The sequence below is a fragment of the Peromyscus eremicus genome, chromosome 8a, assembly GCF_949786415.1.
Source record: "Peromyscus eremicus chromosome 8a, PerEre_H2_v1, whole genome shotgun sequence".
Lineage (NCBI taxonomy): Eukaryota > Metazoa > Chordata > Mammalia > Rodentia > Cricetidae > Peromyscus > Peromyscus eremicus.
Genome location: NC_081423.1, coordinates 34,174,518 through 34,245,771, shown reverse-complemented (window position 1 = coordinate 34,245,771; position 71,254 = coordinate 34,174,518). Strand labels below are relative to the sequence as shown.

General features: G+C 43.8%; 5 protein-coding genes across 6 annotated transcripts; all 5 read right to left on the bottom strand.

Annotated features, from left to right (window-relative positions):
- Positions 1-15,870: 15,870 nt before the first annotated feature.
- Positions 15,871-28,303, bottom strand: LOC131916014 (zinc finger protein 354A). Of its 2 annotated transcripts, none has more exons than XM_059269316.1 (5): positions 28,215-28,303; positions 27,423-27,496; positions 26,573-26,699; positions 26,030-26,128; positions 15,871-17,896 (listed from the first exon to the last, which is right to left on the bottom strand). In XM_059269316.1, exons 2-5 carry the CDS (start codon positions 27,453-27,455, stop codon positions 16,413-16,415), a joined length of 1,743 nt encoding a protein of 580 aa, XP_059125299.1. In that variant the 5' UTR covers positions 27,456-27,496; positions 28,215-28,303; the 3' UTR covers positions 15,871-16,412. The 2 variants fall into 2 exon arrangements, with proteins under 2 accessions (XP_059125299.1, XP_059125300.1); XM_059269317.1 differs by having other exon boundaries at positions 26,030-26,125.
- A 6,880-nt stretch (positions 28,304-35,183) lies between these two features.
- LOC131916564 (olfactory receptor 1D2-like) lies at positions 35,184-36,116 on the bottom strand. The gene has a single exon (XM_059269914.1). The coding sequence runs from the start codon at positions 36,114-36,116 to the stop codon at positions 35,184-35,186; it is 933 nt and encodes a 310-aa protein (XP_059125897.1).
- An 8,734-nt stretch (positions 36,117-44,850) lies between these two features.
- LOC131916013 (olfactory receptor 1361-like) lies at positions 44,851-45,774 on the bottom strand. Its single transcript, XM_059269315.1, has one exon. The coding sequence runs from the start codon at positions 45,772-45,774 to the stop codon at positions 44,851-44,853; it is 924 nt and encodes a 307-aa protein (XP_059125298.1).
- Positions 45,775-55,622: 9,848 nt separating this feature from the next.
- Positions 55,623-56,546, bottom strand: LOC131916012 (olfactory receptor 1361-like). The gene has a single exon (XM_059269313.1). It carries the CDS (start codon positions 56,544-56,546, stop codon positions 55,623-55,625), a length of 924 nt encoding a protein of 307 aa, XP_059125296.1.
- A 12,711-nt stretch (positions 56,547-69,257) lies between these two features.
- On the bottom strand, positions 69,258-70,181 carry LOC131916011 (olfactory receptor 1361-like). The gene has a single exon (XM_059269312.1). It carries the CDS (start codon positions 70,179-70,181, stop codon positions 69,258-69,260), a length of 924 nt encoding a protein of 307 aa, XP_059125295.1.
- Positions 70,182-71,254: the final 1,073 nt, after the last annotated feature.

Here is a 71,254-nt window from a genome sequence, read left to right as displayed (position 1 = left end):
GAAAGAGAGCAATGGGACAGGGCAGGAGTCCTCCAACACTCAAAGCTTTTCTTTACTCACATGCTAACTTAGCAAAACAGGAGCCCCTAACCCTAACAAAGAGGGCTACCAGCTGTGGAACAAAGATGAAGAATGAGAGACCATGAGACATGGTCTCAAACCACCAGTTTGTGTTCCTTCGTATCCTAAAAATATTTCCTGATATAAGAATGAGTCTATGAGTTTTTTCTCCATTGAATGCATAAGCCACTGTCTTTGTGTCTGATACCACCCAGCATCATCCCGGCTCCATCCAGTTTGCATTGCACTGTGGAGAAACTGAGGCTGTGAGACATTGAACAAGAATGACCAAGAATGAAAATGGCAGGAGCACAGGTCTATTGAAGTAGAAGTTGCCCTGGTGAGAGAGGAGACCCCATGCCAGGAGTCAGATGGATAGAGATGGGAGAGGGCAAGTCCCAGGTCACAAAGCTATGAACCTCAGATAACAATCTGTAGCCTCTCTTTACTTAGGGTCCCCACTCAAGAGACAAGGACAAGGCAGGAGAGCATTACTTCAGGGACATTTATTGACTTTATTGATTTTTTCATTGTCCTCTCTTTGGAGGTAGAAAAAGAAGCCTAAACCAACAATGCTGCACTGTCCTGAGGTTTTCAGAGGAGAAAAAAGGAAACTCCACTAGTCTTCATTGAGAATCTGGGTTTTAATCAGAGGTTGACCACAGATGCTGATGCTGGAGGCCCCAGAGTCCTGGATCACAGGCAGGAAGTAGGTGTGGAAGTGAGGATGGACAGCAGTGCTTCTGGGTCTCCCATTTGAGAAATGGGGAATCTCCCTGGGACATCATAGGCAATGGGTTCCCTTGAAGCTGTGCAGGACCAGGGATGCCATGATTCCCAGGCCAGTCCCTGGAAGTTTGAGGGTTCTCGGGAGGCAGGTGATTTCCAAACCCATAATGGTATAGAGAGGATCTGAGAAGGAGAAGAAACAGAGTTCGTAAGCATGGCACCCTCACTTTCCCAAAATTATGCTAAGCTGTGGTCTGTCTTTCCTGTGTATCTTGGTCTATCCCGAATATGTCCAATTTCCACTCCCCTGGGGTAACAGAGGGAGGTAGACAAACAGAGAAGACAGGTGTTTGTGTTTCCCATGTGCAATAGTGGCCCCTGAGAATGGGGATTCCCTCCAGGCTGTTCTCTGATCTATGCTCATGAAGGACAGCCCAGCTGATGCTGTCCTCTAGAGGAATTGGCGGGAGAATACAGCCCAGGATGCTGTACAGGTCTTCTGAGAAAGGAGTAAACAAGGGTATGGTGTCTCCTCTCCCATTGCACAGTCTCCTGTGCAGATTCTGCAGGGTCAGCAGCAGGTCCACACAGCTTTCCCAGCTCTTCTTCAGGCCCCGATGCCCACTGAGTCGCTGGTAAAAAGCCCAGCTCTTCTGGTAGATCTTGATGCCTGGTTGCCCAATGATCCTTTCCACTACTTTCCACTCCTGCAGGAAGATCCTGATTTCAGACTCAGACCATGGGTTTGTACAGGAAGGACCTGCAAGGGAAGGAGGGAGGTGATGAATGCCTTTGATGCCATGCATGCGCACATCTCAACTTTTCTAAGTACTCTCCTGCACACTGACCGAAGCCAGAAGTGGTCTCCTTCAGTTCTCAAGAGAACAGGAACACTTGTTCATTTTATTATGTTACCTGGAGATCATTCTTGTTATATTTGGTGAAAAATGAGACTGTGTTTTGCCCTTGTCCAAAGAGTCTGCCTTAGGCTAAAGTGAAGATATTTGAATTAATTCTATCAGCAGAGGACATCTCAAAATAGCCTAGTATTTACTTGTGTGGTTGTTAGTGTTCACTCTTAGGAAGATTTAAAATGAAATGGAGAAATAGCAAGTAAAAATTAAAAAAAAAAAGTCTAGGATGAGGAGAAAGGGGGTACCAAGAATTGAAATGGAGCTAAGTGCTGTGTTCAAGGAGATAAACAGACTAAGAAATAGAATAAAAGGAGTGGCAACCTCTGGGGAAGATTCCACCTGTCTAGCAGTCCAACTTGTGAAAAGGAATTAAAGACCAGCTTTGATCCATGTGTGGTGGTTCATGCCTTTATTCCTAGCACTCAGGAGACAGTGACTGTGGATCTCTAAATTCAAAGCCAGCCTGGTTTACAAAGCAAGTTCCACTCATGCTTAGGCAGTGAGGGAATCCATGGAAAACAGGAAGTTAATTAAGACTAATTGAATGAGCAGATCACATTCCAGCCCCATCAAGCAGCAGAACTTGGCAGCTTTGGCCATGTGGTTCTGGCTTTAGAGTCAAGGACAGAAGAAAGGGGTTATGGAATCTCCCTCCATGACTAAGGAAAGCAGCTGAGGCCAGGTGTGTGTCAGGGAGGTCCCTGCATGGAGGCCCAGAAAGGCCATTGTGTGAAGCTGTGAAGGTGAAACCTGGGTTGGTGGTGCCAGAGCCAGGGGATACCTGCTGAGGAGAGCTGCTAACAGAGTGGAAGCAGCAGGGGAGAAAGAAGTGTGGCAGTCAACAAAGCTGAAAGGAGTTGGATATCTGAAGAGGGTTTTGATATTAGACATAAAGATGCAGAGTTTGGAGTTTGCCCAGCTGGTTTTCAGTCTTGCTTTGGCCCAGTATTATGGTGACATTTTATTTGTACTGAAATGTGATTTTATTTGTGTGTTAATAAAGTTGCCTGGGGATCAGAGCTAAAAGCAAGCCATTTAGCAAAAGTCCAGTGGTGGTGGCACACGCCCTTAATCTGATCACATGGCAGGCAGAGTCTCTGCATAGTCAAGGAAGGACACAGCCAAGCGGTGACCCGAACCTTTAACCCCAGTGCGAACCATAGAGTCCTGGAGGTCTGTATAGACAGGCAGTGATGAGGAAATCATGTGGTTGAGTTTAGAGCCAATGAGAAGGCAGAACAGAAAGGCAATAAAAAGACAGGTCACACAGGAGAAGGTCTCTCTCTCAGGGGAAGGACAGCAGCAACTGGTAAGCTAAAGGCTATTGGCTAGTGTTCTGATCTCTTGGGCTTTTAACTTGGTATTTGGCTCAATGTTTCTTATTTAACAAGACCATTTAGGATTTTGTCTACATTTGGCACCCCCGTGGCAAGAATTCATTAAAAACCATTGGTGGTCTCACAGGCCAGGGGTATTAAGCCCTGGCCCAGTCAGAGTTTACAGGCCCAAGGCCCGGCTGAAGCTACCAGCAGCTGCAGCAGCTTCTTGAAGCCGAATCACCAACTCATGTGATGGGAGCTTAAGGAAGCCGGAGCTCAGGCGAGAATCGGCTCAAGCAGGAGCTCGTGGCTGGATTTCAGCTTTTAGCCAGAATGCGTGTATAGGCTCTCTCTCTCTCTCTCTCTCTCTCTCTCTCTCTGCCCAACCATGCTAGGTAGCTGTTTTGAAATTCCCTCAGATTTCTACTGTTCTATGCAGACTTGGTAAGTCAATTAAGGTATCAGATATTTTAAAGGGAAAAACTATTTAAAAGAGAAAATTTTTCCACATTAAAAAAATGGGTAATATCTGTATAGTAGAAGGAAATTAGTCTTTGTTTGATAAAACATTAGGCAGTCTGAAAATGGAACAATTACATGAGAGGATTAATGTTGATGGGATATATGTAACATGATTTATGTGTATTGTTAGTTTACTTTTCCTTATTTTACAATTTAAAAAGATAGTCAATTTAAGTGCCAGGAAAAAAGTTTTTTAAAAAAACTGTTAAAATTAATTATAGAGAAATTCAGATTCAGACAGAAAAATTTAAGGGTGAAATTATTTCAGGATTGGATTATAAGGTTACAGAAAGAAAGCCTGTTTTCAAACAATCAAACTTAATTTATCCGGTAACCGTACAGCAGTTCCTGATCAAGTGAATGTACAAACTAATTGGACTCCAGTTGAAATGTTAGATTTAAGAAGGTTTAAGGAGGCAATAATATCTTGTGGCATGCATTCCCCATTTGTAAAGCAAATGTTAAACTCCGGGTCAACTTGTAATAGGATTATCCCTCAAGACTGGAAAAAACTTGTAACTGGTGTCCTGGAACACAGAGTACAGCTGCAGTGGCAGATGTGGTTCAGAGATGAGGCTAAAACCATAGAAAGTCAGTGGAGGCCTAGAGGTGTGGAAATCTCCCAGGATCAGCTTCTTGGAGAAGGCCAATATGCTGAAATACAAAGAAAATGTTTATATGATAACCAAACCCCAATTCTATGTTAAATGGCTCGCATGAATGTATGGGACAGAATTGAGGAAGCAGGAAAGAAAACTGAGTCATTCCAAAGGTTATACAGGACCCAAAAGAATCCTTTATGGATTTTTTACAAAGACTGACTTAAGCAGTAAATAGAATGGTCCCGAATTCAGAAGCTAGCCAGATAATAATTGAATCTTTGGCTTTTGAGAACGTGAATGCAGCATGCAAGAGAATAATCAGGCCATTAAAGGCAAGATCTGCACCCTTGGAGGATTGGATTAGAGACATGATTAATGTTGAGGCTCATGGCCATGATGATATGTGAATAGGAAAAGCAATTTCAAGAGGTTTGAGGAGTGTCAGATGTTTTGGATGTGGAAAGCAAGGACATTTGAAAAGGGACTGTAAACAGGGCATTCCTAGAAACAATGTTTCTTCAAGGAACAATGGCAACAGAATGTCCCTTCCTTCTGGAGTATGCAGAAGGTGTGGTAAGGGTAAACATTGGACCAACAAATGCAGATCAACAAGGGACAGACAAGGTAATCCTTTGCCTCTGTCCTCGGGAAACTCCCAGAGGGGCCTCAGGTAGGCCCCCACAGCAAATCCAGTTCAGACCTTTTCTACCATCATGGGAGAAACCTCTACTCAGAGCAATTAAATAACCAAATGCCTATTGAAATAAACCAGGCTACTTGGAGTAATGGAATAACTGAGACAGAGAGAACAGATTCAGGAGAAAACATAAAGAAAATTTTTTGGCAAACTTTTATAAATGAACAAAGACCAAAATTAACAATAAAAATAAAAGGTGTTTTATTTTCTGGTCTAGTAGACACAGGTGTGGATGTTACCATAATTGCACCAGAATTTTGGCATCCAACTTGGCCTCTTCAGGAGGTAAACGTTCAACTGTTAGGAATTTGAACATTATCTCAAGTGAAACAGAGTGCAAGATGACTCGAATGTACAGGTCCAGAAGGACAGAGAGGAAAATTAAAACCATATGTGCCTAACATAGCTATGAACCTGTGGGGTCAAGACCTGTTACAACAATGGAATACTCAGATTAACATCCCTCCAACCTCAGAAACAAATCATAAACTAGCACATGTTTCTGAGAGAAATATTAGAAGGTATTATTCTAAAGAGTGGTCACCAGCCATCCATATTATACAAGAACAGGGCACAACAACTGATGATCTTCTAAAGACACCAACAGCTCTACCTTTAAAATGGTTAACAGACAAGCCTGTATGGGTTCAGCAATGGCCTTTAACAACAGAGAAACTCCAGGCTTTAGAAGAGCTAGTAGAAGAACAGTTAAATGCTCAGCATATTGAAGAATCAACTAGCCCTTGGAATTCTCCTGTATTTGTTATTAAAAAGAAATCTGGTAAATGGAGAATGGTAACAGACCTTAGAGCAATTAACAAAGTAATTCAGCCAATGGGCTCTCTACAATCTGGAATTCCTTTGCCTACTCTGTTACCTAAAGGATGGCCTCTCATAGTTATTTATTTAAAAGACTGTTTCTTTTCAATAAACTTACAAGAAAAAGACAGAGAAAGATTGCTTTCATGGTGCCTACTTACAATAATTCTCAACTGGTTAAAAGATTTCAATGGAGAGTCCTCCCACAGGGAATGTTGAATAGCCCAACTCTGTTCCAATATTTTGTACAACAGCCATTGGAAGTGATATGTAAAAAATTTCCTAAATCTATAATTTATCATTATATGGATGATATTTTACTAGCTGACTCAAATGCAGATACTTTAGAAAGAATGTTTGAAGAAGTAAAGAAAATTTTGCCTTGCTGGGGATTACAAATTGCTCCTGAAAAGATACAAAGAGGAGATTCTATTAATTATTTAGGATATAAAATAGAACTACAAAAAATTAGACCCCAAAAGGTGAAAATTAGGAGAGACAGACTACAGACTCTTAATGACTTTCAAAGATTATTTGGAGACATTTCTCATTTACGAACTATTGTTGGGGTAAAAATGATGAACTGAATAATTTGTTCAAAACCTTAGAAAGTGACAAGGACTTAAATAGTCCAAGAGAATTATCACCTGAAGCTGAGAAAGAATTGGCCTTGGTAGAAAAGAAAGTATATGAAGGACACGTGGATCGTATTGCTCCAAAACTGGATTGCATTTTGGTTATTTTATCTTCTAGGCATTCTAATACAGGAATATTAATGCAGAGGGAAGATATTATATTGGAATGGATATTTTTACCAAATAAACCAAATAAAAAATTAAAAACTTATGTGGAAAAAATCTCTGACTTGATTTGAAAAGAAAAATTGAGACTGTCAATTAGCAGGAATAGACCCAGCAAAAATGGTCATACCTTTAACAAAGGAGGATATTGAAAAATTATGGACAGAAAGTGAACCTTGGCAAAGAGCTTGCAGTAATTTTTTGGGGGAAATTAACAGCAAATATCCCAAAAGCGATAGAATTGATCTTATAAAGAGAGCTGATTGGATTTTGCCTCAAATTATATGGGTAAAACCTATATCTGGAGTTTGTACATTTCATACAGATGCCAACAAACAAGGAAAAGCAGGTTACAAATCAGAAAATTTAAGTAAAGTGGTTCAAAGTCCTTATAATTTAGTTCAAAAATCGGAATTGTATGCTATTCTGTTGGTATTAATGGATTTTTCAGAACCTCTCAACATAGTAACTGACTCTCAGTATGCTGAAAGAGTGGTATTACATATTGAGACTGCAGAATTCATCCCTGATGCTTCAGAATTAACTTCACTATTTATTCAGTTACAAGATACAATCAGGATAAGGAGTCATCCTTTATATATAATTCACATCCGATCCCATACTGGTCTGCCAAGCCCTCTAGCATGAGGCAATGATGAGATTGATAAATTATTGATAGGAAATGTGCTGGAGGCCTCAGAATTTCATAAAAAACATCATTTCAATAGTAAAGGTTTAAAAAAGAATTTTTCCATAACCTGGCAACAAGACAAAGAAATTGTAAGGAAATGTCCTACTTGTTCCTTCTACAATCAGATGCCATTACCAGCAGGATGTAACCCAAAGGGTACTCAGAGGATTGAAATCTGGCAGATGGATGTGTTTCACTTTGCAGAATTTGGAAAATTGAAATACGTACACCATACCATTGATACTTATTCTGGATTTCAATGGGCAGCTGCTTTGAGTTCTGAAAAAGCTGATTATGTAATCACTCATTTGCTAGAAGTTATGGCCATCATGGGTATACCTGCACAAATCAAAACTGACAATGCTCCATCATATGTCTCTGTTAAAATGAAACAGTTTTTTGCTTATTACAATATAAAGCATATTACAGGTATACCACATAATCCTACAGGTCAAGCAGGTATAGAAAGATCAAACAGAACACTAAAGGATATGCTAAATAAACAGAAAGGGGTAACAAAAGCCCCCAGAAATAGACTGCATAATGCTCTATTAACTTTGAATTTTCTCAATGCTAATGGAAAAGGAACAACAGCTGCCAAAAGACATTGGATAATAGGAAAAAACTACAGAATTAAATCAACCTATATACTTCAAGGACCTGCTGACCTCAGAATGGAAACCAGGATATGTGTTATGTTGGGGATGAGGTTTTGCTTTTGTTTCTATAGGAGAAGATAAGCTGTGGACACCATCAAAATTGATAAAGGTTTGATTTGAACAAGAGAGACCTCTTAATTAGAAGAGGTGATAGTTCACCAACCAGCATGACCATCCAATTTAAACTAACTTAAACCAGTAAAACATGCCCTTTCATTTAATCAGATAATAACTTGCCGAAAGGGAACCTCCCCAAAATTAGTCTTGGGGAAAGGTTTTTGTTTTTGTCTTTTAGGAGAATGAAGGCTAAGAAATCTGAAGAACACTGGACAAATGAGACAACTGAAGAAAAAGGACAAACCATCTATCCCAGGAAACAGAGTGAAATGGTGTATGGGTATATCATCTAAAAAGTTTTATAAGTCTTCCTAAATGTTTGTTTCTGCTCTTCTCTAAAGAAATTTAACACTATTAGTCTTCTTGTAGTCCCAGTTCAATTAAAATTTAAAGCTGACTTTGGAGTTGGAGAATGGCTCTCTCCTTCTTTAAACTCAAGCATGTTGTTAAAAGGAAAAAGCAAACTCCCTGTATCATGCCAGAAGAAAGAGCCATCTTCTGATATGGGACAGGAGAAAAACCAAATTAATTAAGGGACTATTCTATTACTACTAATCTCAATTCTTTGAGTCTATTCTGATTCTTTAAACTTTTCTTAAAGTATGAATTTTATATCAAAATTTACAAGATTAATATATATATACATTTTAAACTTTGTTAAGGTATTAATGGTCATATAGAGTACTAACTAATTCTAGAAAAAAAGGTTTCAATTAGCTGTCTATACATGTCTTTGTGTTTGAGTCTTTTACCAGTTTTTTGCAGGAAATCACGGCTAGGCCTAACATCAACTGAAGTCTCTAGGAAGAAGATGGGGCCCCACAACAACAACAATTCCACGTGGACAATAATAATACCACTAAACTGACAAACATCATCTGCAGATCAGCTTTAGACTAAAAAGTGCTCAGAGCAATTTTGAGAGGGCTAGCTGAGATGATCCAGTTTCAAAGACTACTTGAATAAGGACTTAAGATAAACCCTGAACTTTGGCATTATACACAGATTGGATAATGAAGGATATAGTTACCTTTCCTAGAATTTGACAATTAACCCAAAATTTTTCTTTTCAGAATAAAGATACCTTCACCCATACCCAGCGGGAAGCAATTTTAAGAATACAACGCCTACATTCCCAAAGAGGTGGTGTGGGGCGGGTGGTATTTGGTCTTTTAATGGGTTTTGTGTCTGGGATGATTTTCATTGTTTAGGAGGGTTGGTTACAAGTTGTTTAAGGGTTAGGAAAAGGTCTAAGCAAAGGAGATTGGATTTAAGGTTCTTGTTTTTTAAAAAAAAGAAAAGAAAAAGATAATTACTAGTTTAAAATACTTTACATTGGATTGGATTGTTTTTTATTGTATACAAATTTTATATATATATGTATAGATAGATAGAGAGAGAGATTGATATTGTTAGAAAATGCTATATGTATATTTCTAATTTTGTTGTACTTATACCATTCATTTAACAATGTAATGCAATTTGCTGATTCTTGAATGTTATTATTACCAACTATTAGGATAAAAAGAGATGAAAGATAGTAGTTAGACATTACAATAGAACTTGTAGTCATATTAGGTATGTTTTCAAGATTGAGCAGATATATTTTAGATAGACAGGTCATCTTTAAACCCTTCAGAGATCTACAGAATATGGCATTTAAAATGTTTTAATAACTTAGAAAATTTTTCTTTTTGTTATGACTATGAGACATGTCGGCTCCTGGCAGTACCAATCTACTTCAGAGAAAATATGGTCATTGAAGAAACTGAATATAGAGTTAACTTTTATTGTTGCAAAAGTTAGCCACTGGACAACAAAGTATCCTCGAATCAACTGCTGAAAAACAGGACAAAACGGACAGACAGGACACAAAACAAAGGACTACTGATTCTTGCCAAAACAAGTGTGGTTGTGGCTTTATCAAAATGCATCTTCTGTGGCCAGGACAATATGGCACCATCCCTGAAGTGGCCTTTGCAATCTGGAAAAGTTACAGTGCCCTTTTCTTCTAAGGCAGCTGAACAGGCAGTGGGCCGATGGCTTCTGATGTGCAGTGGAACAGCAGCTGAAACAGTTATTCTTGAAGAGTAACTAAGCTCACACCTCTCAATAGTAGACTGGCATTTAATAGAGGGATGTGGAGAAGAATGGGATGCTGAGATGAAGCCACATATACACAACCAAGTACATGAACTACTTTCACCAAATGTGAGGTCAAACTGTTGGCCTTGTGTACATCCTAGTTCATAAATGAGTCTGTCAGATACGCTAAGCCTATAGGCTGAAGATGATGCCCCAACACTGTGGAGAAACCTCAGGTGACTGTCCAGGCAGCTGGCTGTTTCTGTCAACTCAATTTTTTTTTTTGGAAGTTGCTTGCATGCACTTCCTGTTTTTATTTTTTATTAGGTAATATTATTTCCTTCTTGGGTCTCTGAGGGAGTTGAAGATTAGTTAGTTATAGTTGAAAATTAGTTAGTTATAGTTTTCCTTGTTAAGAATTTCAGGAAAGAAACTCACTAAGAGGTGTAAGTGTATAAATTTGAAGGATGTTACAAGACAGTTCTGTTAGTAGTATAAGTTAGGATAGAGTGGATCAGGTACATTTTGGACTTAGCAAAATAGGATAGATAATGGAATTATTTTCTCTGAATTTGTCAAATACAAATGGACTAGACATTTTTAGATATTTATTGCTTGTATATATTGTATGTAGTTATTGTACTTTTGTATATAGTTTTTCTTATATTAGTTATAACTTTTTTCTTTTTATTAAAGTAGAAAAGGGGAAATATGGTGATATTTTATTTGTACTGAAATGTGATTTTATTTCCATGTTAATAAATAAAGTTTCCTGGGAGTCAGAGCTAATAGCAAGCCATAGCAGAAGCTGGGCGGTGGTGGTGCACGCCTTTAATCCCAGCTCTTGGGAGACAGAGCTAGGCGGATCTCTGTGTGTTCAAGGATACAGCCAGCATGGAGACACACGCCTTTAATCTCAATACCAACCATAGAAGACCTGGAGGTCTGTACAGACAGGCAGTGATGAGGAGGTCATGTGGTTGTGTTTACAACCAATGAGAAGGCAGAATAGAAATTCTATAAAAAAGACAAACAGACAGGATGTAGCTCTCTTGCTGAGGACAGAAGCGGCAGTGAAGGGTAAGGTTTTTAGCTCTTAGCTAATGCTCTGACCTCTTGGGCTTTCATCTTTGCATTGGCTGTGTTTCTTATTTAATAAAACGGTTACACCTACAACTTTCATTGTGGCAAAAGTTAGCCACTGGACAACAAAGTATCCTCAAACCGACTGCTGACAAACAGGACAAAATGGACAGACAGGACATGAAAAAAAGGACTACCGATTCTTGCCAAGGTAAGTGTGGTTGTGGCTTTAACAACAGGCATCTTCTGAGACCAGGACAATATGGCACCATCCCTGAAGCGTATTTTGCAATCCAGAAAAGTTACAGTGCTCCTTTCTTCAAAGGCAGCTGAACTGGCAGTGGACCGATGGCTTCTGATATGCTGTGGAACAACAGCTGAAGCAGTTATTCTTAAAAGAGTAACTAAGCTGATGGATTCTAACCTTTCAATGGTAGACTGGCATTTAATAGAAGAGATAAAGCCACTCACAAACCGAGAAGAATGGGATGCCAAGATGAAGCCACCCACAAGCCAAGAAGAATGGACAGCTGAATTTAAAAAAAAACATGAACAATTTCCAGAATTTAAAACCCTGAATCATGACAAGACACTGGTGGAATTCAGGTGTTTCTGGTACATGGACTACTCTCACCAAATGTGGCCTTGTTGGAGGAAGGGTGTCACTGGAGGAGGGCTTTGAGTTTTCAGAAGCCCAAGCCAGGACCAATGGCTTGCTCTTCCTGCTGCCTACCAATACAGATGTAGGACTGTCAGCTAAACACCCCAGCACCAGGTCCACCTGCATACTAACATGCTTCCTGCCATGATGATAATGGGCTAAACCTCTTAACTCTAAGCCAGCCCCAATTGAATTTTTCTTTATAAGACTTGCTGTGGTCATGGTGACTCTTCACAGCCATAAAAACCCTAAAACAAGCCTTGTTGGAGTAGGTGTGGCCTTGTTGGAGATGTGTCACTGGTGGTCAGTGATGAGACTTCAAAGGTGCACACCAGGCTGAGAAACCATAAACACAGTGAAGAGAAGCTCTGTGACTATAGATGAAAGAATGCAGAAGGGGTTGAGCAGCAGTCACAGGAGTCAAAGAAGCTCATGTAGAAAAGGATCCCCACACCAGAAGACTGTTCCCACAGAAGAGAAACAGGCCTTGGGTTCTTTGGGTCATAATAGTAGCCAGTTGTGTTCATGGCAGTTTATTTAAGTCCCTGTGATCTTCTGAACATGTGTAGGGAAGATTGACTGTCATTCTCCAGCTGCCTCCCTCTGAACACATGCAGTTACTATAGAAACCACCAAAGAAGGAAACTAACTTCTTTCAGATTCAGTTCCTGGAATTTTTTTTAACAAGCTTTCACATAACTCAGGCTGACCTCAAACTCACTAGTAACAAATGACTTTGAACTGACCATCCTGCCTCTGTCTCCCAAAGGCTGAGGTTACAGATGTGCCACCGCCATGACCCTGGTTTATGCCCTACTGGGGATGGAATGCCAGCATTTGTGAAAGTTAGGCAAGCACTCCACCACCTGAGCTGCATCTCCAGCCCCCATTTACTAGGGTTTTTAAGGCTCTTTTCTTCCACTGAGCCCAAGGAGTGAGAACATGCTTTGGGCTGTTGTTTTCTAGCATTAGCTACAATCCTCTGCAGGCATGAGGACAGTGGACCTGTCCTGAAGCCTTTGTAGAAGGAGATGGACAGCTTGTTTGGGATCAGTAGGTATATATCTTCATCTCCTCTGTGTGGATGGTTCTCTCCTCTCTCATGCTCTCCTTTCACACAGAAGGATCAAATGTAGGCTGATGCCTACTGTAAGTTGGATGAGGTCCAAGAAATTTGGGATAACATGTCTCTTATGCCATTCCCTGGCACGCCAAGTAGCTATGTTCCTCTCCTTCTCTCTCTCCCATCCCCATAGTTGACACAGAGTATTCTGATGACACATGACTTTTGGTATGTGGTCATGAAACCACAACCCAGCATTGCACACCTGGTGGGAAGGCTGGAGTTAAGTTTAAGAGATGGGTGTGGTAGAGATAAAAACCTGAGGGTCCATTTCTATCTACAAAGGAACAGAAAACAACCAGTTAGCAAATTAACTAATCTCATCAGATTGGGAATTCCAGAGCTCCTACCAATGGAATGAGACACAGTGTAAGAATGATAAGCGGCACTGGTTACCAGTGCTGGTTACAGTGCAGAAAGGTCACGAGCCACGGTCACGACAAAACCCAATGTCAGACCTTTATTAGGAGGTAGGGGTAGAAGAACCAGGCCTGGGGGAGATGCAGGTGCAGAGAGCAGAGAGAGAGAGAGAAAGATGGTGAGGGTGAGAGGGAACAGAACAGAGGGGGTGAGGTCTGTGTCCAGCTCTTTAAGGCACAGGTGGGCTTATGGAGCTATGCCATGCATGCACAGATTGCATGACCACTCTGTCACCAGTGCACACTGATGACGTAAGATGCAAGACCCTTTGCTTAGCTCCTGAACTGCGCATGTGCAGTCATGCAGCTGCAGTGCAGCAGAATCCCAACATTCCAGACTTTTTGCTTATTATAAAAAAAGCGAATGAACAATAGGGGTGTCTTTCTACCAGAAAAACTGCTTCCAGCTCACTTGGTGGGCGTCGGTTGACTCTTGTGGGGGGTAGGGAAGGGGGCTTCCGAGGTAGACAGGCCTCGGAATGGTGGGCTGTTGTCTGCAGCCTCAGAGCTGTTCATCTTTCTTGGCTTGGCACTCTGGCTGCTTTTGTGTCTGACAGGATGCTCTTGAGATAGAGAAAAGCTTAGAAGAAAGAATTATTATTATAGAGGGGTTCCCAAGGTGATAGAGGGGGTCCCAAGACCAGGAAAGTTTGGGTTTGGCACTTATCTTGAAGTAGATCTGACCTGTCCAGATGGATTTAAGTTGGTTTCTTGAGCTTGGAAAATTTTTGAACATATTAAGAAGCAGCACAAGCAAATTAAAGTCTTGGGCTGGTGACCATTGTAGTGTTTGGCACTCTGCTGGTTAATGTTAATGAGAGAGAGAGGAGAGAGAGAGAGATGAGAGAGAAGAGAGAGAGAGTGAGAGAGAGAGAGAGAGAGAGAGAGAAGAGAGAAGAAGAGAGAAGAGAGAAGAGAGAAGAAGGAGAGAAGAGAGAAGAGAGAAGAGAGAAGAGAGAAGAGAGAAGAGAGAAGAGAGAAGAGAGAAGAGAGAAGAGAGAGAGAGAGAGAGAGAGAGAGAGAGAGAGAGAGAGAGAGAAGAGAGCTTTTTCTTAATTTTTACCCAAGATAAGCTTTATCAGAGACAGATTATTTTAAGGCACACCTGTTTCCTTTATTAGTTTAGCATTCAGGAGACACAATTGCTGAGAGCATTTAATAGTAATAGATGATTATATTAAAGTCTGTTTTTGCTAAGCACAGACCCTTTTGGTCTAGGGGTATAAATACCTTTTTACTGTTACTGTTCCTTTTCCTTACTGCCTGGATATATATTGGTGGAAGTATTAAGGCAACTCCATGTAGTTAAAAGGGAGGTTTATTTTGAGGAGGCAACTTACAAGTAAAGAGATAGGTTACAGGGTCTGGGAAAGGTGTAGTGCAGACCAGTGGTGTTCTTGGGAGAACTCTGCTTGATCTACCTCCAGCGTCCCGGGATCCAGGAATCAAGAGAGCCAGCACATCTGGGTCTTGGGTCTTAAGGGCTCCTCTCTCAGCCCCGCCTCACAGGCGTGACAGTTACCAGAAGCCTCAATGGGGGTAGTACTTCCAGGGCAAAGCCGGAACAGCTACCCACTACAGATATATCTGATGGTCCTTGGATGGATCTGATGGTAGTTACTTAGAAGAGAGAACCGGGAAGAGAAAAGCTTGTAGGGTAAGACCTCATTCTTCTGGAATTAGGGACAAGGCAGAGAGCAGGGCCCTGTCTGTGTCACTGTGCATGGGAAGCACTGCTGACTGGTCTGGAGTAAGGCACAAGGAGGGAGCAAATGAAATGAAAGCTCCTACCTTAGCTGGAAAATCTTTTCCCATAAGTAACTGAAAGTACAATTAAGTCTGGTGAGGTGGGTAAGACTGTCTCCCTACCCTGACAATAGGGAAATAAGGAGAGGTGGGATCCCAAAACTCCCTCAGGATTGAGTAAGTGGCTCAGTGTCCAACAGGAAGGAAACAGATCGCCTCCATGATGCATTCTAGATTCCCTGGGAGGCGTGGCCTAGCCTAGGAGGGTTGCTGGAGGTCTTTGTTTAATGCTCATATGCCTCTGGGAGCATGGAGGCAGTCAGCTGACCAGTTATCTCTCTAGGTGGCACTTTGAACAAGGCTCAATTGATGGCCAGGCATCAATTATGCATTTGTGTGTTAATATGCACGTGTACAAGTGCCTGTGGAGATTAGAGATATCAGACCTCCCTGGAGCTAGAGATAGGGGTATTTGTGAGCCACCTGACATGGGTACTGGGAACTGAACTTGTGTGCTTTGAAACTGCAAAACATTCTCTTAACCACTGAGCCATTTCTTCAGCTCCCCATAATAGCCCATTTTCATATTTAATATACCTAGACAACAGCACACAGGATAACAGATAGAATTTAGTAATACATGACTTTAAAGCAATCAAAACTGCAACAACAACAAAAACCTCTGGGAACAGAATTAATAATTGGGTAGAATAGCTTCAAATCACAGCAATACTAGAAGAGACCAGCTTTTTTATTTTCCATTTTTAATAAAATCCACACACAACATTTGAAATCAGGTAAAGAAAATGATCAATTCCAGAGACTAAGAGGTAGATTACAGTTCATTTTAATCTTATTTTGGGCCCTTTTTCTTAAAAATGTATCTTTGATCCCTTTGGGATGTTATTAAAATTTTATAAAAAATATCAGCAGTGTAGAGTTTAGTCCAGCATACCCCTCTGTTCACTCAGATGCCTATGATTACAATTACATCCAGCACACACTGCTTCTGGGAGAAAAGCACCATTTTACAAATGCCTTAAGTCATGGTCTTCAGTTTTGGGGATGGGGTCTCCCTAGGTTCCTCAGGCTGCCTCAAACTCAGTCTCAGGCAATCCTCCTGCTTCAGGGTCCTCAGTAGCTATGACTGTGTGTATAAAACACTATGGCTGGCTCTCAAGTAATTTTTTAAAGTGTTAGACAGGCTTGAATACTTTCCTTCTACCTGTTACACAAAATTTATCCACGGGATTTAGTTGATTGTAGGCCCCCCCATACTCATTATGTTTATTACATCTCTCAAGTATATACTCTCTGAAGAGCTTTGGTTTAAGGCTTTTACACAAGCAAATTTACTTTTTTATTTTTAAGAGTCCTCATCCACATGAATTTTGTAATGATTGGTAAGGGATGACCTATGGTTGAAAAGTTTCCCACATGTGTTACATTCATAGGGTTTCTCTCCAGTATGAATTCGCTGATGTGCAATACGTGAAGAGCTTTGCCTAAAGGTTTTCCCACATGTGTTACATTTAAAGGGTTTCTCACCAGTATGAATCCTTCGGTGCTGAATAAGAGCTGAACTTTGACCAAATGACATTCCACATTCCTGGCATCGATATGGTTTCTCTCCAGTATGAATTCGTTGATGGTTACTGAGAGATGAGTTACACCTGAATGTTTTCCCACACTCATTACACTTATAAGGTCTTTCTCCAGTATGCATTCTCTGATGTTGGATCAGAGCTGAACTTTGTCTGAAGGCTTTCCCACAAACTTTACATTTACATGGTTTCTCTCCAGTGTGAATTCTCTCGTGAATAATAAGAGTTGAATGGGAACTTAAGGCTTTGCCACATTCATTACAATTATAAAACTTCTCCCCAGTGTGAATTATTCGGTGTCTATTGAGTCTTGAAATAGAAGTGAAGCCTTTTCCACATTCATTACATCTGTAGGGCCTTTCTCCAGTGTGAATTCTTTCATGTTGAATAAGTGATGCGCTCTGACTGAAGGCTCTGCCACATTCACTGCATTTGAAAGGTTTCTCTCCAGTGTGGATTCTCTGATGATAACGAAGGGACGAGCTAGACTTAAAGGTGTTGCCACATTCATTACACAAGTAGGTCTTTTTTCTGGAATGAATTCGTTGACCAGGAAGGGATGTGCTGCAACTAGATGACTTCCTACCTGGGTTATATTTATAAGGGTTTTCTCTAGCATGGACTTTCTGATGTATAAAAAGACCTGACCTTCGGCCAAAGGATTTACCACATTCCTTACATCTGTAGGATTTTTCTACAGTGTGGGTTCTTAGATGTTTATAAAGGGATGTACTGAGAGTAAAGGCTTTGCCACATTCTTTACATACATAAGGCTTCTCTCCAGTATGAGTTATTTGATGTTGAATAAGGGCTGAACTTTGGCTAAAGGCTTTTGAACATTCTTTACATTTAAATAATTTCTCTCCACTATGGTTTTTCTCATGTTTACGAAGAGATGAGGTGTTGATGAAAGTTTTCTCACACATACTACATTTATAGCGTTTATCTGGTGTGATTTTTGGTTGATTAGATAAATATGATATCTGCTTGAAAGTGTTTTGTTTTTCACATTCTGATGATCTTTTTTCTCTATGTGACTTTGAGCTAAATTCATTGTTTTTATGGTTTCTTTCTATAGTCAAAATATTCTTATCCCGCTTTTCCTCTAATTTGCCTTCATATATGAAAAGGTTTTCTGATTTCAAGTTCAAAGGTTCATTTCTTTTAGATTTTTTCATCATCAGTTCCTGAAATGAAGAGTCTTGTGTTTGAGTTGACTTAGTGGTTCTATGACTGTGCGTCAATCCTAGAAAGGGAAAAAAGAAACCAAAGATATTTCTTGTGATATAAAAATTGACTACCGAGATGATATGTAGAGTGAATAAATAAATACTAATGTTACTTAAGTAGTCTTGGTATGTGGTTAAAAATATTGAGGGTGGAACAGAAGAGTTAGTAGAGAAACATAATTGATGGGAACAGTAGCAGTAGAAAGAAGAAAAAATAAAGCAAACCCATTTCAAGAGGGTGATTAAATGGGACAAAGAGTTGGGAAATGCATTATCTAGAATCCAGAGATCCAACAGTACATTGTTATCTGCTAACTTTGCCCTTGTTTGTTTCCTGCGAACAGTATCTTTCAGATTCAATTCAAAAGTTTATTGTGGAAAATCCTTGCTTGACTTTGAATATCCACGATCCATTCCTTCAGCCAGATTCCTAAGACAGAATCTCAATCTGTAGCCCAGGTGTCCTTAAACCCATGACCTCTTGCTTTAGCCTCCTGATTATAGGTGACCACTTCTGTACCTCTCTACATATAATGACGAGATCAGCATGTTCTACCTCTCATAAATCCTCTTGATGGTATCATATATATGTATCTTTCTGTTTTGTTTTGATATGGAGTCTTACTATACTAGACTAGGCTGGCTTTGAACCTGTAGCAATTTTCCTGCCTCTGCTTTCCAAGTCTGAGATTATAGGCATATGCTACCACATCTGGCTTGTTTAGTAAATCTTTCTTACCTATACCTTCCTAATTTGAAGAAAATCAAGTAGTCTTGATTATTTAAACATGAATTTCATATATATTAGTCACAAGCCCTCACAGAACCTGCCTTCCCAAACCAAACACAGATGATTAAGATTTCTGAACCAGTTCACACAGAAGACATTATTAAATTAATTCTACAGAAGTGCCACAAGGTAGGCATAAGGCCAAGAACTGTAAGTTGGAAAGGTAGCCTCATCCATGCATCAAGCAATAGAGGTGTTATGGTTTGAGTCTGAAATGTCAACTAAAAGCTCATGTATTAAAAGCCTCACTATTAGTTAACTGGTTTAGGGTAGAAACTGGATCATCATGGACTCCTAAATCAATGGAATTATAGAAAGGTGGTGGAAGTCAGGAGGTGGGGTCTTGTTGGAAGAATAGGTCACTGGAGTAATAGTTTGTATATCTTGTCCCTCTCTTCCCCAACTTCTGGACTGTCATGTTCATGCATCACCCACATGGCATCCTGCCTCACCACAGGTCCAGAAGCAAGGTAGCAAAGTAGCCATGGATTAAAGTCTCTAAAGCTATGAGACAAAAAAATTCTTCCCCCCATTTAAATGGTTTCTCTCTCTCCAGTATCTGTCACAGCAAGGAAGAGTCTAACACATTGCCTCAGGCCTTCTTGTAAAGAAAGGCTACAGTTCTGACACCTTGCCTTTACTAGAGTTCTGAGTATAGCAGTCAGGCACTGTATGCATATCTTCCCCATAGATAAAGTGGGAAGGTTTGAATAAGAATGCCCCACCCCCTATTGGCTCATAGATTTGAATGTGTAGTCAACAGAGAGTGGAACCTTTTGAGAGGATTAGGAGGGATCCCTGTTGGGGGAAATATGTCATTATGGGTGGGCTTTGAGGTTTCCAAAGCCCATGCTAGGCCCAGTCTGTGCTGTGTGTGTGAGTGTGTGTGTGTCTGTCTGTCTGTCTGTATCTCTGTCTCCCTTCCTCCTGCCTATGGGCCAGGTTATAGAACTCTCAGCTATTGTTCCAGTATCATGTCTAACTGCATGCTGCCATACTCCTCGCCATGACGATAATGGCCTAAACCTCTGAAATTGTAAACTGGCCCCAATTAAATGTTTTCCTTTCTAAGAGTTGCCGTGGTCATGGTGTCTCTTCACAGCAATGGAATAGTGACTAAGACAGGCAGAGAAATGGTATTTTGTTTCCTATGCATTACTGTCTCTACTGCTGTCTCTTAACTACTTTCCTATCTTTGAGTCTTGCCCTCTGACAACTCAGTCACCACAGATAATCCTTCCTAAATCCATATCTTCCTGTGCTACAGGCTCCTAAAGATCTGTTAGAAAGCCAATGATTCATAGATGAGGTCCAGGTTCCTCCTCACAGTGAAGGGAACTTTTGTCTACATCTGCCATCACCTCCCTCCCCTAGCTACTTGTCAAGTATGCTGAACTAGATGCAGTTTATGGAGCAGTCCAGTTTAATTCTACTGGTTTATCTTTACATGTGTAGAGAACTACCCTTCCATTCACACTCACTCACTAGGTAATTCTATAGCTAGAAACAGTCTGAAGGAATGTAGAATGTGTTGAGTAAGACAAGGTTCCAGCCTTACAGAAACTTACACTTTCATATGTGTGCATGTGTGTGTGCTGAATAGGAGAGAGGATGTAGGGACAAACAAGTAAACAGAAGACATGTGGCTAGCTGAAGAGAGTCCTAGGCAAAGCAATCAGGAAACATAGAAGTCCAGAGGACTTGAAAAGAGCAAAGATGTGGTGCCTGGAATGCACTGAACAAAAGGGAAAATGGTAAAAGAGCAAAGGATGGGGTAGAGGCAAATCATACAAAGCTTCCTCAGTATTGGTGAAGATTATGGAATTTTATACTAAGTGTGATAGGATGCTTGGGGAAATAGGTGCTCATTTGAGTTGGCAGAGAACAGTGAACAGGGGCAGGAGTGAGAACACAGAGATGAAGGTTGTGTAGGTCATAAAGAGGGTAAGATCCAGATGAAGTTGCTAACAGGACTGAGATGGATGGACTAACAGAGTACTAAGAAGGAAAGAGGACAATTAAGATCATGCCTAGGTTTCCAGCGTGAAAATGAATTATGGCACCAATTACCAAGAGGGAGGAGAAAATGGCAAGTCCTAGGGGTCTGTTTCAGGTATGTCGGTGATAGCTAAGGGGCTTCAGAAGAAAACACAAGGAAGCACTGAAATAGCTGTGTTATTTTAGAGATCTGGGGAAAGGTCAGAGCTGAAGACAGGCATGTGGGAGTCATCAGCATAGATTCTATTTAAAGCCAAAGACTGAAAGAAATCACCAGATTTCTTGAACATGTAAGAATAAAACTGGGAGAGGATGGTGTTCCAGGAGCCAGAGAGGAACAAGTGATCAGTTGTGGCAAGTACCCTGAAGACTGGGTTTGGTGTATATATGGCTTGGTTGATGTGCCAGAGAGGAGCAAGTTATTTCAACAACACCATTGACATAAGCTAAAGTCATTTGAGAGAATAGAATCTCAATTAAGAAAATGCTTACATAAGATGGGTATAACACGAATCTTAAAAGGTCTTATTAGTAAAAAACCCAGAGCCAAATATTGGAGTGAAAGCTGAAAGATCAGAGAAGCAGAACAAACCAGCCATAAGCTCTTACCTCTAGGAAATCCTCAGTCTCAAGACAGTGAGTTCCTGTTTCCTTGTGCCTTATATATCTTTTTCTGCCCTGCCATCTTACTTCCTTGGATTAAAGGCGTGTGTGCTTCTCAAGTAAAGGCATGAGATCTCAAGTGTTAGGAAGAAAGGTGTGTGCCACCATGCCTGGCTCTGTTCCCAGTATGGCCTCGAACTCACAGAGTCCCACGCGATAGGATTAAGGATGTGTGCCATCACTGTCTGGTCTCTATGTCTAATCTAGTGGCTGGCTCTGTCCTCTGATCCCCAGATAAGTTTTATTTGGGTGCATAATATATCACCATAAATGGGGCTATAGAAAGCCTATAGCGTATTTTCTTAATTAGTGATTGATGTAAGAGGGCCCATCCCATTCTGATTGGTGCCATCCCGGTTGGTGGTCCTAGGTTCTATAAGAAAGCAGGCTGAGCAAGCCATGATGAGCAAGCCAGTAAGCCGCACTCTTCTGTGGCCTCTCCATCAGCTCCCACCTCCAGGTTCCTACCCTGCTTGAGTTCCTGTCCTGACTTCCTTTGATGATGAACTGTGATGTGGAAGTGTAAGCCTCCCCCAATTTCTTTGGCCACAGTGTTTCATCACAGCAACAGTAACCTTAACTAGGACAGTTGGAAAGGCTTGTTATACAAGCATGAAGACCTTAGTCAATCTCCCAGAAAGCAATTAAAAAAAAGCAGAGTGTGGTGGACTTGTAATTCCAGTGCTAGAGAGTTGAGACAAGAGGATCTCTGAAGCTTGCTAGCCAGCCACTCTAGCCAAATTGTCAAGCTCCAAGTTCAGTGAGAAACCCTGTCTCAAAAGATAGGGAGTGAATGAAGGAAATATCTGATGCTCACTTGTGACATCCATGTACAGATACACATAATGAACATGAACACGCACACACACTCCAAAAGACTAAAACTTCCGACTGCAGCACATGAAGGTAGTATGGGATATAAAAATAGTTCTTTTAGTAGCGCAGTAAACAAGAGAGACCAGCTGGAGGACTCAGGGAATCAGGAAAAGTGACAATACAAGCAGAAATGGAAAGCATGTGTAAAGCCTGGTTCCGAGAATGACAACAGGGGATTGAGAATTTTGTTTATAATGGAAGTCATCATTCTACTGTACCCATTTCAACTCCTTAGTGCCAAGGTCTTAATTCTCAATTCACTTTCTACTGAGGTCAGTCTTAGATTGTAGACATGCTAAATGTTCCTTACCATCTACTCAGAACTGTGGCTATCACTACAAACTGAGAAAACACAAGGATGGTCTCTATCCTGTCTCAGAGGAAGTAGGGCCACGCGAAACCAGGCCTTTCAACCTCCAGGACTGAGACACTGAATTCTAACTGCTTTAAGCCACTCAGTTTCATTTAGTTGTGGTGTCTCTGGCATATCACTATGAACCCTTATGTCTCTTCCACTAAACTAAGGCTAAAGCAATTCTCAGCCATCAATCATTTCATTCATAAATGTGTCAAAATGACTCATATGATGCCCCCCCCCCCAAATTAACACTATTGTTTGCAGGTAGTCTCACTCTTCACATATAAACCACAAATAAACCCAACTGCTCTGATGTAAAGACAACTGCAGAAATTCTCTATGTTCCAAATAAATGAAATAAATGAAACAAGCTGCCTCTACGTACAGACGTCAAGGAAGAGACAGATCACAAGCACATGCACTCGGTGTGTGGAAGGAAAATAAGGATGCTGAGATGAAAAATATGGAGGACAGAGCCCTATTTTAAATGAGTGGAGCCTGTTCCACAAACTGACAACTAGGTAGAAACTCGTCAAAGACAAGAGCACTTAGCCATGGAGAAAAAGAAAAGGCACAGATAGAAAAGATCAGGGGCAAAAGCCTTGAGGCAGAACAGAAGGAGATAACAGTGAAGACCACGTTGAGGACTCTGGCTTGTGCGCCATGGGATGGAAGTTACTAGTTTTGAGCATGGGAGCAATAGGAGATGATCTAAGCCTGTTGCTAACCTCCATGGTAACCCCTGTGTCAAATCAGGAAAAGCTCCCCTTCCAGAGACTTCACTGTAGGACAGCAGCTGACACTGCAGCTGACTACCCTCAGCTGAGCACACTCTGGACAACTGCTGACAGTAAAGACGACAAAGAAATGACAAGGCAGTGAAGTGATCTCATGGGAGACGGGATGACTAGACCATTTCTGGAATTGAAAAACATCAAAATTCCACAATTCCAGAACATTTCTGCATTTGGATGTGAGCCAAACTTTTGCGATACACAGGTGCAATGTGCCCATGATTCTTAGTGTAGTTATGCAGAGAAAGCACCACCTCATTGCTTAGAAGCAAGAGACCCAAGTAAGACACAGACACCCTGAGCCATGGTCTCTCACCTCTCAGTTTAAACTTACAAACCCAGGGACAACAAAAGCTATTAGACTTGTGCATTTTGTTGTTGCTTTAAAAAAAATTTCATTATTCATTTTTCCATGTAAGGGTGCTTTGCCTGCATGTGTACCACATGCATTCCTGGGGCACACAGAGGTCAGAAGAGGGCATCAGAAGCCCTGGAAGTGCAGTTATGAATGGTTATGAACCACCATGTGAGTGCTGGAAACTAAAGATTCTCTGCAAGGGCAGCCAGTGCTCTAAAGAACTGAGCCCTGTTTTGTTGTTTTCTTATCTGTGATTAGTTTTCAAGGGAAACATAACTTGCAGGTTTAGATTTGGGTTCTGTCTGACATCATGACCTCAGGTACAGATTTGCAGGTCCCTCAACTGTGCTTGTGGTATGTGAGTTCCTGCTGAGGAGGAGTCCAGGCGCATGGTGGTTTGCCATGCATGGAGACATGAGCATCCCTAGGCCTCCCACCTGAAGTCCACTTTTGACAGAAAAGGATGGCCATTCCTCAAGAGGAGCAGAGGGGATTAAAGTAGGAGAAATCTAGAGTTCAGTGTCAGCCTGGGCTACACAGTCAAACCCTCACACAAAACAGAGCAGAAAGCAGCTCCAACGTCCACTCATCACTTCACTCCTCAGTCATCCACTCAGTTTTTCCTCAGAGCTGAGGAAGGCAGGTGACCCCCTTCATCAGGTATCTCAGCTTCTCCCAAGACAGCACTGAACAGCAGGCCTACTCTGCTCAGGCTAATTCCCCTCCCTTACTTTGGGGTAACCTCTGGCAGTTTCTACACAAATGAGGATTTAAAGACAACTGTGGCCGCCATCTCAGAAGTGGTCACTCTGGACTAGGAAGAGATGCTCTCATATAATACAAGGGCTGTGAGAGGACACGGTGGCCTGTCATGTGGCTCTTCTCTAGGCCCAGGACCACTGACCGACCTGAGGGCTCAGATCCGCTCCAATTCCTCTCCCCTCCTAGGCAAGGAGAAGCCCATGGTACGAATCTTGGTTCACCAATGAGGGAGTTCCCCCAATTCTCTATCACCACAGCAACCACCTCTCCTGCCCCTCTTCAAGTCCCTTCAGGGCAGGCCGACAAGGTCTTTTCTCTTAACCACCTTGTAAAAACAGTTTCCCAGGATCCTATTCCCACCCGGTCAGCTCAAGGTTTCAAGGGCTCTGACCTCACTTGTAAATTCCAACCTTACTGAATTCCCCACCAGAGATCTATATGCAAGTACTTCACTTACATCTAAAATGAAAACTACCCCCACCCCAAACTCATCAAACTGGGTCTCTCTAGACTCCTGAAGCAGGGGCCTTCATCTCCACCCCACTAGCTTTCTACCTTCAGTCTTGCAGTAGCTCCTTTAGGCTCCCTGACTGTGTCTCACTTTCAGTCCACCCTCCACAGTGCATGTCACAGCAGGACTTCCTGAATATAAACATTATATACAAATGAAGACCCTTTTCCAGATTCACTCTAAAAGGACACATGCCTCCTAACCCTTCTCTCTGTGCTCGTGTGTAGAGCTCCTACTCACGTGCGCACACATCAAATTTTTAAGAGCACAAGTTTCTTTCAACCTGGTGATAACATATCTCCACAGTGCTCTGAGACTTGCCTCACTGCTTGACACTCCGGAGCTGTCTCTATCACCGGTGTTGATGGATGCCAGAACAAGGACAAACCAGGTATTTTTTAGCTGTTTTACTAAAGACTTCTGAATTGTTTCTGATTAGAACCAGCTTTCCCAACACTATCAAAGAGTACGAAATTGCCATTTACATTTCAAGTACTTCCAGTTGCTCATATGCAGAATACGGCTCCCAGAACTGCACCAAGGCACTTGTTTCAGGACCCCTGCGTAGCCTTCCTGTCTCGTTCCATTCATTTCCTTTTCCTTTACACACTTGGAACTTCAGCCCAAGTTCTTTACCATCCCTTAAATATAACATACCTCTTAAATGATCTCTGAAGACACAACCCTCCTCAGAAACAACCAACAAGAAAAAAGAGCCCAGGAAATTCGTTCAGGACATGATCAGGAGGGAATACATGGAGCTGGGCCAGACTTCAGCTCCAGTTCCCTTCTCTCACTATATAATTCATTGTTAATTTACTGGGTTGTTTTTTCATTTTGTTTTGGATTGAGTTTTTTATGGACTTTACGTGTGCCAGGCAGGTGTTCTTACCATTGGGCTCAGCTCCATCCCAGCCCCCATCACTTCCTGTGGACTGAAAACCTGAAGACGTTTCCCACCCCACACTCCAAGCTGCACCCTCTCCTTATTCACCACACTGGTGCCTGAAGAAACTGCCAGGCCTGGTGCACTCACTCACCCAGAGAGGAGCCTCCAGGACCTCCTTTCTCCACCTTCCAGGGATCCTCTCCTTGCTGCAGCAGGGAGATCACCTTTGGTTTGGTAAACGGGAATCCTGCTTGGAGATAAAATGAACTCATTAACTAAAAGCCAGGCAACCATGTAAGACTGAGAAAATCTCTTACGTTGCAGAAATCAAGTAAGCCTAAAAATGTTTACCCCATATGGCCCTTTGCAGAAAAAGTATGCAAACTTCTAGCAAAGGCAATGGGAAAGCGGTTCCACAGACGGAACCAACAAGCACAGAATGACTGCTGGTGGGGGAAGATGCCTTCACCATGAAGAACCACAGGAAGCAATGTCTCTCTGCCACTCCTCTAGTGAGCATGGGCAGTTCCAAGCCTGCTGTGGGAAGAACATGCCAATACTTATTTAGAAGGACCCATTTGTACGACCATAAGGCAAAACTCTGCTAAGGTTTCCCAATGGCCGCAGCTTTCATTCAGGGAAGGAGGTGCTAAGGTCTCATTTCTGAATCTACACCCACAGGGAACTCCCTTACCCAGTGAGGCCAGGTTGCTGTAGTTCTCCAGCATCACCTCACGGTACAGGCTTCTCTGAGAGGGATCCAGCTTCTTCCACTCATCCCGAGTAAAGAGCACAGCCACATCCTCAAACGTCACCGACACCTGTGAGGAAAAGCCAACTTGAGGAGCTCTGAGTTCAAGTACGAGACCCTGACTCAAAAGACCTGGCCATGGGGAAAGTCACCCGATACAGTCACGTGGGCTTTTACATGCACGTGTACATGTGTACAGGCACTTCCTCACACACAGATATGCCCAACCAAGTACATGAGAGTATGCATATATGCATGCATGCACACCATATCACACATACATGCATAGGCCAAAAAAAATTTAAAGGAAGTGTACAAGCAAAACGTATAATCCATAAAGTAAAGTGGAAAAAACAAAGAACCACCATGGGCTGGAGAAGGCTTGGGGAGCAACACAAAGACCGGCAGGAAAAGGAAATAGATAATCAATCTTGGTAAAGACAAAGAAACACAGCAAGTGAGGGAGGCAGGGCCAGAAAGGAATGTTCTCAAGTATGTCTGCCTGCTCTGTCCCAGGGCACCTGGCATGTTACTTGTGGAATTTGTAGGCTTACACCAGACTGGGATCAGGCAACAGTGGCATGTCTACCAAGAATTACAGAAGACTAGAATTGTGAACACGGGGTGTGCTCCCTACGGAATCCACTAGCCATGAAGGGAACATCAACTCCTCCAAGTAGGACATGGGCTCCAAATCCTAGTGAACTACGTGGAAGGAGAACTTCCGTCAGGAAAGAAAAACCAAGCCAACCCCCTCCCCTTCCACTGAGAAGGGAAATGGCAATGCGCTTACCTGAGACCTCGATTCCCTTTGCTCAGGAGCCATGTTCTCTCTGCGGGTGAGAGATGATGAAGATGAAGGCGAATCTGAGGGAAGACAAGGAAGAAAAGGGTAGGTAGCACCTGATGCTTCGCACCCCTCAGAAGCGCCATCTCCGAATTCGTCCCATCAACATCAGCTGAGCCTGGCTCTCCTGACTCCAGAGAGAGAAGCAGGAGCTGGGGGTGGGCATCAGGGAATAGACAGGTCACTACTTCTCTTGTCCGTGGATTTTCAGAAGCAAGACTCGGGCGACACCGGACTCCCAAGTGCCAGGCATCACCCTACACGGTTCACGACAGCTCAGCTGGCACTGCCCGGACCCTTCAGATCAGGAAACTGAGGCCAGAGTGTAGCCACAGCAGGGGCGCACCCGCTAAGATCTGACACCGGCTCGGGACAGTGTTCCTCCTCCCCATGCGTTGCCCACACAACTGTTCTTCTGCTGTCAAGGGGTCGAGTTCCAGATCCCCAGAGAAAACTCCAGAAAGGGGACCCAGGACAGGAGGGCGGCACGCGAAACATAGCCTGGGTTGGCCCCGCCCCGGCCGTGGGGAGCAGGTCACCTGCAGTCCAGGGCCGGGACCGCTGGGACCGCGCGTTCCCCCGCGTGCCCAAGGTCGGCTCCCGGGAGGGGGACGCGCCATAGACGCTGGGGGGCGGGAGGCCGTACCGGGCTGAACCCAGCCCGGCCCGCCTGGCGTACGAACAGGACTGGCCTTTGCTCACCTTCCCCCGACCCCCGAGGCTCCCGCCCCGCCTCACCGAGGCTCAGAGCCGCCGCGCGTGCGGACTCCGCCTGGGGCACCTCGGCCCCCCACCTCGAACCACGCCACAGACGCCCCGAGGGCCCCGCGAAGGCTCACGGGAGGTCAGAGCTCCGGGTCCGAGGGCGGTGGCCGCGGAGGCCTCTGGGAAATGTAGTCCACTCCAAGACCCAAGGATTCTGGGGTTTGAAGTTCCTCAGTTTGGAGGGTGGGGGGGCTGCTCAGCTCCTATGGTACGCAGTTCTAGTGGAAGCCAGTAGAGTAGTGCACAGGAAGATGGCACTAAGCACCCTTTAGGAGAGCTTTTTTATAAGTTACTAGTGGGGCTAGAGAGTTGCTCAGCGGTTTAAGAGTCCTTGCTGCTCTTGCTGAGGACCGGGATTCAATTCCCACTATATGTATCAGGTTGCTCACAATATGTAACTCCAGTGCCTGGGATACAACGCCCCTTTCTGGCCATTCCAGGAAGTGCGTGCATTTCCATGTTCATACATACAAATAATGTCTTTACAATTCTTTTCCCTCAAATAAACAAAAAAAGGGAAGAAAAGTTTGTTGCAGAATATTTGTTTACACTGTAAAGATGTGTCTCTGCCTAAGGCACCTTCTGATTGGTTTAATAAAAAAGCTAAATGGCCAATAGCTAAGCAGGAGAGATAGGTGGGACTTGGGCAGAGAGAGGAAAATTGAAATGAATCTAAGCACTCGAGAGCCGTCAGCCAGATTCGGAAAGAGTCAGACATACAGGATGGGACAGAGAAAAAGTCATGTAGTAGAATGTAGATTAATAAAAATATGGGAGCCGGGCGGTGGTGGCGCACGCCTTTAATCCCAGCACTCGGGAGGCAGAGGCAGGTGGATCTTTGTGAGTTCGAGGCCAGCCTGGTCTACAGAGCGAGATCCAGGAAAGGCACAAAGCTGCACAGAGAAACCCTGTCTCAAAAAAAAAAAAAAAAAAGGGTTAATTAAGTTATAAGAGTTAGTTGAAAATAAGGCCAAGCTTTCATAATTAATAATAAGTCTCCATGTCATTATTTGGGAACTGGCTGGTGAAATAGAAAAAGACTTGTTACAAGAGTTATTAGAATTAGGCCACAAGTAGCCATGATGGAGGCCTGATGGGCAAAGCAGACCCTTCAATTCCCAAGGACAGGAATTACTTATTCTTATAGGTTTGGGAAAGGAGGTGTTCCACACCACATGACCTAACTTGTGTGCCAGGGATCACAAGACAAGGCAGGAAGGCACTAGATGCAAGCTAAGTCATAATTTAAGATTGTCTTGGTGTATCTGTGGGAGCTGGGCTGGCAATTGAGAGAAGAAAAGGAGTAACTCAACCCTGTGAGCCTTGTAATGTCACCCAGGTTACATCAGTCCAGAGAGGGAGAGTGGGTCTGAGTTTTCAAAGTACAAGAGAAAAACAGCTGTAGGGTCTGTGTTCTAACACTTCTATGTGCCAGGTGCTATTACAAGCTATTCGAACAGCATCCGTGAATAAAACAAATACCATTATCCTGAAGTACATTTTCTTTGTAGAAGACAAGAATCAGACAATAAGCCATGAACACGATTAGATGGGGATTTAGGGGATACCTGTAATGAGAAAACAACCACAATAGAAGAAGAGTTAGGTGAAGGGCAGCTGGACACATGAGCATGAAGAACAGATTTGTGGCAACATCTCAAGAGAGGAGAAAACACGTTAGTCACATTTTTGTGGATGTGACACACACTTGAGAGAAATAACTTAAGGTTCTAAATAAAGGGCTATTTGGGGGTCATGGTTTGCAAGCTTAAAGTCTTCACCTGGCTGACTCCATTGCATTGTAGGTTCATTGCCAGGCAAAGCATCACAGAAGAAGGGCGTGGAAGAGGAAAGCTGTGCATCTGATGATACAGGAAGCAAAGAGGAGCTAACGGGAAGGGATGGAGCCAAAATAGACCCTTCAAAGACACCCCGAGAAGCCCACCTCCTCCAGCCAGGCCCCACCTTCTATAGTAACACCCCAAAATTGGTTGAAATATTGAATCTATCAAGGGATTAAGTCATTATCTATGTACCAGCCCTTATGATCAAATCCTCTGTGGTTAAGGCTTAGAAATGCATCCAGATATGTGCTTTACCAAGCTCTTAGGTGTCCCTCAATCCAATGAAATTGACAACCAATAGTAATCATCACAGGGCCCTTACAGGAGGAGCCAACAGGCAATTGTTTAAGTTAGAAATTTTTATTTATGGGGGCCAGCAAGATGGCTTGGCGGGTAACCACTCACTGCCAAGCCTAATGACCTAAGTTCAGTTCTAGGAGGTCACATGGTGGCAGGACAGACTGACTCTTACAAGTTGTCCTCTAATTTCCACACACACACTGTGGCAATATACATCCATAAACACACAATAAATAAATGTAAAAACATTTTATGTTAATTAATTTGGGGGTGGTACTGGAGAGTGAACCTGAGCTTCTAACAGGCTAGACAAGCACTCTACCACTGAGCCACATGCCCAGACTGTTGGAAGATCCTGCTGCCTAAGGTTGCAGTCCACCATGTCCGGACAGCTCTCTGAGCTCAGCACAAATGGAAGACTCCCTTCTCCCAGCAGCGGCTTCCTACTCTCTGCCTGACCTTATTTGGAGGCTGTCCCTGAGCTTGGATGCCTGACTTATCTTCAGTGTGACCTTTGATACGGTTCCCTGCAAATGCTCTCCCCCTGCCACCCATATGATAATTAGATATTCTGCTCCTATTTGTATGATGGGACTGTGCTGCCAAATGAAAATGATGCACATTCTGAGCACCTATTAGGTGATGTCCATGCTGTGATCAGTGACAGATTCAGTGAAGCTAAGTAGCAAGGAAAGCTGGTGTGTGTGTGTGGAGGGGAGTATGACATTGCTGGTGGATGGCGGAGGCACCTGGAAAGGGGGTGGGGATGGGAACAGGAGGGATTAGGTCGGGGGTGGGAGGGTGGGGATGGAGGGAGAGAGTACTGGGAAAGACAACTGGAATCTGGGGGCATCTCTGGGATGAGCTAGAAATCTAGTGGAATGGAAGTGCCCAGGAATGTATGAGGGTGAGTGTGGTGATATTTTATTTGTGCACCCCAATAAGGCTTATCTGAAGATCAGAGGAAAAAGCCAGCCACTATATTAAACACAGAAGTCAGGCAGTGGTAGCACATGCCTTTAATCCTAGCATTCGGGAGGCAGAGATTCATAGGATCTCTGTGAGTTCAAGGCTACACTGGGAACAGAGCCAGGCATGGTGGCACACGCCTTTAATCCCAGCACTAACCAGGGAGGTCTGGAGGTCTGTACAGACAGGAAGTGATGTAGCTGGGCAGAGAGAGGAAGTAAGAGGGCAGGAACAGAAAGGATATAGGCGTGGGTATACAGGAAATAGGCCTCTCTTTAGGCTGAGGATTTCTAGCAGTAAGAACGTGGCTGGCTTCTTTCTGCTTCCCTGATCTCTCAGTTTTCACCCCAATATCTGGCTCTGTTTTTTAAAAAATTTTTATTAATAAGACCATTTAGCAATTCGTCTTACAGGTGACCTTAGCTAAGACTCCTAGCAATAGGGGATACTGGGCCTGAACTGGTCATCTCCTGTAACCAGGCAAGACTTCTAGTGGAGGGACTAGGAAAACAATCCAGCCACAAACGCTTCAACCTATATTTTGCCCTCCTTATAAGATGTGTTGGGGTAAAGGTGGTGCAGAAATTGTGGGAGTGGCCAACCAATGACTGGCCCAGCTGGAGACCCTTACCCTGAGAAGGAGCTCACTCCTGAGGGTCAGGACCCAGAGGTGGGATACCCCAGAGACCTAGGATAGAACCAAACATGACCGAGAAAAAAAAAGTCAATGAATGATTTCTAATGATATTCTGCTGTCCTCAGATTGTCGTCAGAGAGGCTTCATCCAGCAACTGTTGTAAGCAGAAGCAGAGACCCACAGTCAAACATTAGGCCAAGCTCAGGGAATCCTGTGGAAGAGGCGGAGGAAAGATTGTGCTTTGTAGAATGTTGCTTTAAGATGTGTTACTTCTGTCTATGTTGATTTGTTTAACTGTGTGAAACTGTGTTACTGTGCCTGTCCAGAACACCTGATGGTCTAATAAAGAGCTAAACAGCCAATATCAAGTCAGGAGAAAGGATGGGTGGGGCTGGCAGGCAGAGAGAATATACAGAAGGAGAAACCTAGGCAGAGAGAAGACCTAGGAGTGAGAGAAGGGTCCTGTTTCTTCATTTCCTCACTGCCCAGTCTCTGTCTCTCTGTCTCTCTCTGTCTCTCTGTCTCTCTGTCTCTCTGTCTCTGTCTCTGTCTCTCTCTGTCTCTCTCTGTCTCTCTCTGTCTCTCTCTGTCTCTCTGTCTCTCTCTGTCTCTGTCTCATTCTCTCTCTGTCTCTCTCTGTCTCTGTGTCTCTGTCTCTGTCTGTGTCTCTGTCTCTGTCTGTCTGTGTCTCTGTCTGTGTCTGTGTCTCTCTCTCTCTCTCTCTCTCTCTCTCTCTCTCTCTCTCTCTCTCTCTCTCGGTCATGTGTGTGTGTGTGTGTGTGTGTGTGTGTGGTGTGTGTGTTTATCTATGTGTGTGTGTATCTGTGTGTCTAAGACAGGCAGAGGCAGCACCCAATGACCTGCAGTACCAAAAATGGACACCAGAGAGAGCAAGAGACCACAAGCTTCTGCGTGGGGGGGGGAAGTGTGGGGGATTGACTTTCTCCCCTTCTTCTGATGTTGTTTGATGTTGTTGGGGTGGAGGGGTTCCCTTCTCATCACAGAGGACCCCCAATGTTAACATGTCAAAACATTAGAAAATATGGAAAATAAAAAGGCATGATTAATATAAACTCACGAAGTCAATTTCAAAATTACATTTATTTAGTCCTTGATATCAAACCTAGAAATATATGTTTCACATACTATAGACAGCTCTTTTCTGTTTTGCCAGGCATGGTGGCACATGCCTGTAATCCCAAGACTTGGCAGGCGGAGGCAAGGGGACCACTGGTTTTAGATTAACCTGGGTTACATAGCTAGACAGTGTCTCAAAAAAAGGAACAAATGAAAACTTGCTGTTTTAATATTATGTTGATGTTTCACTAGAACACTTCATTACTTTTGTTTTATTTAGAACATGATGCTATATTTTGACATTAGCATACATCAATATTATATAATGAACAAAGTTTGAATACTATGAATTTTTTTCTACAGAGAAGAAATCAGCAGATGTAACTTGTTCCCCCCTTTAAAAAAAACAGTTTTTCTCAGGAGCTTTTTTTTTTTTTTTTTTTTTTTTTTTTGGTTTTTCGAGACAGGGTTTCTCTGTGTAGCTTTGCACTTTTCCTGGAACTCACTTTGTAGACCAGGCTGGCCTCAAACTCACAGAGATCCGCCTGCCTCTGCCTCCCGAGTGCTGGGATTAAAGGCGTGTGCCACTACCGCCTGGCTTTCTCAGGAGCTCTTAAGAACACTTGGGGCTCTTCCAGAAGATCCAAGTTCTGTTCCCAGTTCCCAAGTCGGGCAACTCACAACTACTTGTAATTCCAGCTTCAGGGATCCAACACCCTCTTCTGACCTCCTTGGACATTTGCACACATAGGGAATATGCTCACACAGACACATGCACATGCACAGAATTAAAAGTTTTAAAATAATTTTAAAAAGCATTAATCTCCCCCAAAGCTGTCACGAGGCCCGTGAGTTCATCTTTTTCTTGTATTTCTTGGCCCTGCCTGGAGGTACCTCACTCAGGGTTAGGGCTGAGGGCTTTGGCCTTAAGAGTGTAGGCTCCCTAGAGAAAGAAAAATATAAGGGGAAAAATAAAGTGTAGCGTCCCATCTGTGGCTTGTAATTTCACACACAGGCAAGCTAAAGCAATGGTTCTCAACCTGTGGGTCATGACCCCTTTGGGTTTACATATTAGATATCCTGCATATCAGATATTTACATTATAACTAACAACAGTGGCAAAAATACAGTTATGGAGTAGCAATGAAAGAATGTTAAGGTTTGGAGTCACCACAACATGAGGACCTGTATTAAAGGATCTCACCATTAGGAAGGTTGAGAACCACTGGGCTAGAGGGAGTCCACCTCCAAAACATGTTTGTACTTCTGGAAACAGCAATGGGGCTTCGTGCTTGTTACCGTGGTGGCAAGACATGGTTGGGTGTGTGGCCAGGCTGCTCCCTGCTTGGCCCTTTCAAAGGGGATTCCTGCTCACTTTAAGATGCAACATGTCTAACTCCAACCAATAAAAGGCCATATGACAAACTGGGCTTTGGTGGTGTACACCTTTAATCCCAGCACATGGGAGGCAGAGGCAGGCGGATCTCTGTGAGTTCGAGGCCAGCCTGGTCTACAGAGTGAGTTCCAGGACAACTAGGGCTATTACACAGAGAAACCCTATTTCAAAAAGCAAAAACAAACAAACAACAACAACAAATGACAGCAGCAGTGCCAAAACAACTGCCTCTCGCAGGCTGCTCTGAGGGCCACTGAGACGTCATCAAAAGGGGCAAGTGGGGCTTCCCAGAAAGCCGTTGCGAAATTCTCTTTGCCTTTCCTCTCCTCACCTGGGATGCTACAAGATGGCTGGTGCCTCAGCAGCCACCTTGGAAACAACTAGGATCAGTGTGTATTCCTGGGGGCATGAGAAGCCTGGAAGGGACCTCAATTCTAGCTTTGGATTTCTACTCTGGATTTGTCATTATAGATATAGTGATGCTCATAAACTCTTAGGTTGTTTAGCTCGATAGCATTAGGATTTTCTGTTCCCCACAGCTGAGATTCAAGTGCCTCTTCTAATGATAGTAAAATTCTATTCTAATTTCTGGATGTTTTTCTTTTCTAGAATTAGTCTGAGTGGGTGAGTGGGAGGATGCAGGGTAGAGGTGACATCCCAGGTCAGGCTTCGTGTCTTTCTATCTTGGACATCCAAACACCAAGCTGGCACTCTCCATGCTAAGAGGACTTCAAGCCACTGTTGAGGAGCCTTGTCATGGTCTCCTTTATGTCCTTGTTCCTCAGGCTGTAGATGAAGGGGTTCAGCATGGGGGTCACCACAGTGTACATGATGGTGGCCACTGTGTCCTGGGTGGAGAAGGAGTCTGGGGGCCGTATATAGATTCCCAGAACCGTCCCATAGAACAGGGTGACCACGGATAGGTGTGAGCTACATGTGGAAAATGCCTTGTGCCTGCCCTTGGCAGAGGGTATCTGGAGGACCGCTATAGTGATGCGGACATAAGAGACCACAATGAGAATGCAGGGAGCCACAAAGAGGACCACGGCCCCCAGGAAGACACGTTGATTGACTCGTGTGTCTGAGCAGGCCAACTTCATGAGCAGGTAAGCATCGCAGTAGAAGTGAGAGATCTCGGGAAGCAGAGAGCAGAAGGTCAGTCTGCTCATGAGGAGAGTGTGCACCAGGGAGATGAGGCCAGAGCACACCCACACGGTGGCTGCCAGCCCCCCACAGAGCTGGGGGGTTATGATGGTGCAGTACTGTAGCGGGTAGCAGATGGCCACGAATCTGTCCAGGGCCATGGCAGCCAGCAGAAAGGTGTCCACATTGGCAAAGGAGATTAGAAAGTACATCTGAGTCAAGCAGTGGGCATAAGAGATAGTTCGTGTTCCAGCCACGTGGCTGGCCAGGAGCCTGGGGATGAGATTGGTGGTGAAGCAGATGTCAACAAGGGAAAGGTTGGCCAGGAAGAAGTACATGGGGGTGTGCAGGCGGGGGTCAGAGCTGATGGCCAGGAGGATGAGAATGTTCCCAGTCAGCGTGACCAGGTACATGCACAGGAAGGCCCAGAAGAGGATTCGCTGCTGCCCCGGGTCATTGGTGATGCCAAGCAGGAGAAACTCGCTGACTCCCGTCTCATTCTTGAACATCTCACAGGGGCTCAGGCTCCTGGTGGGGTAGGCTGAACAGCAGGAACTCCTCACTGTATGTTCAGAATCAGATCACAGATCATATGTAGGACCTTTCTACCAGAACTCTGTGTGTGTGTGTGTGTGTGTGTGTGTGTGTGTGTGTGTGTGTCTGTCTGTCTGTCTGTCTGTCTGTCTGTCTAGAAGAGGGCATTGTATTCCCTGGAGCTGGAGTTACAGGTAGTTGTGAGCCATATGTGGATGCTAGGAAATGAACTTGGGTTCTCTGGAAGATACACACGTGCTCATACCCACTGTGTCTTCTCTCCAGACCCCCCTCCCCTTAGTATTTGTTTGGTTTTTGAGGCAAAGTCTCTTGCTGACCTAGAAGTTGCCAGTTCTATTCAGCTGGCTCACAGGTGAACCCCAGCAATCCTTCTGTCTCTGCCTTCCCAGCACTGGGATTCCAAGCCTGCCCAGCTTTGATTATTAGTTCATTTAATGTGAATTCTGGACATCAAGCTCAGGTTCTTGTGCTTATATGGCAAGCACTACCTACTGAGCCATCTCTCTAGCCCATAATAACCACCTTTTAATCGAGTTCAGTTGCACTAGAGATCACATGCAATTTTTCCTAATTCCCATCTTATAAAATGAGTTCTTTCCTTGTGCCCATTCTTCAGATGAAGTTGTTGAGGTGTATACCAAGGGACTGGTGCATGGGCAAAGGACTTCAAATCCAACATGGTCTGACCCCAGAGCTGGGCTTTCTCTGGCATGCTTCAAGCACCTTGTTGAATTGGTTCTCAGATGCTATGTGCTGAGGGCAAGGACTATGCACCAAAGCTTTGACCCGCACACAGTGAACCCCTCCTTACCCTGCAGTGTCAGAACATGGTCAAAAGAATGACACATAGTGAACAATGCCTTGGAGAACTATGGGAGAGGCTCCAGGGAAAAGGCAGAGGGCCTTTTACCTTAAAGGTGTTCTGTTCCCTGGATTGTTCTTGGGTGTGATTTCACGCCTCTTGCGACAAACATTTACATTCAATTTGTAAAACACGTTTATTCTTGTTGGAGTCAGAATATAGCTCTAGAACCCAATCTGGTCAGTGTGCTCTGAATCTGGATTCTGCCTCTGCCTTGCTTCCATGCTCTCCCAGATAGAAACTACAGTACATGCCAGTCATTGTGTTTAAATTGGTCTGTCTGAGGAAGTTCTGGGAAAGGACTGCTCTGTCAATGTTTAGTGTGTGCTTACTGGAGTTTATTTACATGTTTTTCTGATCATGTTTTTCTGAACTCAAACAACCTGCCTTGGATCATTGCTTTCTTTGATACATTTGTGTGTAAAAGCACACTGAAACTGAAGTAAGGTTATCTGTAGCATTAGACTGTAGGCTGGCAAAAGTCAACACTGCAGCAGCCATGGAGTGCAGGGGCACCAGGAAACAAACCGGGCCTCAAAGCACCCGCAACAAGGAGGCAGAGCACAGTAGGAATGTGCTGGCAAACATTTCCAGAATCTTCAGACTGAGTGTGTGACTAACTCGGGAACCCAGGACAGGAAGGAAGCAGAATAGGTTATGTGTGGGAGGGACTCCAATGCCCTTCTCTAGCTTCCAAAAGCAGCTGCCTGAAAATATGCTCCACACACAGTTTTTTTTTTAAAGAAATAAAATTGACATTTAAAGCATGAGATGCAGTCCTACATAGTGAGAATTGAGAGCTGACCCGGACATTGTTCAGCCAGTGCCAGTGTTGACAAGTCCAAGGTCATCGGTCTATAGGAGTTTCTGCCGTGACACCCTGAAGAAGGATGACATGTAGAGACTCCAAGTAACCCAGGGCCTGTGACTACTGAGACCAGAGGTGGGTAAACTGATTTCTACCAGCCAGACCTGGCCTCCAGGTGTGTTTTCTTCGAGTCTGTGTCTGGACTGTTCCATGAAGGACCATTTGTTGTGCACATGGTTTCCAGGGTGATCTGCTGAGAAGTGATGGAAATTTGAAGAAGCAGGGCCTGAGACTGGAGTCATGTCTAGGCTGGTTAAGAGCACTGGCTGCCCTTGGCAGCTCACAACAGTATGTATCTCCAGTTCTAGAAGATATGACGTCCCCTTCTGGATCCCATACATACTTCACACAGGTAGTGCACTACATACATGCAGGCAAAAAGCTTATACGCACAAAAACAGATAGATAGACAGACAGATAGATAGACAGCCAGACAGATAGATGATAGATAGATAGATGATAGATAGATAGATAGATAGATAGATAGATAGATAGATAGATAGATAGCATTTTTTGAAGTTGGACTGCTGATAGGTCTTCTGGCCACTGGGATGTGTGCTTGAGGTGGCCCTAGCCATCCCTCTCTTTCTTGTCCTGTCCACAACATGCACGACTTTGTTACGTCACACACTTCTAACACCATGTGTTGCCTCACCACAGGCCACAAGCAAAGGAGCCAATTGCCTCTGGACTGAAACCCCTCCAAAACTGTGAGACAAAATCAACCTTCCATCTCTATGAGTTGATTGCCTCAGATGTTAGTTACAGCAATGGAAGCTGATGAACGTCTTCGATGTTCTGCAAAACATTTCACACTGGTTGATAGTTAAAATATTCATGGGAAATCTGGATTTCTGACCCTTGGGAAACCTTAAGCCCTGGAACATTCACACACTCATTCTCATAGGGCATCAATCAGTCAGGAAAATGAAAGAGCTAATAATCAATGAGCAGCCAGTTTGCTTTAGAAAATGCTCTGTGATTGCTCTCTATACTGATTTCCTTTGTGTCTCTAAGATCCTTCGTCTGTAGGAGTTTATGAGTGTCCCCAGGAGACTGGGAGGCACAGCAAAGGTAGAGGACTCCCCAAGCAGCAGAGATAATACCCTCTGCTCCAGGTAGTCGGTTCTGATCACCAAGGTCCCCTCCTATTCTGGTCCTGAAGTCACTGGGGGAAATGTCTACCATCTATACACTTCCCACCAGTTAGCCTGGCACTCCGGATGGTGGAGACGCTGAGGCAGTTCTGAAAGCTGGAATGGAGACAGCGTTCTGTCTGTTATAGAAAGATGATTTTAGATGCAGACCATTCACAGCTATCACTTGAGACAGAAACGAAATGTAAGGGATTCTTAGTGTTTGTTTTTTGAGACAGGGTCTCATTTATCCCAGGCTGGCCTTGAACTTGCTATTAGCTGAAGATGACCCTGAACTCCTGATCCTTCTGCCTCCACCTCTAGGTACTGAGATTGCAGCCACGCGCCAATACTCCCATCTTAGAGTTTGAATTCTTAAAGGACATCTTTTACTTTCATTCAGGTTCAAAGTAAAATGGCAGAAGCGGGGGGTTCTCACCCAGTTACTCACTCAGGCATCAAGCAGGTGCACATGAAGTGTGCTGTTTGGTCCCTGTCAGACCACCAGATAATACAGGACCAGACCCTGCCCCCTGGTGACACGACTGTATTCCAGAAAGCGCCAAAGAGGTACACAACTGACATGTTGCAAGGCAAGGAGGATGAGCTGAGACTGCAGCTCGGTTAGTAGAGCGCTTGCCTGGTGCAGCGCTTGCCTGGTGGAGTACTTGCCTAGTGGAGTACTTGCCTAGCATCCATGAAGTCCTGGCTTTGATCCCCAGCACAGCACAAACCAGGAGTAGTGGCGCACACCTGTGATTCCTGCACTCTGGAGGTGGAGGAAGAGTTTGAGGCCAGCCTGGGAGCATATGAGACCCTGTCTCAAAAAGACATACATACATATACATGCATACAGGAAGAAGGATGGAGAGACAGACAAAGGGAAAGACAGGTAGACAAAGAAAGAAAGAAAAAAAGAAAGAAAGAAAGAAAGAAGGAAGGAAGGAAGGAAGGGAGGAAGGAAGGAAGGAAGGAACTCTTGAAAGGCAGGCAAGGGGGAGGTAATTGAGATGTGTCAAAAATTCACAAAGAGTCTTAGGTAAAAGGTGCTTGGCTTATGAGGGGAAATGTGTGGAGAATATTACACAATAAAAAACAATTGACAGTCAGGGAGCCTGTACGGGTCTGACCTAGGTCCTCTGCATATGATACGGTTTCTTAGCTTGATATTCTTGTGGAACTCCCAACAATGGGAGCTTGTGGATGTCTCTGACTCTTTCGCCTACTTTTGGGATATTTTTCCTCCTACAGGGTTGCCACATCCAGCCTTGATATAAAGGGGTGTGCCTAGTCTTATTGTAACTTATGCCTTGTTTGGTTGATATCCCTGGGAGGTCTACCCTTTCCTGAAGAGAAACAGAGGAGAAGTAGATCCGAGGGAGAGGGAAGATTTGAGGAGAAGGGACTGGGAGGAGAGGAGGGAGGGGAAACTGAGGTCAGGATGTAATATATGAGAGAATGAATAAAAAACAAAAAGTTAGAAAAATATTTTCTTTTAAAGTCAGTATTGCTTTCCATCACCTAATAATCTCAAGAGAAATATTAGTACCCTTTCTGGTTGATCAAGACCTTGTACTTTGAGCAGACTCTCTTCAGCTGTCCACATCCCATCCTCAGCACACTGCAACTCCAGAAGAAATCGAGGCAGACAAAGACAGAGGAGACTGGTGCCCCTGCCCCCACCCTGGCTCCTGCTTAATCTAGAAATGGATCAGATTCTTGAGCAGATGACTTTTCTCAGTTTCCCCTCGACCTGGTCTGGGTGACAATAGTGAGCAGCGGAAGAGGAGGGTGAGAGAGGTATCTGGAAGACCAAGGGGACAGTTCAGTGATTAAGTACTGGTCTCCAGGCACAAGGCACTGGGCTTGAGTTTAGCACCACAAAAGATCAGCATATGAAAGAAACCAAGGGCCGATAACACACCAAGGCTGACATGTAGCATGTGCCAAAAAAAACCCAAAAACACCCATGCTTTGGGCAAATGTCCCATTTTACTGGGCATCCCTGTGCCTTTGCGCTTTCTCCAGTCCTAGCCAATCCCCCACCCGCTTGGAAATGACTTTCTCCTTCTCCAGACCGTCTCCTTTTCTGTTACTATGCACATGTGTCTGTCCATATTTTTGTACAAGGACATAGGAACCTGGACATCCAAGGCTCAATACCCAGTCCATTCCTATAACATGCTGGCCTCAGACCTACGTGTCATAGGTGACAGAGCAACTCTCCAATTCCAGCTGCCCTCTTCTGACCCAACTGCCTGAGCTGGTCTGAACTCCTTTCCCTGGGTTCTGGCCCTGGCATCCTACCATCTCTCCAGAAGCAAACTGAAGTTCCGTGACTGCCCACCTGAGCAGAGGAGTTTGGCAGGGGCCCTGGTAGGTGACATGAGTGGTTCCACCTGCCAGTCCTGGAACTTGCCACCTGCCTTGCTGAAACCCATATGATGCTTCAACCACATGGCTCCCATCAGGAGTGGGATCCTCCATCTCCCCAAAGTGGTCTGCTTCCTTTCCACTCAGATGTTTAACACCTCTGTAGATTGGGGCTTAGCATGGCTCTGAGGTCCTATGTGGGGTGGTTTGAAGAACACTTTACAAAGTCACTGTGCAGAGGACAGTAATTCTGGGGGAACTTGGGGAGTGTGGGATCTGCAGTTACCTGAGTGAGGGTCTATGTAACAGGGCCATTGCACCAGTTCCCGACATGATCAAATATGTACTTTCTACCTGTCATAGGGTTCACTACTGAGGCATAGTACTCTCAAGCCACAATGAAACAACATCCAAAATATTATCTAGACAACAAAAATGTATCAAGATTTCCCTCTCGGGTCCCTTCCTTACCTTCTTCAGGCCTGACTGTTGCCAGATAGGAGAGCAGGTGCCATGAAACTGTGAGCAACTAAAGCAAAAGCTGACCAACAATGGCCACCTCTGTGTAGGTAGCAGCCCCCTCTTTTCTCACTGTTCTCTGATGAGGGTGCGGTACCTGGGCTCCTGGGTGGCACAGTTTGTCTTCCTCTGGGCTGGAACAGTTTCATTTCATGCATGTTGGTAGTTTTATAATGTCTAACACAGAGAGAACCCCCAAAGTGCCTTATTACAGGCTATTCAGGGGGGAGTTTGCCTTGCTTCCTCTGACTCTCCAAGGCAGTGATTCTCAACCTGTGGGTCATGACCCCCTAGGGTTTGCATATCAGATATTCATATTACAAGTCATAACAGTAGCAAAATTACAGTTATGAAGTAGCAATGAAATAACATTATGGTTGGGAGTCACCACAACATGAGGGACCGTATTAAAGAGTTGCAGTATTAGAAGCTGAGAACCACGGCCCTAAGGGCTAACGAAGGAAGAGGAACATTGTTCCTACTGCAGGTCAATAGTGTGCATTTTCTGTGGGAATCTACTGGACCCGAGTGGATTCACTAAAGATGCTGGCCATATCTTTTCTAAATGGTCTCTGCCCATTTCTGTTCTTATCAAAGGATGAGAGATATGAGGAGCAGACATCCTAACTGGCAACAGACATAACTAGATTATATTCAGAATTTATTTTTTTGAAGTTGATTGAAATGTCAACAAAAAAAAAATGTTGGAGATTGGACCGACACACAAGAGGTAGAGAATTCTGGGAAAGAGTCTCTGTCCCAGGTGCGGCTCTGCATCCGTGCGTCTTCTCCTTGCTGTGACAGAATGTCTGGCAAAGGTACTTGAGGAAGTGTTCATTTTGACTCATGGTTTGAGGGGACACAGTCCACCGTGGTGAGAGGAAATGGCGGTGGCCGTGTGAGGCAGCCTGTCACATTGCATCTGCAGCCTGGAAGCAGAGGGAGGTGAATGCTGGTGCCCATTCCACTTTCTGCCCAGATACAACGGTGTCTGGGGAACTGTGCAGAACGAGGGACAGCCATCTGTTTCAACAACCACTCAGGTAAAGCCAAATGTTTCTCCGGTTGTCAGTGGTTTGCAAACAGTTGGCCCCAAAGGTTTATCAGTACTAGACAGAAATCGTCTATATGGTGCTCCCAGAAGTCTAGGCTGAGGGAAAGGGGGCTTTTGGACCAGGCCTGAAGTCTACTAATTTAGGCCCTAGAGAAAAAATTGCCGGGCTCCTTTGTGGAGGCTTTGTGTGTGCCCACATCTTTTTAAAGTTTCTTTTCTTTCTTTCTTTTTTAATTAGTGATTACCTGTACAGAATGATGGGTTTCACTAGGACATTTTCAAAAATGTACGTAATATATTTTGATCATATTCGCTCTTTTACTCCTTCCAAGCAGACTTTCTCCATGACAAATGATGACTTTTCTCAGGGGGAGAGGTGGAGTGGTTGGTTTTTTTCCTTTTGACTCATTGCCTTTTGATAAACCCACGGACTTCCTGTTCCCATCCTCCTCTTTAATAATTTTACAATTGTAGGGTGGGGTACATGTGTGGCACGGAGCACATGTGGAGGTCAGAGGCCATTTTTGGGCATCTGTTCTCTCTCTCCATTGTGTGACCCAGGGGTCCAGCCAAGTGGTCAGGTTACACAGCAGACTGCCTCACCGCCCCCAATCCTCCTCTTTATACACAATTTCCATTGAGGGGCAGAGATGGGGAGTTTGGCTACTTATAACTAAGCAGAGATGGACAGGAGTACTGTCTGAACATGAGGCAAGACAGTGGGAAGCAACCTTGTGGACTCTCAGTCCTCAGGTGTGGAATACAAGAGTCTGACGTCAAAGACACTAGTATCGTACACCAAATGAACTCAGAATTGGAATTGAAGTTCTGGCTTCCAGTTGGGATCTGACCATTAATTTATGTCCCTATGTCCCTATGGTGCTACAGTAATGCTGGACAGTTCAGCTTTAAGATAATCTCTGCTTCCAGCAGAGACTTGAAGGGACACTAAGGATTCCATCTGGGACACAGACGACGTCTGAAGCGTCTGTTGCTTATTCCTGTATTGTACCTGTGCTCAGTAGTGAAACACCACAAAGTCAGGTTGTGTGTATGTGGGGGAGCCCAGCAAGAGCCATATCCTGAGCTGTGATGGGCGATGAGACACAGGAAGAGTCACCTGAGCAGCAATACACTGTGATCTGTTGCGACTTGCGTCCTGGAACCCTGACTGGGGTGATGAGGTAAGGAAGAAAGGACAGATACAAATAAAGGAAACCTAGGATCAGATGAGGCTGCTCACTCTGATGGAGGGCACCTACTAACCATCACAACCCAGAACCTCAGTGTGTTTATTATACACAACCCCAGGGGAGGGGCTAGCTAGTCTCCCTAGGAGGTCTCTGTAGTTGAGCAGTCTCAGGCTGTAAACATGCTGGAGGAGAAAGCTGTAGCTGCTAATCTTTGCAGCTAATCTTTGCAGTTAATCTATGATTAACAGATCGTAGTTGTTCAGATCCAGACAAACTAGCCTTTCTATGTCAGTCATGAGGATAACTGAGGCCTTTGGGGAGCTGCGACTCTGAAGAGGATCAGCTATAAAGTCCTCTGAAGCTTCCTTGTTCACTGTGGGAGTCTTCCTTAGACAGTTGCTGGACCTTTCCCCAAAGAAATAATTTCAAATATGTCTAAACTTCAACTCTTCTTGCATGGAAAGAGAGAGCTTTAAAATCAAGCCTTTAAAGACATAACAAATTACTGGTTTGGGAACAATAATCTCTTGTCAACCTCAGATTTAAAAGGGTGACCATGACCACATAGCCCTAATTCCAGGAATGATCACAGTGGGCTTTAGACCTAGCAACATGGGGTTCTCTGTAAAGATGAACAAATTTATGATGTCCAAGAATTCTCTCAGTTCTAAAATTTTCAAACACTAAGATCTAAGAATTATCTTCCTCAGGGCTCCTTTGATGTCACGATTCCTCAGGCTGTAGATGAAGGGATTGACCATGGGTGTCACCACTGTGAAGATGACAGTAGCCACTGTGTCCTGTACTGTGTAGGTGGATGAAGGGTGCATATAAATGCCCAGGATTGACCCATAGAAAAGGGAGACCACGGTGAGGTGAGATCCACATGTGGACAGAGCTTTCCTTATTCCGTGGGCAGACTGTAATTTCAGAACCTTAGAGAAGATGTAGGCATAGGAAACAATAATGCATGTAAATGGTGTCAGAAATACCAGCCCACCAATGGTGAAGACCATCAGGTCATTGATAAAGGTATCAGAACAAGAGAGCTTCATGATAGGGTAAGGGTCACAGAAGAAGTGGTGCACTGCATTGTGGGAACAAAAGGTGAGGCGAACCATGAGAAGAGTGTGCAAGAGAGCATGCAGGTTTGTGATGACCCAAGATATGACCACCAGGAGGACACAGAGTCTGGGCCTCATCATCATGGTGTAGTGGAGTGGGTGACAAATAGCCACATATCGGTCATAGGCCATCACACTCAGCAGGAAGCCATCCATGTTGCTGAATGTGATGAAGAAATAGATCTGGGTCATGCACTCCATGTAAGAGATGGACTTGCTTCCCAACATGTGATTTACCAGTGCCTTGGGGACAGTGACAGACGGAGCACTAATGTCAACACTGGAGAGGTTGGCCAAGAAAAAGTACATGGGTGTGTGGAGATGAGGGTCACAGCTGATGGCCAGCATGATAAGAAGATTCCCAGAGATGGTGACCAAGTACATCCACAAGAACATCCCAAAGACAATCTCTTCTTTCTCTGATTGTCCAGTGAGTCCCAGGAGGAGGAATTCTGTGACCATAGTCTGATTGTCCCCATCCATGTCTGTGGAGAACAGTTTTATCATGCATCCAGATCATTTGCTAACATTTGAGCAAAAACATATCATTTGAAACAGTTTAATGATAGGTTGAGAGAATGAACTAAAACTGAATTGTCTCTTCTGTAATCTTAAACAAAATCCTGGTTAATTTCAACATGTTTTATTTACGAGTGGCTGTAGTTTTGTAAACCACTTCTACTGTCTATTTCCAAACTTGTTTGCTTTCTTTTGCAATATTTAAACTTAGTCTAATGATTGAGGTTAATATAATTCACCTTGTGGATAAAGAAACCTATTGGATTGGTCATGTAATTAATCAATTGCATATTAGAAAGGAGAACTCAAGATAATCTTGTGACCTTCCTTTTACTATATAAACACACACGTATGTATATGTATTTGCTCAAGCTATATGTTTTTTGAGACAGGATATTGCTATGGCACCCAGGCTGGTCTTGATACTATGGACTCAAGCTATCCCCCTCTATTAGGCTACTCAGCACTGGGGGCTACAGGTTTAAGGACCCATCTGGCTATCTTTATGCTGTATTTCATACAGCTGCCATTTGTTGACAGTTTAATCACATGGTAAATTGTTTATTAGATGCTGTCTACAAATGTGCAGATTGTGTTTGAGGCTCTGCTATATTCTCAGACTTTGGAATGTTCCTGGGCTTTGATAGGTCTGTCCAGTGGCTCTAAACTCTCAGCATTTTATCTGCCGCAGACCTGTTTTCACCCTAGTCCACGGCGGTTGGTCCACTACTCCAGCTGTGTACAAGCTCCTCCAACTTCCACATCCCAAGAAGAAGAACAGGTACAATTGTATGAATTATTTTTTAAGGATTTTTTTGTTTTTTTAATTATGTGTGTCTCTGTGTGAGTGTGTGCAAGTGAGTATATGTGTTTATGGAGCCAGAAGAGGGAATTGGATCCCCTGGATTGTTGTGAGCCACCCAACATAGGTGCTGGGAACTGAACTCGGGTCCTCTGCAAGAGCAGTGCATGCTCTTCACTGCTGGGCCATCCCTACAGCCCCTGGACTATTTCTTTCTGGAAGAAAGAGCATTACTGATTGGCAAAGAGAAAATCCATGCAGTGTATTTAAAAGATACTCCCAGCAGAAAAAATACCCAGAGGCGGGTTCAGGTAAAATAAGACTACAGCATCCTTGAGAGAATTGTTGGTGTTTCAGTAGGAAAGGAGAGAAAGTGTTTTCCCCTAGAGATCAAAGGAGTTGGATGGAGAAAAAGAAAGAACCAGCAGGGAGAAGCATAGAGAAAACCCTTGGCAAAGATTGGCTAAAGATTTACAGATTATGGAGACAGTGAGTTGCCTATTACTGTGAGTGAAATTAGTGAAAACAAGAGTATAGTGCAGAGATGTGAGCTCATCTTACCTGGACCAACTTCTAAAACCAAGGTAGATAGCTAGAAGAATGGCATCTGTGTAGCTTGAGCACATTCCTTATGTGATCAGAGATCACAGTGGATGGGCATACAAAAACAGCAAGGCAGGGATTTGGAGCATCTTACCCAGAGACTATCTTTTAGTGTTCTCTCTCTCTCTCTCTCTCTCTCTCTCTCTCTCTCTCTCTCTCTCTCTCTCTCTCTCTCTCCTCTCCTCTCCCTTTCTCTCTCCCTCATCCTCTCCCTCTCCCATCCTCTCTTTTCTTCTCTTCACCCTTCTTCCTCCACATCCCTACCACCTCTTGGTTGTGTACATCTGGCCAAGCTTCTCAATAAACTTCAGTCTCTGTGCCTCACCCAGCTAGCCCTAAGTTGCCCACTTCCTCTTCCCATCTAGAACTTTGTCTTGCAGAGAGACTGCCCTGTTCCTGGTGGGCAGCACACCTTGACCAAGAAAGGTCTGAGTGTCGACCAAGAAGCTTTTCCTATGATCCTGGACCCGTTTTCCCCATCGGTGACCCTGTCTGCGGCTGAGGTACTAGTGCCTCACCTGCCTGGCCAGCTGCCTTTCCGGCTGCTGTCGGTGCTGTCGGTGGCTTTCACACAATTCCCACGTCTGTGAATTCCATGCTTGATGCTGGATTTGAGCCAACTCATTTGTGGGACATTTCACCACCGGAGAGCATCTAGGAAGAGATGCATGGCTCTCTATGGTCAAGCTTTGGTGATGAGAGTAAATAGACCCGCCATCCCTGGAGATCAGGGTTGCCATGACTACGAATAGGCACCCTAGGGCCCATTCCTCAGAGGTCCCCATTAGGGACCCATGCTAAGTGCTCATTGTTTGCATTCTGTCTGAAAACAGCAAATATTGTCATGAAATCAATCCCTGTGGAGCAATTGTACAAACATGACCACCTCGCTTCCCTTTCCTTTGGTGTTCTTTCAGAGGCCGGTGAGAGGAGGGCCAGAAAGTGGGATGCACTGTCGTGATGAAGGAGCTTATACGTCAAAGCCGGTTGTAGCTCTATGAGAAATGCAGTAAGCACAAAACAGAAGGTGAAAACCCCCAGAAATACAAGTGTTACTGCTTTTTATTTTTATTTTTTAAGCATATGAGTGTTTGCCTTTGTAAGTCTATGCACCATATGTGTGATAATGGAGGAGGTCAGGAGAGTTACTGGACTGGAGTTATGGACAGTAATTACTATTGTGTGGGTGCTGGGAGTCCATGCTAGACTTTTAACCCATTAGCCTTCTCTCCAGCCCAAGTGTTTACTATATTTATACTTCTACTGGAATAGTAAAGTATTTCTCAAAACATAGCCACTTTTCAAGCCCCAAATAATGATGTGACGATGACCCTCTTGTCACTGGATACTTTTGTCCATTTATCATCGGTTAATGTGAGCATGTTGTTTTCAATCTTTTTTCTTGTTTTGTTATTTTATTGCTGTGGTGGGATTGAAACCAGGGCTTCACACATGCCAGGCGGTGTTCTGTCCCTCCAGCCTTGTTTTGTCCTTCCTCCCACCCTCCTGCCCTCCTTCCTGTATATATATGTGTGTGTGTGTGTGTGTGTGTGTGTGTGTGTGTGTGTGTGTGTGTGTGAGCGTACACACGCAGGTCAGAGGAGAGTTTGCAGAAGCTAGTTCTCTCCACCACGCAGGTACTGGGAATCAACCAAACCCAGTTTATCTGGCATGGCAGCAAGTGTCTTTACCTGCTGAGCTATCTTTCCCCTGCCCTCTTATCTGGATATTAAAGCAATTGTTTAAGTTGTTGTTGATGGGATAGCAAGACCCTTTACAGTAGATGAGTTTTGGCTACAAAAGAAATCCCCCCACCACTACTAAATGTTAAGAGTTCTTCATGTAGCAGGATAAATTTTACAGGTGGATTCTATTCTCTAGTTTATATGCCATCTTTGATTTTTGTGGTGATATTTTAATCTGTGTCCCCCAATAAAGTTTATCTGAGGATCAGAGGAAAAAGCTAGCAGCTATATTAAACATAGAAGTCAGGCAATGGTAGCACATGCCTTTAATCCTATCACTCGGAGGCAGAGATCCCTCTGGATCTCTGTGAGTTCAAGGCCACACTGGGAACAAAGCCAGGTGTGGTGGCACACGCCTTAAATTCCAACACTAGTTAACCATAAAGGTCTGGAGGTCTGTACAGACAGACAGGAAGTGACAGAGCTGGGCAGAAAGAGAAACTGATGTAGCTGGGCAGAGAGAGGAAATGAGATAGTAGAACAGAAAGGCATATAGGCATGGGTATACAAGAAGTAGATCTCTTTAGTGGACAATCTCCAAGTGGTAAGAATGTGGCTGGCTTCTTTTGGCTTTTCTGATCTCTCAGCTTTTTACCCCAATATCTGGCTCTGGGTTTTTATTAATAAGACCATTTAGCAATTCATCCTACAGATTTTATTTTCTTTGACAATTTTATACATGTAAATCCTGAGTTTGAGGCATTTTCGCATCCCAGATCCTCTCACTCTCCCCACCTTTCCTCCTAACAGTTTCCTTACTACATTGATGTCCTTCACCTCCCCCGCCCCACCACTGTGTTTGTTTACAGACGCGTGCATGAGCTTGAGTGGTGGAGGATATTTTTGGAACACATCTCTGCTTACCAATAATAATGTAATTCACTGACACTTACGGTTACCATCCAAGAAGGGTTTACTTCTGCCATTAAGTTAGTTTCTCCATGTCTTATCCTTTGTTTCTCAAGTTTTATTATTGTCATTTTTTTTGTTATTCACTTCATTCTTTTTTGTATCATTCCACTTTGACCCCCTCTTCTCCCTTTCTGTGTATTTTAAGTTGTTTCCTTGGTGATTACTTTGAAAACTGTAAATAACATCATAATCTTACAACAACCTTGTCTGAATAAAACCAACTTAAGATTCAATATCTTGGGCTCAGATGGGTTCCTATATGTCTCTTGTCTCCCCTCCCTTTAATGAGGTCACATATTACATCTTTATACATCGTATCACAACTAATATGGATTTATAATTATTATTTTATGCATTGGCCTTTGGGTCACATAGAAAGGGAGAATTGTTGACCCGAGTACAAGTCATTGCCCTGGGTGTTTATCATCATCATTGTCTAGTACAATTAGAATGTTTTGTTTTCCTTTAGTTTGTCCTTTTTCTTATTTATTTACTTTTGGATTTTAGAGGTGGTGTCTTGCTAAGTAGCTGGGAGTGGCCTGAAAATCCTTATGTAGCCTAGGCTGGGCTAGAACTCATGATACCCTGTCTTGACCTCCTGAGTACAGGGATTACAGACTCTCATTATCAGATCTGTCAGCCTGCAAATACGCTGTCCACTTCATCCAGCTTCCACAGTATCTGTTTGGTATTTACTGAGGATCCCTTTACACAAGGAGTCACTTCTCTTATTTTTAGCTTTCCTCCAATGGTTTTCTGTCTTTGCTGGGTTATTTTGAATGAGGGACCCTGGAGATAGCTGTTCCACCATTTTGAATCTTTATGTATTTCCGGACTTGCTATTCTAATCTGCAGAACTTTTAGTCTGTTCATGGATTTGATTATAGAGAACTTACAATGTGTGTTTATATCTAAATAGGGATAAGTGTACATTTTTGTGCATTAGTCTAATTATATAGCTATGTATAAATATATCTTGGCATTTAATTTTTGCTGATTTAAATTAAAAAAACACATCTCTATGATAAAAAAGAAAAAAAGCTATTTCAGAACAAGGGGCAATTAAGCCCCACATCTTTTGGATTTTCCTTTTGTCTGTAATAATTTCTCAGTCTCCCCTTGCTTTTCACATTCTTAATTGTTTTGAGGAATCTTGGGCAGACATTTTGTCCAATATTATTCTATTTGGGGTTTCCTAGTTTCATAGTTATAGCATCATTATGACTTTGGGGAAGAATCACCTCTGAGGGATTTTCCCCTCATACTGTCATGTTATAGCAAAAATACAGGACCTCAGCATGAGCTATCACTGATGATGTTAAACTTCATTACTTGGCAAGGAGATACTTATCATTTCTCCACTGTGTAGATTATTTTTCCCCTGCAGTAATCTGTTCTTTGACAGCAAGTCACTCAGTCCAGCTGCCTTTCAAGGGAGAGGAGAGGACTGAGCTCCGCACTTTGCGGGATGTGATGGGGCATGGAATCTGTGGTGCCTGGACATCTGTTAGAGAGCCTGTTTCTTGTCCCCTGGTCACTGGTTTGTTCTTTTGCTTGCTTTTGTCAATCTGGACTTACTGATGTTTATTTCCTGTATTGAATCACAATGACACCGAGCATCCCTTTCCCAAAATACTTGGGATCAGAAGTGTTTGGTGTTTCAAAGTCTTCTAATCTTGGAATATTTGCATATACATAACGAAATATGGAATCCAAGTCCAAACATGCAACTCAGTTTTGTTTCATGGATCCCTGTACATGCAGCCTGGTGGTAACTATAAGTGGTTTTAATGTGCCTGTTTTGACTAATTCCGATTACGTGAGGTCACCTGAAGAATTTCTGTATCATGCTGGCATTCAAAAAGTTTCAGATTTGGAGGGAATGTTAAAATTTCAGCTTTTGGACTGGGGATGCCCGGCCTATGGTACCCTGTCTGTTGCCTGTTTAGCCACAGGGAGCACCTCCGTTTTGGCTGCAGTGTCTTTTGGGCATGCCTTATCCCTCTTTTTTTCCCTCTTTTCTCCTTTACCCCCTCCCTCTTCTTGGAACTCTCTCCCTTTCTACAGTACAGGATGCCCCAGGATTTTGTCAGCCTCTTTTTCCGCAGTATCCATGGGACACACACACACACACACACACACACACACACACACACACACACACACACATGAAACTCAGGACAGACACTGGGCGGTTGTCTGAAAACAGGCTTGGTTGTCTGTGTGAGGACTCAGTCTAAACAGCCAGCTTCATAAGGACTCAGGGCTCAGCAAGTAGATGAAGCCAGTTTCCAAGGCCCATGTGGTAAAGAGGCAATGTCCAGAACAAAGTCATTTACTGAAGGTCCATTGACTTTACATGAGAGAAAGTTCCAGAAAGCTTTGCCCTTTCCCTAAAACACCAGGAGTCAAAATACTACAGAACAATATTTTCTAGACATTGTAATGGCTTCCTCTGCTTGCAACAGACATTCAGCCTGGTAGGCTTGTAACCTTGATGTACACATCTAAGGGAGGTGATTCCAATGGCCCTGGGGTGATGCAGTCCCCAGTCATTCTGAGGAGAGCAGTGTCTGGGGATCCGTACAGCACTGAGGGATGACCATTTGTTTCAACATTCACTGAGCTGATGCCAAACTTCTCTAAGTTGTTTTAATTGGCAAACCAAGAGTTGACTCCCCAAAGGCTAATTAGTGGTAAATAGAAATTGATCGAGGAAAGGAGTATGTGGTATCTCCCAGGAGTCTATGCTGAGGGAAAAACGGCCCTGGTCTAGGCCTGGTCTCTATTAACTCAGGCCCTGGGAGATAAATCACCAAAGTGGCTGCCCTGGGGAGTAAGATGTAAACTTGGTACAGGGTCTGTCTCTGAGGGAAGATGGCGCCAGGGAGCCCACATGGTGCCTTGTTTTTGTTAACCATGAGTTCCTTACTCACACACAGACAACTAGGACCAGCCCCTAGAACCAGAATGAGCCTACCCAGACCTCTAGAGGATTCTCTTCCCTCTTCCTGTATCTCCCCTGAGAGAAATGATTCGGGGAGACAGCAGAGATGCAGGGAAGTGGGCATTCAGCAGAAAGGGAATGAAAACCAGGAAGTTTATGCAGAGTTGGCCAGCATGCAACAGGCACACCAATGAGGTTTTCTACTTAATAATGAGTTTTAAGATAATTTGTGGGGGGTACACATGGATAAAGAATGACTCCCCCTTGTCTCTGGATCCTGTGAGAATATCATTGACTTTCCTTCATCTTGGTCCTCTATCTTCCTCCTCATTCAACTTAAAAATATTTTTTTATTTTTAAAATTATAATTACATCATTTTCCCCTTCTCTTTCTTCCATCCAAATCCTTCCATATACCTTTCTTGCTTTCTTTCAAATTCATAGCCTCTTTTGTTCTTTAATTGTTGTTACATGCATATATGTTTATGTACACACACACACAAATATATATATATATATATATATATATATATATATATATATCTCCATATCCTAAATTTAACCAGCTGAGTCTGTGTAGTGTTACTTGGACGTATGCTTTCAGGGCTAACCATTTGGCATTGGATAGCCAATTGGTGTGCTCCTCCCAGAGGAAGACTGTTTCTCCCACTCCCAGCATTCCTTAGTGCCGTAGTTTTGAGTATAGGATTGAGGCCTCCTGGCCTCTCCCCAGTCCACTTTGGTATATCTGTTGTTGTCCTTATTCATCTCCCATTTAGGCAATCATGTAAGTGAGACTTTACGGGTGTAACCTCTGACATCCCCAGGAGACACAGTCTCACAGCAAACTCCTTAATCCTCTGGCTCTTACCTTCTTTCTGTCTCCTCTTCTCCAATGTTTCCTGAGCCTTGGATGCAGGAGTTATCTTGTAGATGGATCCATTTCAGCTGGACTCCACAACTCTGCATTTTAGTTGGTTATGGTTTTCTAAGGTGGTCTCCTCTGCTGTAAAGAGGAGTGTCCTTGACGGCACAAAAACCCTAAGGATGCAGTAGTGGCATGCATACCTTGGAGTTAACCAACAGCTCTCTAATTGGCCTCAGGATCTGCTCAACAAGAGGGAAAACATTCCTGGTACTCAAAACCGAGTCAACTGCCCAGGGCTAGTGAAGTCATGGATCTTGGAGGAGAATCTACAACTGCCACTACTAAGCTAGCATACTTCTTAACTATGCTCAGTGTTTGTCTTTATACCAGCAGATAAGTGTAGTTCACATCCAGTTTTTTACCTATGACCTAGTGGTAGGGCACACACACCAGCAGTACTAGTTATTCAACGCCCTGAGGCAGGAGGATTGCTGAATGTAAGTTTCTGTCTGGCATAGAAAACAAAAGAAGACTCAATCCTAGAAATAGCAAAGCAAAATCCTAGGCTCAGAACATGTTCTTTCCATGGCTGCTTCTCTGGGTCCCAGAATTCAATGAAGCTTCCTACATTCCACAGTGACCTTGCAGGGCTTCAGATCCCTAGGTTCTCATTTCCATAGCTGTGACTTCTGTTGTCTGTTACTTCTCAGTGTCCCATAATCACAATCATCTATCACTAATCCAAGGCAAGGTCATGTGAACACTGGACCAGTCTGGGTATCTGTGTACAAAAATGAAGAAATGTGTGATATCTAGGAGTCCTCTTCTTGCTGCCTTGGGGGCCATCCTCCAGCAGCGCAGGGCTGGAAGTGAATCTACTGAGTTGGTACATACTAGACTGTTCTATCTGAGGGTGTTAGAGAAAAAGACATTCAAATTCTCTTTTGATGGTTTCCTTCTTTATTCTCTATTCTCTATTCTTCTACCATATGCACTTTTCTACAGCTTATATATCCCAACAAAATCTTTCAGGCAACATAGGAATTACAATGTGGTTACATTCTATTTTTCAATGAATGATTATCATGAATACAAGCAAACACATGTTTTCATCTTCCTTACATGATTAAAAACCAAGTCACCTCAATAACCAATACACATTTACATCCAACCAACTTATTACAGATTAACAGAACATGAGCAAGCAGAAAGTAATTTTTCTCAACCAACTCTTTTGTTGGCAGGCTGCATATTTTGGTTACAAAGAAAGAATCAATAAATCACTTCATTATTTATCTTGAAAGGTAATCTTATAAGGAATCTTTTTTTTCTGAGACAGGGTTCCTCTGTGTAACTTTTGGAGCCTGTCCGGGAACTCACTCTGTAGACCAGGCTGGCTTCAAACTCACAGAGACCCAACTGCCTCTGCCTCCCGAGTGCTGGCATTAAAGGCGTACACCATCACTGACTGGTCCTTATAAGGACTCCTAAAGGAATCACAAACCTTAACTTTTATACATTTAAAGAAAAACACCAGTCAGCTGTACTTTAAATCTTTAGGGTGCATACCCACTCATCTATAGTTTTTTATATCAGGAGATCGAGGGCAGGAATGGGTACGAGGAATTAACCATCACCTTTGATCATCAAACAACCCTAGCAAGGAAAGTATGTCAGCTGGCAACATTCAGGCTGCTTGGTATTTTTTACCTCATCTATGTGTCCTAGTGAACTTTAGGATTGTTTTCTGTGGTTCTACCTCACAAGCAGTGGGGATCTCCCCACACCCGTTCACACCATGACAGATACCAGAGAAAGATAGCAGCAGCGAACATGTAAGGGCACAGCAGAAGAAGAAGACATTCAGGGTCCGTGGTCTCGGGGCCTTGCCTATCCTAGAGATTTGGATCTTCTCAGCTCTAGAAATTTCAAATTCTAGGATCTGAGAATTATCTTCCTTACGGCTGCTTTCATGTCACGATTCCTCAGACTATAGAGGAAGGGATTAGCCATGGGAGTCACCACTGTGAAGATGACAGAGGCCACTGCATCCTGTAGTGAGTAGGAAGAAGAAGGGTGCATATAAACTCCAAGGATTGCCCCATAGAAGAGGCAGACCACAGTGAGGTGAGAACCACACGTGGAGATGGCTTTTCTTATCCCATGGGCAGAGGGCTTCTTCAGGACATTGGAGAAAATGTAAACATAGGAAACAACAACGCATACAAATGGCACCAGAAATACCACTGCACCCTCAGTGAAGGCTGTGACATCATTGATAAAGGTGTCAGAACAAGAGAGCTTCAGGATAGGGTAGGGGTCACAGAAGAAGTGGTGCACTGCATTGTGGGAACAGAAAGTGAGTCGAACCATGAGCAGAGTGTGCAAGAGAGCATGCAGGTTTGTGACGACCCATGATATGGCCACCAGGAGGACACATAGTCTGGGCCTCATCATCATGGTGTAGTGGAGTGGGTGACAAATGGCCACATAGCGGTCATAGGCCATCACACTCAGCAGGAAGCTGTCCATGTTGCCGAATGCGAGCATAAAGTACATCTGGGCCATACACTCCGTGTAAGAGATGGACTTACTTCCTACCATGTGATTCACCAGCGCCTTGGGGACGGTGACTGAGGAAAAGCAGATGTCAACACTGGAGAGGTTTGCCAGGAAGAAGTACATGGGTGTGTGGAGATGAGGGTCACAGCTGATGGCCAGGATGATGAGAAGGTTCCCAGAGATGGTGACCAAGTACATCCCCAAGAACAGCCCAAAGACGACCTCTTCTTGGTCTGACTGTTCAGAGAGTCCCAGGAGGAGGAATTCTGTAGTGATTGTCTGATTGTCACCGTCCATGTCTTTGGAAAGAGAGTAAGACCCATGTAGTGAAATCATTCACCAACACTTGAAGAAAACTGTTACAAACTTTCGAAAATGTTGCTTATTATTTAAGAATTAACTGCTAATAAAATGCCTTACAATGTATTTTTATAGCAACCAGTGGTCCATTGTTAAAGGACTGAATTCTAATGACTATGATTTTATTGACTCTGCTCTTCTTTGCCTAGTGACATATATATGTGCATTTTATACAAGAATTAACTCAGTCTAGGAATTGATGTACTACATTTCACTGTACACATGAAGAAACTGAGGAGTGGGCAGCTAGATGCTTTATCAAAAATTGCTGATCAGTATCAGTGAGAGTTCAAAACAAGCTAATGGTCTTGTTCTCTGTGTTACACATAGACACACATGGGCATGCATGCTCACACATACACAAACATAACCACTCATAGGTGCATGAACACACACACCATGCACAACACACATACATACACAAACACGCACATAGATACTTCGTAACACAGACACCCAAGTACACTTTTTCTTACATGTTCTTTTGTCTGACCAGGAATTTCTGGGCATAAGTTGCCGGGAGCCATTCCCCGGTGATGGATGGGTCCTACAGAGGATGTAAGGAGTCGGAGGGAGAAGAAAGTGAGCCAGGCCATGGTGGTCAGAAGAATCTTGCAGCCTGACTGACTAGCAACCAGAGTGTTTCTTTATTTATACAGAATTTAGTTAGAAGAGATACACTCATGATTTTCCAAAACATGGGTCATATCATTTTTGGTTTTGGACATGTGTTTCACTTCCTTTTGTTCATCCTTTAATCATCATTAATAAACTATGACAGAACAGAGTTATCATTTCCAATCACTTTCCCTCAAGTTTTGACATCAGTAACAAACAGAGTTATCATTCTTACTCATTAACCCCATAACCCAATTTTTGAGAATCTAGAGGCATATGACAGTCTGTGCTCAGGCTCAAATTCAAACTGGCTGGGACTGTAGGCAGGTGACATGTCTCCAGCAATTTTTATGTTATATTAGCTACCATTTTATTAAATTGTAATCAAATGCAAAGTCACTACTAAGTGTCATATATTTCCCAGCACTCGGGAGGCAGAGGCAGGCAGATCTCTGTGAGTACGAGGCTAACCTGGTCTACAAAATGAGTTCCAGGAAAGGCACAAAGCTACACAGAGAAACTCTGTCTTGAAAAACCAAAAAAAAAAAAAAAGTGTCATATATTATAAACCCAGAGGTTGTGCTGTGGCTTTTCTATTTCCTCACACTTGGGGTGGCCAATAGGCTTAGACTGGCTGCTGGGGCTTTGTATTTTATCGGCTACAGAGATGTTTTCACCACAGCTCACAGCTGTTTGTCTGCTCATGTGAGCTGTGGGCCAGATTCCTGTGTGCAGTGTACCCTCCTTTCTGCACACAGAAGAGGGGGGTGCATACAGAGTCTAAGTGCAATGGTTTCCTATTGGAGAAAAAAGGTTTCACAGGTGGATAAAATGCAGATTCATGGACATCTCAAAAGACAATCCCAAGGCTAAGAAATCACCACGGCCTGCAGGTCAGGATCACATCTGGACTGCAGTGCCCATGGAGGGATGCCAGGCAATTTAAGCTGAGAAAGGGAGGAGAGTCACCCTGGGGGTGATCAAAGGCCCAGGGAAAGACAAGAGAGGTGACAACTGTCATGTGAAATAGCCTGGCTGCTGGGACAGAACATGCCATGGGAACTGATAATGTTGTTTATAGGATGTGTGTATGGTAGACACAGTGAAGCCACTATACTTTGAGAGTGAAATGGAGCAAAGCACTGACATGTGAGATCCAGGTTAACTTCCAGAACTTTACAATGGATGTAGAACCATGTAACAACAACAGTAAAATCTAGAAGGAGGTCTGGGGAGATGGCTAGTGGGTAAAGCATATGCCATGTAAGTATGAAGACCTGAGTTCAAATCCCCAGAACTCACATAAAACTCAGCACCATAGACATATCTTCTATCCCAGTGCTTTCATGGTGAAATGAGAGGCAGATCCCTATATGAGTGCTGTGGCACATGTGCAACTACACTCACAAACATCCATGTGTACACACATACATACACACACAAAAAAAGTCAAATTTAAAAACCTAGAATAAGCTTCCAATGGGTCACAGGGTCAGTGGACTCTAGAAGCAGAGATGAGACAGAATGATCAATAGTTCATAAGGATCAACAAAAGTATTCTTTGACTGTAGATGTTAATGTTCTAGAAGCCAGATAGTTCCTATCAAAGAAATAGAAAAAGATGCACAAAGGGATGTAAAGACAACTTGTTTCAGTGGGGCAAGACCACAGTTAGGGCTCAGTCCTGAGAGCATTAAGCTGTAGTTATTCCATAATTTTTTATGCTGTTCATTAAGAGATAGTGGACACTGGAATGGTCAGTTGCTGGGAATAATACTAACATCATGGTTTAAGCCCTAGGTGTACAGCTTCCACGGGACACCAGTGCATCATGGTAGGTCATGCATGGATGCCACTTTCTTTGTTTGGCTCTTCAACTCCAGCTTTTAGATTTCAATTCCAATTTCCCTAAGCTTGCATTTGGAGACAGAATTCTGCTGCCACGACTGTAAAAAGAGAACCTTCAGGATATGTGTGTGTGTGTGTGTGTGTGTGTGTGTGTGTGTGTGTGTGTGTGTATGTGTGTGTATATATCCTAATGAGTGTCTGTTTTGCTGTATTGGTTTTCCGTGAGTTGTGGAAGTGTCCAGAGTGTCTGAGATGCCAGATGTGCAGCTATGTCTGCATCACTGGGTGTTGGGGACCCTGCACCTTAAAGGTGGCTTTGTCTCTGGACTCCAGCTGAAGGCAACAGTCCACTGCTGGTTCCAGTATTATCCAAGCCGCCACAGTCTGAGACACTTTTATTATACACCTACACATGCCAGAGGATGGGCAGAGAACAAATATGAAGACCAGGATACAATAATGACTTTCTCTGTCTCTGTTTCTCCCTGTCTCTGTCTCTGTCTCTGTGTGTGTGTGTGTGTGTGTGTGTGTGTGTGTGTGTATGTGTGTGTGTGTGTTTCACTCTGTGCTTCTCTCTCTGTCTCTCTCTCTTTCCCTCACTCCCTCTCTGCCCCCCACCCCCCACTTCTGAACAGGCTTTGTAGCACCCTGCAGTACTGCCCCTAACCCACTGACCTCCATTATGTCCTTCTGCTTGCTCTGCCCACTTTGCAGCTTCCACTGTGTCTTAGTGCAGAGCACCTCATGGAGGACAAGGCATGGACATGTAGGAGTGAGCTGCTTTTCCTCCTTTGAACTTGGTCAGGTGCAGAGGGACTGAATGAAGTTCTTTCTCTGTCAACCCATGTGCTCAAGTCCATGGGAGTCTGTCTGACATGGGGGCGCCCTCTGCTGCTCCCTCAGCCACTTTACCTGGGCGCTCTTGGCTGCTATCAGATTTCTTCAATAAAGTTCTGCATCTGCTGGTGCCATGTTTGACTCTTGTGAGCCTTGCTAAGGACTGTGTCTGAAATATCTGATGTAGCTGTCTCCCTGAGCTTGGATCCATGGACTGTACAATTAAAACTGAGTAGGTCCTAGACTAGCCCAGTTCCCTATATGGGGCTCAGAATAGCATCCAATGTAGCTTAAGTATCAGACTCCTTTGTTATGGACTCATGGGTCACAGTCATTGAACATAGAGAAAAAACTGGCACAAACAGGAAATTTGGCATGGAGTAGGACAACCTTGCATGTCTGAGAGGGGATCTCTTTCCAGTAAAGGCTGATAGGAGCCTGTTCTCACAGCGTCACTAACTCTAGATGTCTCCTCCTTATCCACTTGTAGGACAAGCAACATTTCCGTCTGAACTTGGCTAGCTTCAGAAAGGTTTGAGGGTGCCCCCTCCCAGTGTCCTTCCTTATGGAGGGGTCTCTGGGCGTCAGTGCTGTCGGATGGACTGGTCCCTAGCCTGTGTTCCCGGCCATCTCACCTGCTGCTCTCCAAGGCTCTCATAGAATCCAGCTCTCTACTGCTCCCATCCTGGACTTGGATGAGGGGACATTCACAGCGTGGGGTGAGAACTGAGGGATTTCTCTTCACAAGGACATCTGGAGTGAGATGTCTGGCTGTCTTTGGTGAAGCCTAGGTGTTGGAGAGAAAACAAAGAGATACACGTTCTGTCCCTGGAGATCAGGACTTCCAAGAGGGTGAGAGGTTTGTTGTCACACTGGGGCATCCCAAGGGTTGATTCCTCAGAGGTCCTCATTAGGGGTATATGCTCAGTGCTCAGTGTTTGCATTCTGTCTGCTTGGGCCAAAGAACTAAGAGTAGGAAAAAACCTAGTTCCTGCATAAGTACATATCCAGTTTTGTATTTTTATTAATGTAAGCATTTACAAGGACAAATTCTCCCTCTAAAAATTCCATTTTCACTCAGTTAAAATCCTCAGTCCTTTTCACTGTGAGTTTTCTTTTAGTGTGTGTGGGGGAAGACTTCTATTCACTTACAATATGACCCCAGTACCACAAGTGTCTACAGTACACACAGTAAAGTCACAAGTGACTGAAGCTAAAACTTACAATGTACAATACATGTTGAGTTGTTAACTTAACAGGACAAACGTTAGACATCAGCCCTGGTTTTCTATCATTAGTATTTGTGTGAGAGTGTGTAAGCGTGTATCTGCATCAGTGTCTGTGTGACTGTGTACATCTGTGCATGTGTGTGCCAGAGACTAGCCTTTTGTGTTGTTTTTCAGGTGCTTTCTACCCTGTCTTTTGAGACAACAATCACTTGCTGATTCAGCTAGGCTACCTGATGTGTGTGTGTGTGTGTGTGTGTGTGTGTGTGTGTGTGTGTGTGAGAGAGAGAGAGAGAGAGAGAGAGAGAGAGAGAGAGAGAGAGAGAGACTGAGTGTGGCATGAGATCTTGAAACCTCAAGCCTACCCTGAGTGGCACACCTCCTCCATCAAGGCCACACCTCTTTATCCTTCTGAAACAACTTTACAGACTAGGGACAAAGCATTCAAATACATGAGAAAATGGGGACCATTCTCATTCCAACCTCCACACAATTCCAGGTTACAGTCCATCATTGATGGGAAGTCATGGCCACAGGAGCTCACAATTGTGAATCACAATGCGTCTATAAAAAGCAGAGAGCAATAAATGTATGAATGTTAGTACTCAGCTCCCTTTCTCTACTCTCATGCAATCTAGGATCATCTGTCTAGGGAATAGTTGCCTCTCATCATGGGCACATATTCCCACCTCAAGATAACCCAACACAAACAAGCTCACAGGCCAATCAAATCTACAAAATCCCTCAATGAGACTCCTTTCCCAGGGAACTCCAGATTGACAAGCTGACAGCTAACAGTAAGCCTCACAGTGAATGTGGCCAGCCTGAAACTCTTTGTATGATAAAACTTTCTTCTGTATGACATGTCAGGTCCCTATCTGAGGGGTCTTCCTCCACCTGTCTTCTGTTTCACATTGGAGCCCTTGCCATCCTCGAGAGCAGAGGCATCCTTGAACCCAGCCACAATATCTCCTCACTGGTGTAGCTGTACCCAAGCTTGCAATCTGGTCCACAGTGACCAGGGCAGCATCTTCCCTGTACTGGAGTCCCTTCCAGCCTAGGGTCTGGGATCCAGACCATGAGGGACTTACATACCTCTACTCTGATGTGCCTTATTTACAAGTTTCACCCAATGTCCACGGTTCACAAAGCTCACATGTGCCCCCTAAGACCCAGGAGGACAAGTGCATCTCCCAGTGATGCCACTCATCACTGAACACAAAACAATACAGAGATGGTTATAGCTAGGGCTCTACTTCAGAGCTTCATGTGTCTGGACTATGAGCCCGGTGAAGATCAAGATGAAGAGGTGTCCTCTTGTGTAATCAGTGGTGTACACTCCAGCATCCTCAAGAGAACACAAGTGAAATGCATTTCTAAAGCATCAGGGATGTCATGTCAGGACACTCAGTGGGTGATGGAACATTTTTCTAACCATGCTTCTTGTTCAAAATCTTTTTAAAGACAGGTGCATGATATCTTCTCTGTCATCAATTACAGTTGAAGTGGCTGGCAGGAAGGAAGTTTGTTGACACAACTTCATGGCTCATATTCTTGTTGCCTAAACCTACCCACCGCAGACATTAGGAACACTGATCTTATTGGCCTTTTCTCTCTTCCAGATGGATTTTTCACTCATTCTCCAGTCACATTATCAGTAACTTCCAGTGGGTTTGGTGATGAGCCATTAAAGCGCCAATGGTGGTGAGCATCTATATGTGATGTCAGTGAGAGGCACTACGTCAGATGGAAGAGGCAGGGTTAATCACAGTCAGGTTCATAGCAACCTTCTGTCTTCCAGGAAGAACATTGACTATGAAGAGAACTAACACAGTTAAAATGTGTCTATGCATCCCCAGATTTCTTCATTAGGCATCCAGAGGTTTGTTTCAGGTCCCATAATCCTTTGGGAAATCCTGTGACATTCCTTTTGTATGTCTGGCTCACTCTTGTTTACAAGTAAGAGGCAAGAAAGAAGTGCACAGAAGTAGATGATAATGATCATGCTGTAGCTTGGATGAGAAATGGCCTCCTTAAGCTCTTGAATTTGAACACACAGTCCACAGCTGGTGGTGCTGTGTGGTAACCTTTAGGAGGTACAGCCTTGCTGAAGGAAGTGCATCACAGGGGCAGGCTTTGAGAGTTTCTAGCCTCATCCCACTTCCTGTTCTCTTTTTGCTGCTTCCTGTGTGTGGATGAACATGAGATCAGCCAACCTCCTGTTCTAGCTGCCATGCTGTGCCTTCATGGCTCTAAGGACTCTCCCTCCTGAAAAGGAAGACAAAATTAACTTGTTTCTCTAAGTTGCCTTTGGCCTTTGTGTCTCATTACAGCATCAAAAAATTTGGTACAGATCTCATCTCTGAGCACAGGGAGATTCAGATTTCTTTCCTCATTTCCTGTGCAGGTTAGGATGGGAAGATTGTCTTAAGGGCATTGCCAGGGCTGGTAGGGCACTCACATCCACCTAATAATTCAAATGATCCTTTCTCTACTGCTCCTGCTCCTGCCTTTGTTGTTGTCATTGGACACAGAGTTTGTTGTTGTTGTTGTTTTGTTTTGTTTTGTTTTTTGTTTTTTGTTGTTGTTTTTTTTTTTTTGAGACAGGGTTTCTCTGTGTAGCTTTGCGCCTTTCCTGGGACTCACTTGGTAGCCCAGGCTGGCCTCGAACTCACAGAGATCCACCTCTGCCTCCTGAGTGCTAGGATTAAAGGCGGGCACCACCACCGCCCGGCGAGATTTTTGTTGGAAGTATGGTCCTGTCACGTGTTCAGAAACAACGGGGGTGTCTTTTCATTGGTTGGAGACTGAGAATAATAAGGTCCCATCGACATGTGGTATGTGAGGAGAAACTCTCCTTCTCAGACCTCTGACAGCTCTCTTGGGTTTGTTTGAGATCCCTGGCAATGCTACTGTAAAGTACCATTTGTCCCTTGCATAATTTAAAAGTGTGTTGTTTGATTTCTAATATTTGGGATTACTTTCTAGATATGTTATTGGTATTTCTTCTTGATTGACTTTTGTTTTGGTCAAAAATCATAATTTGTGAAATGTGTATGTGTGTCTGTTTCATACACATATGGGTATCCAGATGTGCACCCCTGCATGTGGACATATGGAAGGCAGAGCAAGATGTCTGGTGCCATCCTCTATCAATCTCCAATTTATTGCGTTGGGACAGGGTCAAACACTCAGATTCACAAGATAAAAATATTTTTTTGTTTTGTTTTTGAAACAGTGTCTTATTATGTAGCCTTAGCTGGCCTGGAACTTACAGAGATCCTCCTGATTCTGCCTCTTGAGTGCTGGAATTAAAGGCATCTTCCACCAGACCCAAACAAATAAATCATTTAAAATAGTTTGTCAACAAGCCTCTAGTTCTCATGTATAGTGTCTAGGTCTGTAGGCCACAAGCACTCCAGGGCCAAGGGTGACAAAACAAAGGGGGCTGCTCCTTCCTGGTCACCATTTCCATCTGAGTTGACCTAAAGGACCCGCCAACCTCCTGTTTGTGACACCATAAAGGGAGCAGTCTAATGCTTTTTCCTAATGCTCACAGGCCCTTAACTGGGATGGATTCCACCCACAAAAGAAAAACCAGCAAGGGAAACACACAGGAATGCTCAAACAAACGTGGTCCTTGGGTAAGATTGCCTAAGATTCAAGACTTGTCCTCTGAAGAACCTACCCAATGAGATCAGAAGGTAGGCCAAGGAACTATAATCGAAAAAGAGTGCAGGGGAATAGTAAACTTAACAAATAGACAGGGCAGGCGAACTTGGACAAGACCAAAGAACCAGGGCAAGTGAGGTGGCTCAGTGGTTCAAGGGGATTGCTGTCAAGCCTGATGACCCAAGCTCAATCCCCTGGACCCACATGGCAGCAGTGTGATAAATGATGATCCTCACTTCATAATAAGAGTCCAGGAGGGTTGGAGAGATGGCTGAGTGGTGAAGAGCACTGGCTGTTCTAACAGAGGACCCAGGTTTGATTCTCAGAACCTCCATGCACTCATTGTTGGTGACTCCAGTCTCAGAGGATATGATGTCCTCTTCTGGCCTCCTTGAACATTGCATACACATGGTGCACAGACATACATATAGATAAAACACCATACAAATAAAATAAAATGAGCAAAAAAAAATGTAAAGGAGAGCACTGGAGACGCAGAGCAGCATAGTGAACTATTATGATCCTGCAAAGCAGGCATCAGCCCTGAGAAAATGAAGCAAGAACACTGGTTCTTAAGTTCCTGATTGTATTTTCCTGTCCCTGAATTTCTGAGCCTGTCCCATTGGCTGAGTTTTTCAGGGAGATACAATATTAGTATAGTCCCCACCAAACACCCCATCCTCCTAGGGCTTGAGATGCACCCCTCAATTTCCAGATATAAGGGCTCAGTCACGTAGTCGGCTACAACTTTTCAATCCTAGGATAAACTCAAAAGCACTCTCAGGCAAGCAGGCACCAGCTGCTAGACATGAGCCTAGAGCCTCCTGCTGGGCTGAGAGTCCCTGATGTGTGCTCGCTCATACTGAAAATGGACCAGAATGATTTATTTCTCACAAAAGGAGAGAACTGTCCCATAAGTTGTCCTCTGACTTCCACATGCATAAGGACAAACAGACACACACAGAGAGAAAAGGGACAGAGACACAGAGAGAGACAGAGAGACAGAGGTGGCAAAGGTAAATACATAAAAAAATAAACTTCTTTATTTTTAAGAAAAGAGTAAAGAACCAGTTTATGGGGTCTTAGCATGACAAGTATGTTCTGCCCTCCATGACTTGATCCTTGAGTCAAGGATCTACCTCCTTGGCCACATGAAGAAATAACTACAGTCCATTACTGATAATTTAACTCTGTGATCACTTCAAGGCTGCTGTCTGCCCCTAACTCAGGATGTGTGCCTGTAACAGGAGGCAGCCTGTAGCTGGAGAGTTTTCTCTCCAGGTCCTGCCAAGCCCCAGCAGTCCGACAGCCCACTTATAAAATAAACACACAGACACTTATACTATTTAAACTGTTTGGCCTAATGGCTCAGGCTTACCATTGTCTAGCTCTTACTCTTATATTCATTTCTATTAATCCATACTTTGCCAAGTGGCTCGTGGCTTACTGGTACCTTATATCTTTCTTCTCTTGGCAGCGGCTGGCAGTGTCTCTGACTCAGCCTTCCACTTCCCAGAATTCTCTTCTCTGCTTGTCCCGCCTGTACTTCTTGCCTGGCTACTGGCCAATCAGCATTTTATTTATACAGAGCAATATCCACAGCAGCAGCCAATCACATATGTGCAGTCAGTTTGCCCTTTCTGGCTTTTCTCAGCTTTATATCTTTCTATTAGATTTATAGATGTGTAATGTCACAGCTAATCTTAGTTTCTGTCATCCGTTTACCCATCAGCCTTGGGGCTGTTTAGTGCGGCCAGCTGTTCACTGGTTTATTTTGAGGATCCATGATAAAACGTTAACTTTCCCTTTTTTAAAGTTGCTTATAACCCAAACACACCATATTCATGTGTGAAGTTACCAAAGAAATAAGTAAAGATTTAAAAGAAAAAAAAAACACCGAATCCCTGAAAAAACAGATCAAATAGGTCCGATAGATAGAACCTAATTTAAAATTGTTGTCATCTACACACAGCTCAGTTTTGTTTGAGGACTTTATCAAATAAATCTGAAGTTAGTCTTAACTTTTAAAGTTGCCCCTTTGAGAATCTGACTGCTCTCTCAATTCTTGAACTCCTGGCCTACTCTGTCAATATCTGTCACTCAGAAGAAAAAGAAACCTCCCAGGAGAGTAACTGTATTAGTTACTTTTCTGTTGTTGTGATAAAACACTGTGACCAGACAACTGATAGAAGAGAGAGTTTATTTTGGCCTGTGGTTCCAGAAGGATAAGAGTCCATCATAACAGAGAACCATGGCAGTGAGCAGCGGGATGGGGAAGCTGAGAATTCATCTTCAAAGGCAAGCATGGTGCAGAGAGAGTGAACTGAAGTGTCACATAACCCCCACTGGCATACTTCCTCCAGCAAGGCCACACCTCCTAAACCAATAGTGCCACCAACTGGGGACCAAGAGTTCGAATATGAGAGCTTATAAGGGACATTTTTAGTCAAACCACAACAGTAACCATCTGGCCTAGGACTCTGATTCCAGAATTATGTTAACAAAGGGTGTTATTTGTTACAGTGACAAACACAGGCTGAGACATTCCTGCCACCAGAGTAGAGGAGACTGTGGGGATTATAGTCTGTTCCCAGAGTCACCAGGAACCTGTGGGTCCTACACTCTGGGTTCATGAGGGGCCAGGACGAGAGTTTAGTGTCTGTAGAGAAATCCTGTAGCCAAATCACTAATTAATTTTTACTACATGAAGAAAGAATATTTTACATCTCCTGTGTATCTATAAGAGTTGGGTGACAGGACTCATTTGACACCTGAGGAGGAACAAATGGCACCTGTGTGGAAGAAAGAGATGTGCAGGGAGAGAAAGATGTGATGAGATTAACCAGGATGAAGATCACTATATTCAGAGCCAGGACAGACTCTGGACAGAGCTGTTGGTGAGAACAGGAAGGACCCATAAGCCAGCTGAATGGAGGAAGAAAAGAAGTGAGAACCCAGAGACCATGAGGGGAGAGCTACTGAAGACTGACCACTGGCCCCATGCAGGAGTTGGAAGTCAGAACTGTCTAGATATGAGGAAAGAATATGACAACTGACATTCTGGACATCTGGCCTTCAGTACACACTAGACGAGGGCTGGAACTCTGGACACTCTGGCCCATGTTCCAGAATAAGCTTGGACTGGACTCTGAAGTTCCGAGTTCCAATTATAATTCTGACATTAATTTATGTCCCCATGTCCCTAGGCAAGACTGTGACCCTAGACTTCAGCTTTGTAAGGAAATCTCTGCTTCCTGGAGCCCATGAGAACAAGAAGGGACATGTGCATTTTATGGGTGAGCAGAGCTGCTATCCAAGGCTTCCTGATAGCTCCTAGGCAGCCCTAAGAGTCATGCTGAGGAACAAAACCCAAACCCTGAAATGTTAGATGGGAAGAGAAGGTGAGAGGTAGTGTTCTGAGCTGTAGAAAGTAGGAAAGGGACCCCAGTCTGGGACAAAAGGGAATCACCAACACCTCAGTTACCAGAGGCTCTCTGAGAGTGGAGCACACTATAACCAACAACCTCTAGTTTCTAGCACGGGTGAGTTAAACTTCCTGTGGGTCATTCACCAGGCTAACCACAGCTCTCTTTGAGGCCATAGGTGTAGGTGACCCCATCATCTCTTAAAACCCCCTGATCACTGTGGCAGCCAGGATCTCAGGATGTTAACACATCCCCGTTCAGAATGATTCCAAATGCTCTCAATCTTTCTTGTCTGTGAAATAAGAGTCTTCGAATCATCCCTTTGAAGAGATATGTTGTACAGATCCTAAATGGTCTTATATAAAACCCTGGAACCAGATATTGGGGTGAAAGCTGAAAGATCAGAGAGACAAAGGAACAAGTCACATTCACTTCTCACCTTGCCAACTCCATGAATCCTCTGACCCAATGTCCCTAAATCATCAGCTGGAAAGGCTCTCTAGTTCCTGTCTCCCCACTCTTTATATGCCTTTCTCTGCCCAGCCATTTCGCTTCCCATCTCAACCTTCCTAGTGCTGGGATTAATGGCGTGTGTGCTTCCCAAATACTGGAGTTAAATGTGGGTGCCACTACTGCCTGGTTCTGTTTCTCTCCTAGACTGGATCAATCTCAGCTTGGCCATGAACTCACAGAGATCCAGACAGATCTCTGCCTCCAGAGTGCTAGGATTAAAAATGTGTGTCACCACAGCCTCACCTCTATGTTTAACTCTGCGGCTGGTTCTGTTCTCTGATCTTCAGACAAGCTTTATTACTTAGATTACAAATATCACCACAGAGATGAGTTTCAAAGTGTGTGACAGAGAATGTCAGTCAGCATCCAAATCAAAAGCATAATCACCATCATCTATCACTAATGCAAGGCAAGGTCATGTGAGTACTGGATGGGTCTGAGTTTCTATTTATAAAAATGAAAAAAATCATGACATGTAGGAGTCCTCTTAGCTCTAGAAATTTCAAATTCTAGGATCTGAGAATTATCTTCCTTAGGGCTCCTTTGATGTCACGATTCCTCAGGCTATAGATAAAGGGATTGGCCATGGGAGTCACCACTGTGAAGAGGACAGAGGCCACTGCATCCTGTAGTGAGTAGGAGGAAATGGGGTGCATATAAACTCCTAGGATCGTCCCATAGAATAAGCAGACCACAGTGAGGTGAGAACCACATGTGGACAGGGCTTTTCTTATTCCATGGGCAGAGGGCATCTTCAAGACCTTCGAGTAGATGTAGGCATAGGAAACAACAATGCATACAAATGGTGTAATAAATATCACTGCACCCTCAGTAAAGGCTGTGACATCATTGATAAAGGTGTCAGAACAAGAGAGTTTCAGGACGAGGTAAGGGTCACAGAAGAAGTGGTGCACTGCATTGTAGGAGCAGAAGGTGAGTTGAACCATGAGAAGAATGTGCAAGAGAGCATGCAGGTTTGTGATGACCCATGATATGGCCACCAGGAGGACACAGAGTCTGGGCCTCATCATCATGGTGTAGTGGAGTGGGTGACAAATGGCCACATAGCGGTCATAAGCCATCACACTCAGCAAGAAGCCGTCCATGTTGCCAAATATGAACATGAAGTACATCTGGGCCATACACTCCGTGTAAGAGATGGACTTGCTTCCTACCATGTGATTCACCAGCGCCTTGGGGACGGTGACTGAGGAAAAGCAGATGTCAATGCTGGAGAGGTTGGCCAAGAAGAAGTACATGGGTGTGTGGAGATGAGGGTCACAGCTGATGGCCAGGATGATGAGAAGGTTCCCAGAGATGGTGACCAAGTACATCCCCAAGAACAGCCCAAAGACGACCTCTTCTTGGTCTGACTCTTCAGAGAGTCCCAGGAGAAGGAATTCTGTAGTGATCGTCTGATTGTCATCGTCCATGTCTTTGGAAAGAGAGTGAGACCCATGTAGTTAAATCATTCACCAACACTTGAAGAAAACTGTTATGAACTTTGGAAAGTGTTGCTCAGAATTAACTGCTAATAAAATGCCTTACAATGTACTTTTATAGCAACGAGTGGTCCATTGTTAAAAGACTGAATTCTAATGACTATGATTTTATTGATTCTGCTCTTCTTTGCCTAGTGACATATATATGTGCATTTTATACAAGAATTAACTCAGTCTAGGAATTGATGTACTACATTTCACTGTATATATGAAGAAACTGAGGAGTGGGCAGCTAGATGCTTTATCAAAAATTGCTGATCAGTATCAGTGAGAGTTCAAAACAAGCTAATGGTCTTGTTCTCTGTGTTACACATAAACACACATGGGCATGCATGCTCACACATACACAAACATAACCACTCATAGGTGCATGAACACACACACCATGCACAACACACATACATACACAAACACACACATAGATACTTTGTAACACAGACACACAAGTACATTTTTTCTTACATGTTCTTTTGTCTGATCAGGAATTTCTGAGTGTAAGTAATCCTCCTGCCTCAACTTCCAGATGGCTGGGAGGATAGGCAGGTATAATGTCCCCAACAATTTTTTGGTATATTAGCTACCATTGAATAAATTGTAATCAAATGAAAAGTCACTACTAAGTGTCATATATTATAAACCCAGAGGTTGTGCTGTGGCTTGTCTGTTTCCTCACAACTGGGCAGGCCAATAGGCTTTGACTGGTTGTTGTGTCTTCACATTCTGTTAGATACTAAGATGTTTTCACCACAGCTCACAGCTGTTTGTCTGCTCACCTAAGCTGTGGACCAGACTCCTGTGTGCAGTGTACCCTCCTTTCTGCACTCAGAAGAGGAGGGCGCATACAGAGTCTAAGTGCAATGGTTTCCTATTGGAGAAAAAAGGTTTCACAGGTGGATAAAATGCAGATTCATGGGCATCTCAAAAGACAATCCCAAGGCTAAGAAATCACCACGGCCAGGAGGTCAGGATCACATCTGGACTGCAGTGCCCATGGAGGGATGCCA

Coding starts and splice junctions, on each gene's coding strand:
- LOC131916014 (XM_059269316.1), bottom strand. CDS start 27,455: ATGGCTCCTGAGCAAAGGGAATCGAGGTCTCAG. Junction 26,129..26,572: donor CAGCAACCTGGCCTCACTGG/GTAAGGGAGTTC, acceptor TTTATCTCCAAG/CAGGATTCCCGTTTACCAAA. Junction 17,897..26,029: donor TCCTGGAGGCTCCTCTCTGG/GTGAGTGAGTGC, acceptor TTCCCTTTCTAG/GATTGACGCACAGTCATAGA.
- LOC131916564 (XM_059269914.1), bottom strand. CDS start 36,116: ATGTTCAAGAATGAGACGGGAGTCAGCGAGTTTCTCCTGCTTGGCATC.
- LOC131916013 (XM_059269315.1), bottom strand. CDS start 45,774: ATGGATGGGGACAATCAGACTATGGTCACAGAATTCCTCCTCCTGGGA.
- LOC131916012 (XM_059269313.1), bottom strand. CDS start 56,546: ATGGACGGTGACAATCAGACAATCACTACAGAATTCCTCCTCCTGGGA.
- LOC131916011 (XM_059269312.1), bottom strand. CDS start 70,181: ATGGACGATGACAATCAGACGATCACTACAGAATTCCTTCTCCTGGGA.